Source organism: Galleria mellonella, unplaced genomic scaffold (genome assembly GCF_026898425.1).
Source record: "Galleria mellonella isolate WM207_F2 unplaced genomic scaffold, CSIRO_AGI_GalMel_v1 utg3070, whole genome shotgun sequence".
Classification (NCBI taxonomy): Eukaryota; Metazoa; Arthropoda; class Insecta; order Lepidoptera; family Pyralidae; genus Galleria; species Galleria mellonella.
In genome coordinates this window covers 782,498-854,586 of record NW_026442069.1, presented here as the reverse complement: position 1 = coordinate 854,586, position 72,089 = coordinate 782,498, and the positions used below count along the sequence as shown (strand labels likewise).

Here is a 72,089-nt window from a genome sequence, read left to right as displayed (position 1 = left end):
CCACCCCAGATCTAGTACGTCGAACCTCTCCGACTCGCACTTGGTCCACCTGACAGCCGCCCTCCCGGGCAACCGCAGCGACCACTTCCTCCGACGTAACACTGTCGTCCAGGCCCGATATCCGCATCTCCGCGGACTTTACGGGCCTGGAGATTTTGGCCATATTCTCCGGGATGAACTCCCGGAGCTTCGACGCCAGAACGTCGGCCTTCTCCGCGCCATCAGCACCTGGAACCTCTAGAACCTTACCGCCGGTGATCGCGGTGCGAAACCGCATATCTTCGATCCCCAATGCGCGGAGATCGATCCTTCTCTTGGCCTCCGCAAGGACATTCGCATACGCGACACCCTCCCTTTCCGCCTCCGGGTCCAACGTAATAATAACCGCCGCGGAGCGAGGCGGTTTCAGTTTAGAAGGCGAGGGTGCGCTCGTCTTCTTTGCCTTCTTCGAGGGGGCCGAACCGGCTTTCGTCACCGGAGGGTTGACAGCCACAGGCTGCCCTTCGGGAACACTGACGGTCTTGCCCCGTTTTCCTTTTACGACCGTCGCCCAGGAGGACGCGGTCGCCTGCACAGACGTTTGAGCGGATGTTGTTGCTACCGACTCGGGCTGTCCAGAGGGCGCCGGTGTGACGGGCGTCTTCTTCGCCTTCTTTTTCTTGGCCCGACCCGTTTCTGACTGGGGAAGAGAACCCCGGTCGCCGACTCTAGGGGGTCGGGCACATCTGACGCCATTGTTCCAGCCTCTGGCAAGGTTTGCGTGGAGACCGCAGACGCAGACGACACCTTCTCAGTGGAGGGGAGAGCAGAGATCATCTCTTTCACCTCCTTCATAAGTGTCCCTACCATTTGGCGGACGATTCCGCCGACGTCCCTCATTATTTGAGCGCGGAACGCGCTCGCCTCACTCCCTACGACAGGGACAACATCCGCCGAGATACCGGCATTGGCCGCTGGCTTGGCAGCTGGCTTGGCAGCACGAGCCTCGGCCAACTGCCGACGCAGGTACTCGACTTCCTGCTCAAGTCTCAGGTTCTTTGAGACCAGTGGAGAGACCGACGTCGGAAATAGATCCCCCTCCAAGGTGTCCACAACCTGTGTGATCCCGGCCAAACCCTCTTTCAGGGTCCTTATGGTGGTCCCTTTGAGGTTCCCTGCCTTCTTCACAACATCGGTGAGAGCATCCGCTTGCCGGTGGACGAGACACTTCGCCCTGCGGATTACCTCCTCGGCCACTTTATTCTTATTCTCGGCGGCGGCAGTGGCAGTGGCGCCAGACGCCGTCGGCCTATCCGACTCCGACTGTATATCCGACGCTTCATCCCCAGAGGAGAAGAAGTCACTCTCATGATAATCCAGGGCCGTCGCTGGAGGCAATCCAGACTTGGTAGCACCCGCCCCAGGGACCGCTCCGGTTATCATCGTCCTCAAAGAATCGGTAGCCGAACTGCCGCCGACATTCCTCCTTCTTCCTTGTGCGAGAACTTGCTCTCGACCCCACTCTAGGGCTGCCGGACCTTTTGCGGGCGGACTGGACATCGCCCTCATCCTCAACTATAGAGTCTGTGTCAGACTCAGCAATGTGTCTTTTACGCCAGGAGCGGAGACCAGACGTGGACGGCAACGGTTCCATTTCCATCTCCTCAGTTGGGGTTGCACACGAGCTCGACCGCGTAGACCCGCAGTCGATCTCGCCCGCAACCGCTCTCAACAGACTATGGCGAGTACGACGACGACCTAAGAGACCAACATCTTCGCCCAGTACTACCGAACACTCTTTCAGGAGTTCTAGCCCCGACTTCTTACTTTCTACGCCCTTCTCAGGCACCAACTTCTCTCCGCCCTTCGCGGGCACCGACTTCTCACCGTCCTTCTCGGACACGACATCAATTTTGGGTTTTGTTTTTGATATATCCATACTTGTTCCCACGAGTATGGGGGAAAGGTTTCACACGCAGGGGAGCCCCCTGCTTCTGCGTGCGGCCTACATACAACGGGCTGCGGCAGATACCCCGAGGTTGGTGCCCTTGCGGCCGATGATAATCCACCGACCCGCCAGCAGCACAGAACACGCTAACCGAACTTTTACTGTCCGGTAGCGTGCACCGCACAACGAACTATGCATCGCCAGGCACCGAAGCTTACACAAGAGGATTTTTATAGAGGTTTACTCCTCGCGGCCCAGGCGGTTAAGCCAAGGCCCCCGTCCCCTCACTCAGGTGCGAAACATGACCACACCTCCGCGAGGGATTACGGTTTTTCGGCGGTGGCACTGAAACCAGCCCGGCTGCGCAACGAAGCACTCACCGGGCCCGCCGACCACTCCCACTACGAGAAGTCGCGGAACAAAACCCGCCCCCAACGAAAACACGACAAACCCCATAACTTGGGCTCGCCGCTCACCACCTCTGTCGGAATATTAGCCGTCGGTAAGTGAGATCTCTAAATAGCGAGAAGTCACTTACCGCCGTTGCCCAGGATGCACCAGGCCCCAGCCATTGTCAGCCACCGTTCCCGCCGGACGTATCCGCACCAGGACAAGTGACCGTACAATGAGCCAGGGCACTCTTGGAGGTTTTCCGACCCAGCACCCCAACCTAACCTAACCTAACCTAACCTAACCTAACCTTTTTTTTTTTTTTTTTTTTTTTTTTTTTTTTTTTTTTTTTTTTTTTTTTTTTTTTTTACATGTGGAAAATGCGTCATGCAGAAACACACCCCCGGGGGAGGGTGTGAATACTGCCGGACTCCTACCGGCTAAAAACCACATGGCATTCCCTCGCCGCGCCTTAGTGTTGGGGACCCGGGTTCCCTTGCGTAGTCCACCGGGATCCCAACGGCGTTGGCCCGCACCGGCTCGCGGGCCCCGACTCAGTTTGGGGCGGGTACGAGATGTTGAATACCCACCCCCATCTAGGGGAAGCGCGCGGGGATGCGCGCGCGACTTCCCAGGGCCATGTTGGTATGGGGTGGGACTGCCCCCGCAGTCGTCACCCCGGCCCTGTGGCGATACAGAAATCGCCGGGGAGGAGCGGGCCTAAGAAGCCCGATTCCACCTCCTCCCGCTGCTCTCTCTCCCCGACCTGCCTAATTGTTGCGTTGGCCGGGCGGAGGAGATGGGACACTATTGGAGTCCCTCCTTCTTCTTCCTCTCAATCTTCTGCGACGAATCAAGGCCGCGGAGGGGTCCAGTTCACGGTCCCTTTCTGCCGCCTCTTTCTTGCTCATCACGGCCTCGCAGAACCGTACAACCGCCGTCCAGCACTCCCGACTGGTGACCATCTGCCTGGCTATCGCCGATAGCGAGAGGTCATTTCCGATATCCGCGACCAGGTCGCGGCGCTCCTCAGCAAAAGCTGGACATTCCTCGATGACGTGCTGCGCCGTGTCCTGGTCGCAGACGTCGCACTCGTGACATTTAGGCGAGACTTCTCTTCCGGCAATTTGGAACAGGTACTTACCGAAACAACCATGTCCGGTAAGCACCTGTGTCAGACGGAATGTCACGGGACCCCTACGCCTTTTGTTCAGCCATTCCGACAGGACGGGCAGAATGGCCTCCACTGTCCACCGACCGGTTCGGGAATCCTCCAACCTTGCCTTCCATTCTCTCCTCAGGGCCCGCTTCAGTTGAGATTTCCTGGCGTTGACATCGCCAGGAAGCGGCTCTTCGCCCCGGCTTCTGAGAGCTGCGCGCCAATTGTACATTGATGCGCGAGCCCTCGCCTCCAGGTCCCAGGGAGGGGATCCCGCCAGCAGACAGGCCGCGTCCCCCGAAACGGAGCGATACCCTCGTATGGCCCGTATCGCCATAGCCCTTTGAGGGCGACGCAAAGCGGCCACGTTCTCCCTATCGAGAGCCCCTACCCAAATGGGGGCACCGTAAAGGGCCATCGACTGAACCACCCCCAGGTATAAACGGCGACAACAGTCGCTCGGCCCTCCCAGGTTGGGCAGGAGCCTGCTGAGCCCGTTCGCAGCCGCCATGAGGCGGGGGGCCAGGTTTTGAAAGTGGGCCCTGAAGTTCCATCGCCCGTCCAGAGTCAACCCCAGGTAACGGAGCTGCGGCTTGACCGGAATACTCGTCCCGCTGACCATGATGGACGACCCCTGTGGCGGGGCACGACGTGGGCCGTGGAAGCAAATGGCCTCCGATTTCTCTAGGGCCACCTGAAGACCCAGCCGACGGATACGGCCGACTACTAGAGCTGTGGTTGCCGTGACCAGCCTTGACGCCTCTCGGTAATCGCGACCTCGAGCCGTGGCCAACGTGTCGTCCGCGTAACACGTGAGGCCCGCACCCGGCAGCAAGGCACCCCGCAGAACAAAGTCGTACCCGACATTCCACAGGACCGGGCCTAGAACCGAGCCCTGCGGAACTCCACGCTCCACCTCTTTCCTTATTAGTCGGCCATTGCGCCCCACACAGATCACCGTCCTGCTTTCCAAGTAGGCGCCGATAACATTGCGCAAGTACCGAGGCACGCCGTGACATTTGAGGGCCTCCTCGATGCAGCAGAAGGGCAGGGTGTTGAACGCGTTGGAAATATCCAACGACACCGCAATAAGCACCCCGCCCCGGGACACCACCTCATCAGACATATCCCTGACCCGCGCAATAGCGTCAATCGTGGACCGACAACGACGGAAGCCAAACTGAAACGGGGACAAGTTAGGGCCCTCCCGTTCCAGGTGCTTCACGAGGCGACCGGCAAGGATGCGCTCGAAAAGTTTACCGACCTCATCGAGCAGAACGATGGGGCGGTAAGCCGACGGCGAGTCCAGAGGGCGTCCATCCTTCAGCAGTAGGACGAGCCTGCCTACCTTCCACCTATTAGGGAACCGTCCCGTTTGCAGACAGACGTCGTAGACTCGCCGAAGATAGTCCCCGAGCTCGTTTAACGCAAGCGCCAGCGCCCGATCGGGAACCCCGTCTGGGCCCGGGGCGGTCGATTTGGCCCGCATTTTGTCCACGGCCAACTCGAATTCAGCCGAGGAGATACACGGCGCTTCTCCCTCACTGTCGTTTCCTCGTGCCGGTCGCCCCATGGGCGGAGGAGCAAATTCGGGCTGCGAAGGGAAGAGTGCGGTCAATATCCGCTCCAGTCGCTCGGGTTCCAGCGTCTCCGTGAGGGGTGGTGCCCAAGGGCGAAGTTTTCCCCTGACACAACGATAAGGCCGGCCCCACGGGTCCCGGTCTAGAGTCCCTAGGAGTTCCTCCTTGGCTTTAGCCTTGGCTTCGCTGATCAGGTGCTGAAGGGCCTTCTTGGCCGTGCGATAAGAGTCGTATAGCTCGGCTTCGACATCTCCGCTGCGATTGAGTCGTCTGCGACGGTACCTGGTGTATCGCCTCCTGGCGGCCGCGCAGTCTCTCCGCTGGATTGCAATTTCTTCCGACCACCAGTGTACCTGCCGCCTGGGAGGTGGCGGTTTAGCTCGTGGCATCGCAGCGTCGCAGATACGCGTCATGGCCGCGCCGAACTTAGCCGCTCCCGCTTCCACCTCGACTTGTTCCTCCGAGTTTAGAAGCCAAGCTTCGACGATGGCAGCCTCCAAGAGAGCATCCTGATCAAGGCGTTTCAAGGCCCACCTAGGGAACCGAGACGCGTTACCCGCCTGCGAGGATGAAGTGCGGACCTCCTGCTGGACATCAAATCTGATGTACGCGTGGTCAGAGAGAGTCTCCACATCGGCCACCACCCGCCAGCCACGGACACGGCTCGCGACGGATGGACTGGCGAAAGCAACGTCCACTATCGACTCTCCCTGCCAGCGCACGCAGGTGGGAGTATGGCCCACATTCAAAACAGATAGGCCCGCGGCCAACGCCCAATCCTCCAGGACGCCGCCTCTCGTGTCAGTTGCTGGGGAACCCCAAGCCGTAGATTTGGCATTAAAGTCCCCCATCACCAGTACTGGCCGAGTGTGGTACCGGCCTAACAGAGCATCCAGCTCGGCAAGAAAACGCTGGAACTGGGCGACAGTCCTGTTGGGGGAGAAATATACTCCGACCACCACTATTCCCTCCCATTCTACCAACACGGTGCCTGCTCCTTTGGACAAGAGGGTAGTGGGAGCTGAGGGAATGTTACGTCCGGCAGCAACCACGGCCACAGTACCATCTAGGTCGCCGAAACAGTTCGCCCCGTCGGGCAAGAAGTACGGTTCCGCGACCACCATCAAATCGATCGACCACTGCGCCGCGCTCTGCATAAGCAGGTCCTGAGCACGGACGCAGTGGTTGATGTTCGCCTGCAGTAGACGATGAGCCATTTAAGCGGCGGTGTCCATTGCCTCCCCCGCACCCCGGCCACTGGGCTGGGCGGCCGCCTTCGCGGCTCCTTTCTTTTGTTTTCGGCCGGTCGGTGCGCAGTTTTTGGCACCCACGAAGTGCTCCGCCGGACGTCCTAGAGAGGCACAAACCACACACTTGGGTTTGGCAGAACATGTCGCCGCCCTGTGCCCCTCTTTACCGCACCTATAGCAAAGGCCGCTGCGGTCCTCTTCCTGCGGACACTGTGCCCTCACATGTCCACCTTGCAGACACTTATAGCACCTCAGCGGTCTTTGCTGCAGCAACTCGCATCGCGCCGAGACCCATCCCACGAGGATTCTACCCGCCGAAGTTATCTTCTTGATGGCCATGACCGGGCCGCGGACCCAACAAGTGCCCAGGCCGGAAGCGTTGCGACGGATTTCGCCGACTTTAATGCCCTCCTCTCGGCATTCACCGGCCCGAGCGACAGCAGCGGTGAGCTCCTCCCGGGTCACCGAGTCGTCCAGGCCCGAAATGCGCATCTCGGCCGTCTTTTCGGGTCGGGACACCTGGACCGCACTCTCGGGGAGCACCTCCCGGAGTTTTGAGGCAAGAGCGTCAGCCTTATCCCCGCTCGTGGCGCCAGAGATTTCGATGACTCTGGCGCCGGTTGCAGCGGTTCTGCATCTAATAGACTCAATGCCCAGGGAGGGAAGACTTATTTGGGACTTTGCTTCCCTCAAAACCTGGGCGTAGTTAACGCCATTTCTCTGCGCCTCTTCGTTTATGGCGACAACCACCGCCGCCGAACGAGGAGGACGCAGTTTGGACGGCGCCGGTTTCTTCACGCTCTGCGTCGCCTTTTTTGGCGCGCCCGCCTGTGTTTGCCGTTTCTTGGCTCCCCGTTTGACGACGGTGGTCCACCCCTCTTCGTTAGTGTTCGCCACCACCGGCTGGGGCTGCGCTCGCGGAGCGGCGTCTGGCGCCTGGGACCCTAAGTCCTCGACCTCACTTGCCCTTCCCTTCCTCGCCTTTTTCTTCTTGTTCTTTGGGGCATCCGCCACGGTTGGAGGCTGAGGGACCGACCCACCAATTGGCTGCGTTGCCGCAGATGCTCCCGCTTGTGCCGCCCTCAGGTCCGCGGCAAGCGGGATACGCCGCTTTTCCGGTAGCAGCCGGTCCCTGATGCCATCGATTTTTTCATCGATGGCATTCCTAATCATCAGCATCAGCTGGTCTAGGACGTCCTGGTTCCCCAGTAATTGAGGGGAGTTGACGGGCAGCGCAGCCGGCCTCTCACTTATAGAACGCACTTCGGCGCGTACTTCTTGGAGCTCCTTGCGGACGTCATTCAGCTCCGCACGCAGCCGCGCATTCTCCTCGATCAGCTTTATGTTGTCCTCAGAAGAGGTACACTTGGCTATGTTCACAGTCGCCGACCTGACTGTTGCGACCACGTTCTTCAGGTCGCGAACATAGCCACCCTTCAGGTTTTTAGACCTGGCAGCAATTTGGGCGACCACTTCCATGGCGTCATCAATCACTTTGGACAGCTCATGGGTTGTTTTCGCCTCTTCCGCAGCGGGCAACGCTGCCTGCGCGCCTCTGCGCGGAAGAACCCGGCGTGCCAGGTCCGAAACTTCTTCCATAGCCCGCAGCTCAAGCTCTTCCCTCTTGACCTTGTTCAGGTATTCCTGAGCTTTGGCGAGCCCGACATATTGGCCGGTTGTTGGTGGCCGACCACGTCCTCTGCGCGCTCCTTTCGAAATGGAGGAAGGCGATGACCCCTGCATTACTTCCGAGCCAGAGTCGGAATCCGAGCTCGTCCGCAAACATCGTCTTTTTGACCCCGCCCGGAGTCGGCCCCTGAAAAATTTGGAGCTCAACTCCCCCTCAGTGGACTTGGTCTCCTCCATGGGTAGCGACGCAACAGTCATCAAGCTACCCGTATCCGATGAATCCAGAACATCCATCCTTTCCTCGCTTGCGGTTCTGTTGAGTGCAACACTCGGGCTTCGAGTCAACACCACCGCGCACTCCTTCAATCTCACCATCTCTTTCTCTCCGCCCTTCCCGGGCTCCGTCACCACACCGCCCTTCCCGGGCTCCAACATCGCTCCGCCCTTCACGGGCTCCGACATCACGCCGTCCTTCTCGGACTCCAAAACGTCAAAAGAGTTTTTTATATTCAATGATTCCATTTGATTCCCACGAGTATGGGGGATGAAGTCACACATGGGGTCGCCCCCTGCTTCCATGTGCGGCCTAATACACACTGGGTGCGGCAGGTGCCCAGCGGTTGGTGCCCTAACGGCCGATATGACGTTACCGACCACCCATTCCACGAAGCACGACGTCGAACACAGGAATTTGCGCCCCACGGCGCGATCCGCAGAATGAGCTGCCCCTCGCCGGGCACCGGAACTTGGTACAAACGGATTTTTATAGAGGTTTACTCCTCGCGGCCCGGGCGGTTAAGCCAAGGCCCCCGTCCCCTCACTCAGGTGTAAGACATGACCACGCCTTCGTGAGGGATTACGGTTTTTCAGCGGTGGCACAGAAGCCAGCCCGGCTGCGCAGCAAAGCACCCGCCGGGCCCGCCGACCACTCCTACTACGAGGAGCCACGGGACAGAACCCGCCCCCGCAATGAAAACACAACGAACCCAAACTTGGGCTCGCCGCACACCACCTCTGTCGGAATATTAGCCGTCGGTAAGTGAGATCTCTAAATAGCGAGAAGTCACTTACCGCCGTTGCCCAGGATGCACCAGGCCCCAGCCATTGTCAGCCACCGTTCCCGCCGGACGTATCCGCACCAGGACAAGTGACCGTACAATGAGCCAGGGCACTCTTGGAGGTTTTCCGACCCAGCACCCCAACCTAACCTAACCTAACCTAACCTAACCTAACCTAACCTAACCTAACCTAACCTAACCTAACCTAACCTTTTTTTTTTTTTTTTTTTTTTTTTTTTTTTTTTTTTTTTACATGTGGAAAATGCGTCATGCAGAGACACACCCCCGGGGGAGGGTGTGAATACTGCCGGACTCCTACCGGCTAAAAACCACATGGCATTCCCTCGCCGCGCCTTTGTGTTGGGGACCCGGGTTCCCTTGCGTAGTCCACCGGGATCCCAACGGCGTTGGCCCGCACCGGCTCGCGGGCCCCGACTCAGTTTGGGGCGGGTACGAGATGTTGAATACCCACCCCCATCTAGGGGAAGCGCGCGGGGATGCGCGCGCGACTTCCCAGGGCCATGTTGGTATGGGGTGGGACTGCCCCCGCAGGAGGGCGGGACTCGTCACTCACCCGGCCTGCTGGGTTCGGCAATTTCACCGGTTGCTTCTTACGCTTCTTAGGAGGAGTGCAGGCCTTGGACCCCACCCAATGGTCCGACGGCCGGCCCTGCGCTGAACACACAGCGCACTTTGGGTCGGCCGCGCACATCGCCGCCTTGGCCTTCGTTTCCGCAACGGTAACATAGACCGCTGCGGTCCTGCTCATGACTGCAGGATGCCCGCACATGTCCTTCCTCCAAGCAGCGGAAGCACCGAAGCGGCCTCTGCCGCAGGAGCTCTGCTTTCGCCGAAACCCAGCCTATACGAACTCGGCCGGCGACCGTCATCTTCTTAATCCGGGATGAACTCCCGGAGCTTCGACGCCAGAACGTCGGCCTTCTCCGCGCCATCAGCACCTGGAACCTCTAGAACCTTACCGCCGGTGATCGCGGTGCGAAACCGCATATCTTCGATCCCCAATGCGCGGAGATCGATCCTTCTCTTGGCCTCCGCAAGGACATTCGCATACGCGACACCCTCCCTTTCCGCCTCCGGGTCCAACGTAATAATAACCGCCGCGGAGCGAGGCGGTTTCAGTTTAGAAGGCGAGGGTGCGCTCGTCTTCTTTGCCTTCTTCGAGGGGGCCGAACCGGCTTTCGTCACCGGAGGGTTGACAGCCACAGGCTGCCCTTCGGGAACACTGACGGTCTTGCCCCGTTTTCCTTTTACGACCGTCGCCCAGGAGGACACGGTCGCCTGCACAGGTGGCTGAGCGGATGTTGTTGCTACCGACTCGGGCTGTCCAGAAGGCGCCGGTGTGACGGGCGTCTTCTTCGCCTTCTTTTTCTTGGCCCGACCCGTTTCTGACTGGGGAAGAGAACCCCGGTCGCCGACTCTAGGGGCGTCGGGCACATCTGACGCCATTGTTCCAGCCTCTGGCAGGTTTTGCGTGGAGACCGCAGACGCAGACGACACCTTCTCAGTGGAGGAGAGCAGAGATCATCTCTTTCACCTCCTTCATAAGCGTCCCTACCATTTGGCGGACGATTCCGCCGACGTCCCTCATTATTTGAGCGCGGAACGCGCTCACCTCACTCCCTACGACAGGGACAACATCCGCCGAGATACCGGCATTGGCCGCTGGCTTGGCAGCTGGCTTGGCAGCACGAGCCTCGGCCAACTGCCGACGCAGGTACTCGACTTCCTGCTCAAGTCTCAGGTTCTTTGAGACCAGTGGAGAGACCGACGTCGGAAATAGATCCCCCTCCAAGGTGTCCACAACCTGTGTGATCCCGGCCAAACCCTCTTTCAGGGTCCTTATGGTGGTCCGACTTGAGGTTCCCTGCCTTCTTCACAACGCGGTGAGAGCATCCGCTTGCCGGTGGACGAGACACTTCGCCCTGCGGATTACCTCCTCGGCCACTTTATTCTTATTCTCGGCGGCGGCAGTGGCAGTGGCGCCAGACGCCGTCGGCCTATCCGACTCCGACAGTATATCCGACGCTTCATCCCCTGAGGAGAAGAAGTCACTCTCGGATAATCCAGGGCCGTCGCTGGAGGTAATCCAGACTTGGTAGCACCCCCCCGACGGGACCGCTCCGGTTAATCGTCCTCAAAGAATCGGAATGCCGAACTGCCGCCGACATTCCTCCTTCTTCCTTGTGCGAGAACTTGCTCTCGACCCCACTCTAGGGCTGCCGGACCTTTTGCGGGCGGACTGGACATCGCCCTCATCCTCAACCATAGAGTCTGTGTCAGACTCGGCAATGTGTCTTTTACGCCAGGAGCGGAGACCAGACGTGGACGGCAACGGTTCCATTTCCATCTCCTCACAGGGTTGCACACGAGCTCGACCGCGTAGACCCGCAGTCGATCTCGCCCGCAACCGCTCCTCAGCAGACTATGGCGAGTACGACGACGACCTAAGAGACCAACATCTTCGCCCAGTACTACCGAACACTCTTTCAGGAGTCCTAGCCCCGACTTCTTACTTTCTACACACTCAGGCACCAACTTCTCTCCGCCCTTCTCGCGGCACTACTTCTCACCGTCCTTCTCGGACACGACATCAATTTTGGGTTTGTTTTTGTTTTTGATATATCCATACTTGTTCCCACGAGTATGGGGGAAATCTTCACACGCAGGGGAGCCCCTGCTTCTGCGTGCGGCCTACATACAACGGGGTGCGGCAGATACCCCGAGGTTGGTGCCCTTGCGGCCGATGATACTCCACCGACCCGCCCGCGGCACAGAACACGCTAACCGAACTTATGATGTCCGGTAGCGTGCACCGCACAACGAACTATGCATCGCCAGGCACCGAAGCTTACACAAGAGGATTTTTATAGAGGTTTACTCCTCGCGGCCCAGGCGAAAAGCCAAATTGAAAACCCCGTCCCCTCACTCGGGTGCGAAACATGACCACACCTCGCGAGGGATTACGAAGTTTTTCGGCGGTGGCACTGAAACCAGCCCGGCTTGCGCAACGAAGCACTCACCGGGCCCGCCGACAACTCCCACTACGAGAAGTCGCGGAACAAAACCCGCCCCCAACGAAAACACGACAAACCCATAATTGGGCTCGCCGCTCACCACCTCTGTCGGAATATTAGCCGTCGGTAAGTGAGATCTCTAAATAGCGAGAAGTCACTTACCGCCGTTGCCCAGGATGCACCAGGCCCCAGCCATTGTCAGCCACCGTTCCCGCCGGACGTATCCGCACCAGGACAAGTGACCGTACAATGAGCCAGGGCACTCTTGGAGGTTTTCCGACCCAGCACCCCAACCTAACCTAACCTAACCTAACCTAACCTAACCTAACCTAACCTAACCTAACCTAACCTAACCTAACCTAACCTAACCTAACCTAACCTAACCTAACCTAACCTAACCTAACCTAACCTAACCTAACCTAACCTAACCTAACCTAACCTAACCTAACCTAAACCGGAGTTTTAATTACTTTCCAAACGAATATCTCTAGTGAGTGAGAAGAAATTATAGCGACTTGTATACTATCAGTGACGACATCTTGTGTTCGTTGGTGGCACTATTACTTTATATGCGACATCTGGTTGCCAATAGTGGTACTATTACTATTACTGGCGACATCTTTTGTTTAGCGGTTGCACTAATTAAGTCGTAAGACGGTGTCTTGTTTTGAATATTGTTTATATGGGATTATATTATTTTTGAATTATTACGGTACGGTACGGTACGGTACGGTACAGTACGGTACACCTACGGTACGTACAGTACGTACGGTACACCTACCTACCTAACCTACGGTACGGTACGGTACCTAACCAACCTAGTACACCTACGGTACAGTACGGTACAGTACGGTACCTAATACGGTACTAACCTAACCTACCTAACCTACACCTACGGTACCTAAACCGGTACAGTACAGTACGGTACGGTACGTACAAACGACAGTACAGTACAGTGAGAAGAAATTACGGTACTTGTACGGTACAGTACGGTACTTGTGTACGGTACGGTACGGTACGGTACGGTACGGTACGGTACGGTACGGTACGGTACGGTACGGTACATCTTTTGTACGGTACGTACGGTACGGTACGGTACGGTACGGTACGGTACGGTACGGTACGGTACGGTACGGTACGGTACGGTACGGTTACGGTACGGTACGGTACGGTATTATTTTACGGTACGGTACGGTACGGTTACGGTACGGTACGGTACGGTACGGTACGGTACGGTACGGTACGGTACGGTACGGTACGGTACGGTACGGTACGGTACGGTACGATAAAAAAAAAAAAAAAAAAAGAAAAAAAAAAAAACCGTCACCAGAACTTAATCTACAAAGCGGTGACCATATACAGCCTGCAGTGTTGGAATATTAGCCGTCGATAAGTGAGATCCCAACAGCGAGACGTCACCGTCGTTGCCCGGAGTGCACCATCCCCAACCATAGTCAGCCATCATTCCCCTTCTTCTTCATTACCTTACCTAATCAGTATTTAAATTCCTGCCATTCCCGCCTACATAAATAGAGTATCATTTAATTCAAAGTTTATCTGTGGTTGTACATTTAGCGTCCGATTAAATAAAAGTCTTTTAAAAGTTGAAATGTAAAATATGTTTCTAACTTCCTATTTTCCTACAAAATTCTATAGAGGAATAACTAATTTTAAGTCCTTATTTTACAATAGCTTATAAAAGCAACAAAACATACTCTAAATTTATTAAATATTCTAATTTATAAATTTTGTAACACGTATGATTCCGATATGAAAATAGTAGTTTTATTTATTCAGATCGATTGGCGTACAGTCTGAGTATCGATACCATAATGCATCAATACAAAATATCATAAATTAAAACTAATGAACGTCACAATTTTTTAAATTGTTTTCTAGCTATAAAAAAAAAAAAATATCTTTGTAAAATTGTAATGTGTATGTAAATATATTAAAATATTATATTAATAATTCAATTAATTACGTAGTTCAACGCCTCGCCACGAGATGGCATTAAATCTGTTTTCCATATATGACGAACTATCGCAATAGGACCCACCACTAGATGGAGTGACGACGTCGTTATAGGGGCTCAGTTAAGGCAGGTGGCTCAAGACCGTTCCTTATGGCGGTCTATGTGGGAGGCCTATGTTACTGGCCCAGCAGTGGGCCAGTAATAGCTGATATGATGATGATGTTGATGATAATTTACTTTTGCGGAATGTATGGCAGTATCTGCTATTATGAGAACACTGGGCTTACACCATAATATCTGTGGGTATCTATCAGTGAGTAACATTAATATGTCATAACAATTATTGAATGCTCACTTTTCATATTGTAGTTATTGACTCACTAAACTAAAGATTACAGAAGAGAAAGAAAAAAAAAAAAAAAAAAAAAAAATCATATGATGGGCCTATGTGACTTTATATCGCAGTAATCAGTTATGCCAGGCTTCGGTAAGATTTTAATGACGGCTGATTTCCATATTATGGGGAAGTAACTTTACTGTAGGCATCTGTTCATTACATCTAACAGAAATCGAGGAAAGCACTCGGCGAATGCCAGGCTGTGTCTGCCGTGAGGTGGTCTTCGCCGGGCGCTTTCCTGGGGCTCATTTCTTTTATGGCAGCTATTAGTTCGGTTTCGTTAAACGGTGCTTCTGATTCCGTGTTTGGATGAGTATTAGCTATTGAACGGGTAATGGCATGATTGGGTTGAGTATCAACTGTATCATCTAGAAAGAATTGGGAAATTAATGTTTGGACGGTATCTTTAGTGTTCTGCGTATATGTGTTTTCCGATTTTTTAATCGTTATTGGTGTTGAATTGTGCGGTTTGGTTTTAATGATGCAGTTAATCACGGCCCACACGTCCTCTTTTCCTTGCCCCTGGCAAAATTACCGGAAGCTTTTGACCGATGCCTCTTTAATTTCCTGTGTGTACTCTTCTTTAAGTCTCTCTTTTTTTTTCCTCTAATGCTTTGACCAATGGTTTATTTTGTCTTTTCAATTTCCTTAATTCATGGTGATTTTTTTTATTACCTTTTTCTTCATCTCTTCTAGTTGTTCATTCCACCATGGAGCAGTCATTTTCCTCCTTTGAACTCTGGGTAGGATTTTATTACAAGTTTTCTGTATTGCATTGGTCATTGTGTCAACGAGTGATTCTACTCCATCTGTGTTTAATGAATTTATATCTATGTCTACATTTAAGTGCTTTTTATTTTCTCAATGAACTCTTCCTTATTTTTTTTAAAATCATATTTCTGTGTATTATATTTATAAATATCGTTTCAATTTTTTGTTTACAATTTTATTTTTTTTTTTAGAGGTTGATATTTTATATTCTACTGCGTTATGATCAGATGATGGGCAGATTCCTTCTTCAATCCTTTATACAATCTAAGTCTACAGTCGTGTTTAGGGTCAAGTCGATTATGGATTCAACTACTCTTCCGTGTGTAACTTGCGTGAATGTGGGAGTATTTCCAGAATTACAAATGTGAATATTATTCGCTGTGATTAAGTTAGATATTTGATTGCCTCGCTTATTGTTGGTCAGGGATCCCCAATCCCTGTGCCATGCATTGAAGTCTCCTGCAATAAAATGTACCGCTCTGTGATATTTTGTAATAAATAATTCTAATGCACTTAATGTATTATTTAATATATTATCATTGTTATCGTTGTTTTTATATCGTGGTTCTATATATTATATCGATGTAATACGATATATATATATATATATATATATATATATATATATATATATATATATATATATATATATATATATATATTGTTACATTTTAACTTAATAATTGTCATGTTATTATTGGAGTTTTCTGTAATTCCAAGGATTGCGAATCTTTTTTTTTTTTTTTTGTGCTACAATACAGTTCTTAACAGGGGTATTGCTCGTAGGGGATCGATAAATCTCATAGCTGAATATATTGCTAAGAATTGACTTATTGCCAGTGTAGGGTTCGCTAATTATTATACTCTTTTATGTCCATGGTACTGTTCTGGTTTATAGGCGATGGTTCCCACTTCCCATCAAGTGGGTTATTACTTTGTTTGCTATTATAGTGGGAGTCCCATTCGCTATTCACTGAAGTACGTGTTCATTGCAAATGGTTCATAAATATTTTTATATTCCTATTAATTAAGTATGCTGATACTAGCTGCACCTCGCGGTTTTGTCTGCGTGAACCCGAGCCTGTGCCTGTATTTTCTGTCCGAAAGAGTAGCAAACACCTATCTATCCATACATCAACAAATTATACATTTTCTCATGTATAATTTTAATCGGATTATTTTGTGAAGATGGTTTATATGTTTATAACACTATCACTAGGTGGTTTGGTAGGAACTGATTAATTTATGCATCGACAACTATATTAGATATTTATCTATTCTTTTTTGAAAAATTTGTCAACAGAGTAAAAGCTTTTGCTAAGTAACTATTTACGTAATACAGTTTTAAATGTTATTTAATGCAAGTTCCTTTATATCCATAGGTATATTATTAAACATTTTAAAACACATCATATAGGTATTCCTTAATAAACGGATTGCTTTACGAATCGTATTTGTCACTAGTTTTTGAGAGTATCTTGCGCTTCTTTGTATTTGCTCTTTTATGTATTTTCTTTTTCATATGTTATGCTCGCTTAATATGAATTACTCAAGCTGTACACATAATGTAATTAGGTTGCAACCTAACTGTATTACAAATATAACTAGTACTTAAGTTTTTTTTTATGGTTATGATTTGTTTTAGGTGTCTAATAAATAAATAAATATGCATGAAAGTAAGGGCTGGCCGTGTAGACGGAGCTATAAAATAAAACTACAAAAATATTTTATATCTATTGATATAGTTTATTATAATGTAAAGGGGCGGGGGCGGAGGGGCGTTTTACTGCTTGCTGGCGGCCTCGTGCAGCTTCTTCTGCACCTCCTGGGCCTGCTTCACGAAGTCGTCGTAGGCGGACTTGATCTGCGGCGCCAGCTTCTTGTTGGTCTCCTCCAGGTTGGCGCCCACGGTCTTAGCCAGCTTCTGGGTCTCCTGCAATGTAATGCGCATATTCAGCATATGGTCCGGACCAGGCTTCATTAGTGATTTCATAATCATGGGCATGTCATCTGACTCATTACAATCATTATAAATCCAACTAAATAAGAATAATATGTTCACGACTGTAATCCCAGGGCGACATTCAGAGACGATTGTTCACCGGTTGCGTGGAGGTGAATATGGTGGAGATTAAATTATTACAATACAAATAAGCTAGCAGGCGAGGCTACTGCCGTCACTCGGACTAATATCATTTGTTGCCGGTGTTTTACATCACCGGAGAGAGTTAGTTGACGTTTTAAAGTGACGTATAATTTTTTTAGGGTCTACCAGAGAAAGTTGACCTTACTGATTCAAAATGCATTTTTTTTTTGTTTTAGCTTAATAGCCAATGAAACATTATAAATTTTTCAAGCTGTAACTGAAAGTTGTCGCGTGCGCGCAGTACCGCAGTCAGTACCTGCACGGTGGTCTGCACGGCGGCCTGCAGGCGGTCGCGCAGCGCGCCGGCCTGCCGCTCGACGTCGGGGTGCGCGCGCCGCAGCTCCTCCGCCGTGCGCTCCAGGTTCGTGCGCGTCTGCTCCAGCGCCTCCTTCGCCTTGCCGTTCGCGTCGTTCAGCTGCACGCACACGTAATACATACTCGTATATAGCATCAGTAGAACAGCGTGTTCACACCGTGGCAGTGTTCATGTATTAAACAATTAAGTCGTAACAACTTTATACCTTATTATAAAGAATATTTGTTTGAAGATAATTTAAAACGCGGTATTCATTGTTAAGTGGCTTCTGTATCCTTCCACTTTGTCCACGTGAATTAGTATATCTTATATGTTAAGATACGACCTATTTGTGTACCGGAATGCATTAAAATCTGTTCAGCCATTAAAAGGTAATCGACTAATAAACATGTCAACATCCAACCATCTTTAAAACCTTTCACATTTGTAACTATTTAATTAGCAGGATATACATATGTTTAAATTTATTTAAGTCAACAATCTTTCCCCCTTCATAAAAGTGTTTTTTAAATATTAAATCACTGTATAATATAATATTAAAACATGTATAATTTTCATAGTTCCGAGAACAGAATGGTAATTGCCAAATATGTTCGAAATAGTACTTAGATAAATAAATGTCTCTATTATTCTTGTTCTGTTACGATTCAATTACTAAAATTAACAAAAAAAAAAACTTGTAAATGCTTTGCATTAGGCACTATATTGAATTATCGGTAATTAAAAAAAATATTTCCAATAAACTATTAGTAAATATTGGAATATTTCAGCAAGTAATTTCTTTTGGTTTTTCGTGGCAAATATTTGTATCAAATACGAGTATGTGTATACTTGAATGAATTGTCCGGCGCACAATTGAAACTAACAGCATTGACATGACATGCAGTATGTCATAAATATCACTATTAGTATGAGAAGTGTGTGTATTATCGTAATCTGCTAGAACGAAAACACCGACTCGGTGTATGTATGTAGGTAGGTACTGACCGCTTTCTGCAAACTGGAGGCCAGAGCGTTCAGTTGCTGCAGCACGGAGTCGGAGCCTTCCTTGAGGGCGGTGTTGAACTCCTTGGTGTCCTTCGAGTTGGTGAACGCGTTCAGCTGCTCACTGAACGTCTTCTGGAACTCGGCGGCGTGCTTCTCCAGGTCCTGCAGCGGCGTGGACGCGTCGCGGCGCACTATGCCCGCTTGCGCCTGCCACACAAACAGTTTCAGATTAAAGATCTGGTCATACGTTACATAACAGAGGCCCACCGGGATAACTAGAAATCCGTTGGCTTGACCATTGAAGAGGTTTCAGAGAGACAGACAATGTAGATAGATAGATGTTATAGTCACGAATAAGGGGCGATGATTTTTTTACATCACAGGGGGCAAACGAGCATGCGCCTCACCTAATGGTAAGTGACTACCGCCGCCCATAAACAGATTAAAAAAAAATGAACTTACCAAAGCGAAGCAAGCGGCGACAACGAAGACGTACTTGGCGGCCATACTGATAGAAGTGGAGATGAGGGAGCTACTTGCGAGACACAGGAGTGGATGCTACGCTTGCAACACGGAATGTATGCGTGTGGGAGAGGCGCGCGCGCGTTATATAGCGTGGGACGGCGGCGGGGCGCGGGCGGCGGCGGCCGCTTGCTGATAACACACCTCCGGGAGACTCGGCTCAAGGTGAAATTTTCCTCTGGCCCGATGCACCTTCCGCCCTGCACCCGGCTCCGTGCACCCTTCGCCCCGGGGCGCGGGCCACGGCCGCGATCCGTCCGCTGTACAAAGTTGCACCATCACGCGATGCGCGCGCGCAGCGACGGCGCGGGTGCGCCGCGTGTGGTGCGTTGGCGCGTCGCTGCATATTCCCGAGCCCAGCACCAGCACCGCCATGCATTCGGCGCAACAAAATTTCTTCACATAATCTTTTTACAATCTTCAAATTTGCATACCATACGAGCAGTTGGCATAAATTGTTATCACCGTTCTTGAACTTGTGACACGAAGTTTGAAGAGAATACATAAAGTTATTAGATAACGCGAGCTCTCTACGTTTTGCTTACGAAGTGATATTGTACGTGACGTTTAACGAACCAATGTCCGTATAATTGAATTATCTAGAATTACATTATCTTATGTAACACGAAAAAAATTGCAAAAAGCTATTATAGATGTGATGCCAAATAAACAAGTAGCTATATATATATAAATAAAGATAGATAAATAGACTAGTTATAGTACAAGTAGGTTTATAATTAACTCTATTATTTAGTTATAGGTTAAACTAACCTTACAGGGCGGGGCAGAAAATACTGAAAAATATATATATTTGTAATTGCATTAGACAGAATTCGTCATGATTTGTACATTTATTGAAATCCTGACTAATTAATAATTTTTTTTAGTACAGTTCATAACTTTTAATATTTTTACATGCCACTTGAATGATAATGTAAATGTGTATTGTACATAAACACGTGTGCTATTATTGACAATGTAAAATAACTAAACAGACACACTTCGGGAGCTGTTCACATAGTAATATCTATACTGATGGTATAAAGAGGGAACACTTGGTTATTTGTTTGTTTGAAATGGACAAATTCAATAACTACTCAATCGATTTTAAAAATTCTTTCACTTATAGAAAGCTACCAAAGGGAGACTTTGTACAAAAGTCGATTGCTTGGGTACCTCTGTCCCATTCGTGTTTTAACCGTGAAGCAGCTGTGTTTGCATGGCTGTGTTTCGGTTTGAAGGATGGGATATGGCGTGAATTTACTGGGTACGGAGGAATAACACCTGAGTCCTCAGGAATGGCAACGCATGGGGGTATCATGAGCGATTTAGTATACTCTGTTATGTCCATGCTACTGCTCAAGTCTATAGGCGACGGTTACCACTTTCCATCAGGTGGGCCGTCAGCTTGTTTGCACATTCTAAGTTGTATAAAAAAAAAAGCTACGTTATCAGCGAGTAGCACAGACTGTAATATTAATTAAAAAAAAATCCTACGAAAATTACGATAACATAACCCAAGGTATATAACATTTCCTTATTAAAGCTGATATAAAATACTTATTTATCTTGCTATCTATATACCTACCTGTGCGAAGCCGGGGCGGACCGCTAGTTTGAAATATTTTTACATGAGTAGCCTTGCATTTGGGAATCCTTAGAATTATATATATCTTAACCGATTCCAAAAAAAGGATTTTCTCTTTGTTTATATTTTTTTTTATATTTGTTAGTTCAGAACTCGTTAAAATAAACCGATTTTGAAAATCTTTTTGTATCTCAAAGGATATATTTTTAAATTTGATCCTCGCAAATTTCAATAAAATCGGTTTTTTAACCCAAATAACTGGTTTTGTCACAATTGAAGTCGGTTTCTTTTTTGTTGCACGAAATTTACTTGTTAAAAAAACTGTATCATTATAATATCTAACGCGGGGAGAAAGGGATTGTTAGTAATGGGGTCTAATTGCCCCATTTTTTTTTATAGGTGAAAATGGTATGGTAACCCCACCTGCGCTAACGGGATACGCTGGCAGAGCACCACTGAAGGGTGATCGATGAGAATGAAAACAGGCCAGTTAGCCCATCATGATGAATTCATCAGGAATTAACCATGATAGTTTCCAGGGGGAACCGCGAGGAGGTCGACCTGGTTGGGTATATTGCTAGCAATGGGATTCTCAGTCTCCTTTACTAACAATCCCATTCCCCCCTAATAACCCTCTTAGGTCGACCTCCACGCGGTTCCTCCTGGAAACCATTATGTTTAATTCTTGTCGAACTCGTCATGGTGGGTCAACTGACCTGCATTCATTCTCATGTATCATCTTCCACTGGTGCCTCGTCGGTGGATTACCGATAGCGCGGGCGGGGTAACCATTCCGTTTTCACTTAAAAAAACTTTCCATTAAAAAAATATATCTAACGCGACGTGGCACTAAGTTTCTATGCTTTATAAACCAATCCTAGTCGTGTAATGGAGCAAAACCAGAAAATAAACAGGAAGGTATCATGTTTGAAACAGTATACTCTGTTATGTCCATGGCACTGCTCATGTCTATAGGCGACGGTTACCACTTTCCATCAGGTGACCATCAGCTTGTTTGCCATTCTAAGTTGCTTAAAAAAAAAGCGTATTGGTAGTTTCCATGAATCTCATCATCCGACCTTGACTTTGGCCTCAACGAGACCAACCTACGAGTTATCAATTGCTCGAAAACAAAGCATTAATGGCCAGTAATAAGAATATTATTACTAATTAACATATCTACCACACATGCAGAAAGATATTACATACATTTTATAAAATTGGAGGCATGTCCAGATTCAAAAGTATTTAAATCACATATAGCTATATATGTACATTAGCACTGGGTGTTGCTGGAAGAGAACTCTATCAGAGTTAAGCTCGCCTTTGTACATTTGATTACCTCTGTCATATTCTTATAACTGGTGTGTACAATAAAGAATTTAATTTTTTGCAATGTTTATTATATTTTGTATTCATTCAAAAATTAAATACAGGACATAAAAACAATACAACAATAAATTAAAGTTAATATAAAATTCCTTAAATACTAATACTAATTAAAAGTAATCCCCCAACGCACCACACCGAGGCAGCGTACCCAAGATACTGGCAGCATCACCTCTTTGGATTGCCAAACTTATCTTTGGGCAAAGTAGCTACCAGCTCTTGGGTCACCAGTAACCTCTATGAGGCGCGCTGCGATCGTCCGATAAAAATTCTTTGCATCTGGGCCCCACGGGCCCATCGTCTCTACAGCAAATGGCAGAAAACAATAAGACCCCTCCAGATATGAGTATTTACGCCTCTTTATTGCTTCCGCTGTCACTACCGCAGCACCCGAACAAGAGGACGATTTAAAGAATTTAATAAATAGCTGTAATTTTTTAATATATATTTTTTCGTACATATATTATGCAAGATGTATGTTGACATTGTATCTATTATGAACACTGTACGACTTTATAAGCGTATGAATTTATATTACTGTAAGAACCATTGTGAACTGGCCTTGGGACAGGTGACACATGTACGTACCTATTTGTTTGTCAATTAATATTTCAGAATTACTCTTATTATTTCTTTCTTTCTTCTATCTCAATATAAGGTTTGTCATAAAACTATCATTTTGAAATATATTTATGTGTAGTTATAATTGTCGTTACAAAGTAAATTGATGTAGGTATGTACAACTATGCCGTGTGCTCTCGGCATAGATTGGGCCACCACGTCCTTCTCCGTGGGTGTCATAAGAGGCGACTAAGGGAACAGAATGGTTGAGGGATGGGCAGCATACCCCTTTATGGGGAGGTGTACGAGTATGTACAGCGCCGGGCAGTTAACGGCTGATATGATTTGGATGATGATTGACTTGTTACCAATTGTACATGTTCATTAGTATAAGGTAAGTAACTATAAAAAGTAGATAAATGTAAAGCCAAAGCCAGATAACCATAATAGATACTCAAGTCACGCAAAAAATAAAGGACTACAGGGTTAGTAGATAAGATTGCAAGATGACTAGCGACGTGTAATGAAAGGGGAATCATAAAATATCCTGACGTGTCGAGTGACTCAGAAAACAAGTTTCGATTGCGGCCTCAGTTTTGGTAAAGTTTGGTAAGTTTCTATCGAAATCGAAACTGAATAAGAAATGTAAAGTTTCGTCGGACTACAGTCATTTCGATGAATATAGTTGATTTTTTTTTTATATATTCCTATAATTTATTTCATGATTCAAGAAAGATTTTCGATGAAGACGACAGTTTGAATGTGTACATGTACATGTACTAATCATGATCAATAATCAATATTTAGGTGTTTCAGCAAACATACGGAATCAAGGACACGTACACGGACGTAGCTATCGATATAGGTGCCTAACAGGAACTAGTTAATATTGACAATGTGTAGTCATTATAAACATAACAGTGTTGTTATTGTTTGTTACAACATGTTTACTGAGTCATGTCGCTGCGAACATTCTCCGATGCATGTCACGCTGCTGGGTAGCCGGGTGTAGGGCCCGGCTGACGGGCCACTCGCGGCACCCGATCTCCCGAGCCCGGCCAGTGGAAACTTGTCGTGTATTGTGAAGCAGCCCAGATAAGCGGAGTGTCGCGGCCCCGCGACCTCGTAATCTTTACATTAGGTATACACACATTCCGCGAATTTGCGAATTGATATACGCTCCACACCTACAGCTTTTTATGATACTTATTGCGACCCGTACCCGATGGTCGGCCAAATTATGTCACAGGCCCAACATCAACAGACAGTTCCTGTCAAGTATTTGTACAAACGATAAATTGAATAAATTTATGTAGATTTAAAAGCATTGGTTAATTTTTTGGTATGAATACAGGTCGTGTTCCAATGTGCCCCATACTCTGTTTCATTGTACCCCAGATCTGGGGCACAGTGGAACACAGGAAGGGGTTCACAAAATGAAAGATAAATAGGTTTAAGTTTGATTATTGATCTCTGTTTTGCTGTGCAATTATTAAGTTAAGGTATATTGTTGATGCTTGTCAGCAAAAATTATATAAAGAATAAATACAGATTTTTCTAAAAATAAAAAAAAAAATTTCGTACCATTGTGCCCCAACTGTCCCTACTTGTAAACGTGCAAAGTACATTAATTAAGTACGATTAGGGACTCCTCCGTAAACTAATATTCTACAAAGATAAATCGCGCAACAAACTGGTTTAATTTTGTTTAGTATTCGCTGTAGCAGTGTTATTTATTATATAAATTAAGATAAAATGAATTACTTCTAAACTACTTTGTACCATATCTACAACCAGGGGGGGTATTATATGTTTTTTTTTAAATCCCTTCCTATAGTCTCCAGGGTTCTCCCTACAAATCTCGAACAATCAAACTGTAAATGACAATAGACTAAACTATGTAAATTTGAAATTGTAAAAAGAGGATGGTTACTGGTGTTTCAGTGCTTTGATAATTAATTGGGCGCGCAGCAGTTGAATTGGTCGCGCGCCGGGTCTTAGGCCGCCGCCACCGCCGTCGCCGCCGTTGATCGGCAGTTATTAGGAAGCGGTTGATTATGTAAATTGATCGAGTGCGCGGTGGTTCACCTGTAATTTTCTTGTCCACCCGTGTTACTAAGCCCTTTTTTAAGTCATATGTATAAAACATAGCGTGGTGTTTTGTTCAGTGACATAATAATAATGGACGAGGTTACGATACAGTTTGTTATGATGTATCGTGATATCAGCCGTTGATTATTCGACGCTGGCCCTCGACCCCTCCGCTCCCTCCATACGATGCAATTATTATCATTACTAATATTATATAGAATATTTGCTACATTGATAGCCCGTGTTTTAGAGCCCACATAAAGCTAGTAATTGTGTAATTTAGAGACTGTATATAAATATATGTATACTGGCGGACGTCCTTGCTTCGCCCGGGTGGATATTTTTACCACATTTAACATTCTTATTTGATCCCGTCTAAATCTACATAAATTGAAACAGTTTTGAAAACAATATGATTTATTTGGATAAGCATTTAAACAGAAGTATGAATAACATGCTGTAATTTTGGTCGGTATTACTATCAACTTTTAAAATGTAAAAAGTGTTTATTGTGACATAACGATAATAGTTGGACATATAGTGTCGCACAGATTTTTGTAATTCAACTTGGTATTTGACATAACGATAATATATTAGTGTGATAGAATATTTTCTTCAATATTGTACTTTTGTTCTATCACCAATAGTTTCCGCAGCGCACGGGACGAAACATATTTTATTGCATTTTTTTTACACCTTGAGTTACGTTACTAAAGTTTTAGTAAGGATCCCTGATCTTTTCTAGCAATAAATATAGACTATGTTACTCAGGGTGAATGTAGCTTTCTAATGGTGAAAGAATTTTTGAAATCAGCAAAGTAGTTTTGATACAAGCTGACCTTTAATAATGAAACTATTATGTGTTATGTCGAGTGCTCTCTATTATCATATATTCCTTTATTATTCTATCGTCCAGAGTCGAGAAACATTAGATACAATAGGTGTTTGTTTGTTTATAGGTAAAGGCAGTAAATTTGTTATTGACAAAGATTCGCTGGCAGGCCGTTATCGGCCGCCAAGTTGTTTATTCGTACAACTAATGTAGCGAGATTGTCAACAATCAACAGTTGGTGACGCGATGTGGCCTAATTAACAGTGCGCGATAGTGACCGCCACCGACAACGAGGGACACGACCACAGCCACAGTGTACAGCCATTGTTGAGGGAAGGGATTGTTACAAACGGGGATTAGCAATCCTTTCCACTCAGTACATCTACTCTCTGGAAACTGTCCTGGTTTAATCTTGATGAATTCGCAGTGATAGGCCAACTGACTTGACCTTATCCTCGCCCATTATTCTTTGTTACTACCTCACGGTCGTAAAACGATAGCGCGCGCTGGGTTATCGTTCCATTTTTATGAAAAACAAAATTCGTTGTTAGGTAAACACAGAGCAGGACAAATGAGTTCCACGTACATTATATTTCAAATACATTTTTATAAGAAAGAATTGATTCATAGAACTATTTATATCATAAAGTAATATTAATAAAGTAATAACAATAACAAATAAATTTATTATTATTATTATTAAAAAAATTAATGACAAAAAAAGGGAAGAAAACATATTAATAGAATATTAGTAGGAAAAAGAATAAAATATAAAAAAAACATGCACTTGTTTGTGCTGCATTTACTACTAGGTATGTATTTGTCTGTTGTCCAGCGCAGTGTAGGGCGACCCCCCCCCCCGCGCTATTGAGTGATGACATACATTATACTATGTTGCAAGAATTCTCTATCGGTTATAACTGTTGTGGGTTTTTTTTTTAATGGAATGGTTACCCCGCCTACACTAAAGATATACACTGGCGGGGTACCAGTGAAGGATGATAGATGACAATGAAGTAGATCAGTTGGCTCGACGTGACGAACTGAAGAATAAATCAATCACGATGGTTTGTCATGGGGAACTGCGTGGAGGTCGACGTGATAGGGTATATTGTGAGCAATGGGGTTGTAAAGTGTTTGTTTGTCATTCTGAGTTGTATAAAAAAAAGAGTGTCTGAAACGATGATGATATTTCTTGGGATAACACTATGAGTCACTTCAGTGTTTTATTTTATATTCGAGTATGTACATATTATGTAGGTGTACGGCAGCTCCCCTAGGGTGGGCCAGTGGGAATTGTTTCCGAGATATTGTTTTATTATAAGCGACTCGATCTATCTTTGCAAAATAATATCAGATGTGAATAATGTAATGGTGTTTATGTTCTAAAACGATGAGTTGTCAGAACAAATATACAACAAGAATGCAGACGCCTCTAAATATTTTGAACGCGCCTGAGTCAAGACTAATGTGTAATAAAAATGTAAAAGGATGTGCCCACTTTGAATCCTTTTTAAAATAATGTTATCTTAATTGTTGAACGACGGCGCCGCTTAACATTCGGCGCACGCCGCCCGCTCTATTGTAATGTTCTGTTTCCGCATGCCTTCCTTTGTGCAGATTTCGAGCATACCACCGGCGTCACCGGCCACGGTGTGTACAGTATCGGCCGGCCCGAGGCAGGCGTCCCGTCCGTCGTCAGTGAGTCACATGTTATCGGCGGTTCCCTGCTCTACGCTTTCCAGAACTGTCTTCTTATCAAATACATGCACTCATCTTGGATGCGTAATGCGCGCTTGTTTAGCATAAAGTACATTGTCTATTTTATATTTGAAACACTGTATTAAAATTGAGTAGGTATGTGTTTTTAAGAAACTTCCAAAAATTGGAGGTCAATTGATCTTGCTCGTCGTATTACTAAGTCGTGTTTTTGTTGCTAGTTATGCGGCCACGTCGCCCATTCTAAACGTATCGAGAATCCTTGTTGTAACCGTTTGGGTTTAAATATCCTTGTATATACTGTATTACACGTTCCATATTTAAATATTTTTCACGAAAATGTATGGAATCACGTATATTATATGTATGTTACAGTTGTATATTTTTATAAACGAGATATTTTCAGTTATTATATTTAATATCTGTATGAGCTCCCGATACGTGCACGCTTTTGTTTACATCCACCGTCGTCACCAGTGGTGACGGAGCCGTGACCGACATCAGGAGATCACAAATAACGGTCAATATATACATATGTTGATCATCAAATGGATTAAATTGAAAACCATGGTGCCCGTGGTGTATGCGGAGCGCACAAGTTTAGAGTAAGGAGGTGGCTGGCAGCAGCGGAAACCGATGCAGTACCACTACCACCTGCTCCTGCTGTGCTGTTGCGCCCAATATGCTTCATGTAACGTCACATGCTACACACAGCGCTGGTTACACTATATAGGAAACTGAATAACAAGGACCTCAATATTTTGCATAATATACTCGTACGCCGTTTCTTTAAATATAAAATATTAAATCACTTTAAAAGCCATCACACAATCTAAATATCTTTGGTTACGCCGCTTCGATTGTACCTGGGTTCATCTATTTTATTATGCTCTGTGGGCAAGTGACGCATTTTAATTATTCTATGGCCAATGCAGTTTGCATTTTTAACTAGTGTGCCTGTACTATTTACTAGTTGTATGTTTGTATTAAGTGCTGTATTCTAACGAATGATCTATAACACTGAGTGCACCAATAAATAAATAAATGATTAATATAGATATTTATTTATTCTTTATTGAACACATAATAAAAAAATAAAATAAAAAATATCCGGTACAAAAGGCGGACTTAATACTTTATAGTATTCTCTCACAGTCAACCTTTGGCGAAACAGAAATGTAATCATGCAGTGAAAAATTTAAATATTGTCTACTCTGTATCTACAGATAAACAAACAATTTTTAAAGTCGGTTTTAATAAAACCGACTTTAATTGTAGCGATACCTATACTAACAAACCAATTTTAATAATATTTCTATGGGACTAATCTATAAGTATAGCCTTTCAAATAAAACAAAAAAAATATTCGAAATCAGAACTGACGGAATAATGAGGTAACAGACACAAAAATAAAATACTACGAAATTGAGAACTTCCTTCTTTTTGAAGTTGGTTGATTATATTTTTTTATGCAGCTTCGAATGGCAATCAAACTGACGGCCCACCTGATGGAAAGTGGTAACCGTTGCCTATAAACATGAACAGTATCATGGACATAACAGAGTATACTGTTTCGCCCATGATACCCCCCGTGCGATGCCATTCCTAAGGATTGGACTCAGGTATTATTCCTCTGTACCCTGGAAATTCACGCCATATCCCACTCTTCAAACCGAAATATAGCCATGCAAACACAACTGATTCACGGTAGAAACATGAATGGTACAGAGATACCCAAGCAAACACCTTTTGTAGTCTCTCTCTGGTAAAATGTGGCTACGTAGCTGCTGGCTAGGCCCCCATATCGATAACAGCACATCACAGCGCGATACAAGTACCTGCACAATGTATGTACGGAGAGCGGAGCACACAGTACAAATACAGTGTAAATATATGTCTATCACTTCCTAGTTCACCAGGGTGGCAGCCTTTGGACTTCACACATTGTAGCGTGCGGCCACATACTACATCCCTCAAGAGTATTTGAATAGTTTGCAACTGAAACTAGCCGGCGCCAAATTATAAAAATCCTCCTAAAATCTTAGAAATAAAAAAAAAAAACCAAAGAAAAATAAAAACATTAATGATATGGTACGTCTTCGTCGCAACCGGCGCATCCTTTCCCTTCTTTGTTCAATTCTTTTTAGTTCAGCTACACCCCATTATTTATAAGAATGTTTCTTATTGCGTGGCGAGAACAATGCTCATTCTTTACATAGTACAGACAGCATCCCACCCTACTAATTTCCTACTCATTTTTCCAAGCAATTTATTTTTGGAACTTTCTACACATTTACTCTCTATCTTATATATATATATATATATATATATATATATATATATATATATATATATATATATATATACCTTTACTATTCTATTTTCATGTTATTTAGAAACCCTGTAGGGCCTGACGTAAATATTGATGCCAACATACATAGACAAAATTTAGGGTAAATGTGTATGTGTATGTGTATATATATAAGCCTTATAAGATTATAAATGTAGAAGTTTTGAATTAAATGGAATTTTGTATGTTTGTCTTGATATTGTTCGAAGTTTAGATCACATCCTAAATTAGCGTATATTCTATGACGTGCATAAAATAGGAATAGTATAATAGTAAACACAATTCGGGAGCAGCTGACGTGGTCATAGATGATTCCAGCTGTAATGTGTAACAGTTTTGCATGGAAGCGAGTGCGCAGTGTGCAGGGGGCAGGGGGCTGGGGTCAGGGGTCAGGGGGCGGGGGAGGGGTGGGCGGCCCACGGCGTGTTGATATCGCTGATAATAGACACGGTATTGACCTCGGAACGACGATCGGTAACAAAGTAATTAATTATTGGTATAATGTAGTTATCAGTGGGCAGGGAGGCTGCCAGTACTTACCTACGCGAAGGAGTACGAGCGGACAGTGTAGGTCGCGGCAGGGAGTCACGTTAGTATGAATACTTAGCGATATCTTAACAGGAGCTGGTTCACGAACAGAATTATTTTTAAACTCATTAAGGTTTTTGTTGCTATTTACATGGACAGTTTGATAGGGAATTAAAACGTTTGCCGTTCCGCAATATATGTACGAGTATGTTGTTGACTCATTGTGAGGGATAAAATAATTATTTTAAAGCAATGATTATAATCATTACGCAATGTATATTAATAAAAATTAAGAAATAACTATCTTGCTACAAGAAAGTTAAACTTGCAATACATACATAATAACATTTAAAAAGTGTTTAGACATTTCACTACAAAGGCGTTACTATTGTGCATGTGTTTGTTCCGGCATTACACATAAACTACTACACACAATTGAATGCGGTTTTCATCTTCGTTAGAAGTTCACACGTACGACCGAAGTAGCCGCTACAAAGCTAATAATAAATCAATATTTTCTTGTAGTTAATCCTTGCCATAGTTGACCTAATATTTATTATTTAAGAATTAAACGTCATTATTAAAATCGGTTTCGAATCCGTGCACTCACACTGGACGCTTTTATTCTTTCCATACACGATTTATCGTGAACTTCCACGTTAATATCGTGCAGTTCCACGATATATCGTGCAATTGAACGCTTTTCACATCATTTATATATTCGTTTCGTGTTTAACATTATTTATCAATAAATTACGTTGTTTAATATTTTTTATGCAACTTATGTCTATAGGCGACGGTTACCACTTTCAGGTGGGCCGTCAGCTTATTTACCATTCTAAGTTTTTTTTATGCAACTTATAATGACAAACAAGCTGACGGACGGTCCACCTGATGGAAAATAATTATCGTCGCCTACAGACATGAACCCATGTACATAATAGAGTATACTGTGACGCCCACGATACCACTACTGCGTTGCCAATCCAGTTTAAAATGTTATTTAAAAAATAGAGGTATTACATTGGTACATTTAATACATTGAGTTTTTTTGTATAACTTTTCGTAAATTTTTTAATTGTATATTTTGATACAAAGAATGCTATTTATTGTTAGGTGACACTTTGACAGTAGATCAGTCTATTTAGTAAGCGCCGATGCAGCTAAATAATATAATGATAAAGGCGCCCGTACACATCAGGCGGTTTGGAAAAAATAACAATTTATCCGCTATGACGATAAAATTTTAAAATTTCTATAGCCTATTCTTGGTCACTATATTGAAAAAAAAGTGGGATAACGAGTTAAATGTTTTAACGTAAAATACTAGTATAAGAATTCACTAAAATAAATTCAGGAATATAAAAAAAATATATCATTTCTGTACTGCATGTTGTACAAATGTAGTCGTATGGTAAATGGTTAAAAATATTTCATGCATAAATACAGATAATACAGATTAGAATCATGTTGAAATGTTGGCGAGCTGGGCGTGGAAAAGTGTATCGAACATTCAAGAGAAACCTCGGCAGCGTACACGTGGAAGGTTGGACAAACAGTTGGACTGTTGGACGGTCGTGTAGCGTCGGCTGAACAGGGTCACTGTGACGTGTCTCCAAACAACTACGTAACTTATCTACTCGTTCACTGTTTATATTTGTAATTTAAATTATATAACAATATTTTCTTGGGTTTTACCCAATTCAAGTGAAGTAAGATTACGGAAAGAAACAGCCAATCAATTAAACCCTCTTCTTATCATGTGTATAGAGGCAAACAAGAAATGAGGTGGAAAAGAGTTACCCAAAATGTTATACAAGTCTCAGTTATTTCTATGTACAGAATCTGGCTTGATGGAGCATCGCTGTAAATAACTATTTTGCTTCTAAGATCATTATGGAAGTGGACATTCCGTCAATGACGAGCAGAGTGATGATTGAAAGGGGCGTGTTTAAGCCCATGTGCCTGTTACTATTATTGTTGCATTATTGCACAATGAACATCTGTGATATATCATTTTAGGCAGGCGCTATTATAAATATGTCTTTACTACGTACAATATAGTTTTGTTCCTCTTCTAAAGTATTCGTCATTACGTTACCGTCATTGTTCGTATAACGAAAATTGTAATAAAGAAACGTGATTAAATCATCTTAATTATCTTAAAACTTGGTTTCAATCGAAGCTTCACTGTCATATACTAAACAGGGAAGTAGGCTCCAAGTCAAACAGTTGCTCTGCACTTACTGCTATCTTATAACGTAACGTAAATTTGGCTCACATTTCAGCGCTTAGCCTCTCATCTGGGCCGTTGTGCGTTACTCCTATCTTATTACCTACCATTTTTTTCTTTCTGTCTTATGTACAGCACTGTCCACGGACCACCGGCGTCTTGTACGAGAAAGGGAAGTTTACTCTAACCTCACACAGCGACACATTGACAGGAATCGGGGGTTCTTGGTAATGGGGATCTAACAGTGGCCAGTGACAGTGATCTAACCTCCATGTGGTTCACATTGGAGAATACTTGTTTAACTCTTTATGAATTTTACTATGAGCCAAGTAACCTATCCTTTTCACCTATCACCTCTCACTGGTGCCCCGCCAGCGTATACCGATAGTGCAGGCGGAGTTAATCTATTATTAAAGAAAGGGGGGAAAAGGGATTGAGGTAATGTGAATTAAACACCCTGTTACTAGCAACATACCCTATCAGGTCGATCTTCACGCGGTTCCCCCTGGAAACCATCCTGATTTATTCATTGCTAAATTTGTCATGATGGGCTAACTGACCTGCTTCACCTTCACTTATCACTCCTCACTGGTGCCCCGCCAGTGTATACCGGTAGTGCAGGTGGGGTTGCCATTTCACTATCATTCATTAAAAAAAGACCCATTAAAGAAGTTCCCGGCTGTGACTGACAACGCCTGCTGGAGTGAATATAGCAGCAATCCGTAGAATAACAAAATTAATGACAAATAATTCGACCATCGCCGTGTCGTCACTGCACTGCAGCACACGGGCTGCTCTCTTTTTCAACCGACTTCAAAAAGAAGTAGATTTTCAATTCGATTGTATTTTTTATGTTTCTTACCTCATAGCTCCATTAGTTTGTAACCATTTTTTTATGAAACTTAGAATGGCAAACAAGCTGACGGCCCACCTGATGGAAAGTGGTAACCGTCGCCTATAGACATGAGCAGTACCATGGACATAACAGAGTATACTGTTTCGCTCATGATACTTGACATGAACGCATGCGTTGTCATTCCTGAGGACTCGGGTGTTATTCCTCTGTACCCAGTAAATTCACGCCATATCCCACCCTTCAAACCGAAACACAGCCATGCAAACACAGCTGCTTAATGGCAGAAACACGAATGGGACAGAGGTGCCCAAGCAAATGATTTTTGTACAGTCTCCTTCTGGTAATTTGAAGAATTCTTTTTATCCGAATGGATGTATTTACAGACTGATCCCATAGAAACTTGATCAAAATCTGTTCAATAGTTTAGTTTTGAAATGAAAATAACAAGTTTTGCCATAAGTGGGTTGTTTTTGTAGAACAATCTTTAATTATGTAATCTCATATCACTAAACTCTATTATATTTCAGGTTATGGTGGATAAAATGAGCTATGAGTGATCCGCACAACGCCTACTAATTTTTATACGGTGCTTTCAGATTGTGAAAATGCATGAAACATACATAATATCATTTTTGGATTTTGGAAATAGAAAAACGAATGAAATAGAACAGTTGGCGGTGATTTATGAAGACGATATAAACCAGATATTAAGCTCCATCTTCAGGAACACGACTGTGTACAAACCGCATCCAATTTGATGTAGTAGTTTTTTACGTGGTGGCGGAATAAACATACAGACAGACAGATACGATTGTAAAAAAATATAGTTTTGCCTACTGTTGCTTTTCTATTAATATGAAAGATAAATGAAATTCTATCCTCATGCATGTTATTTATTTAAATTATGGGGACCATCAGCAACTGTTGGAAATAATTCAGCAAATACTCATATAAAACAGTCTGCCGAACTAAAACCGCAAACTAAGCTTACCTAGTTAATTTGGCTATTAATATTATAAATGCGAAAGTTTGTAACGACGGGTGCATGGTCCATCCATCCATCTATCCAGGATGTTAGCTACTTTTTTACATTAAAGCTATTAAACTTTTACTTTTACCAGAGGGAGACTTTGTACAAAAGTCGTTTGCTTAGGCACCCCATTCGCGAAGCAGTTGTGTTTGCATGGCTGTGTTTCAGTTTGAAGAGTGGGATATGGCGTGAATTTACAGGATACAGAGAAATAACACCTGAGTCCTCAGGAATGGTAACGTATGGGGGTATCATGGGCGAGAAAGTATACTCTGTTATGTTCACGATACTGCTCATGTCTATAGGCGAGGATTATGGCTTTCCATCAGGTGAGCCGTCAGCTTGTTTGCCATTCTAAGTTGCATAAAAAAAACTAATTTGAATGATGAAAAGTGGTAATCATCGTCTATAGAAATGAACAGTAGCAAGAAAATTACACAATATACTGTGTCGCTCATGATACCATTTATGCAGTCTAAGGTGTTTTTTTAATGAGTGATAATGGAATGGTAACACCGACTGTGCTTTCGGTATACGCTGGCGGAGCAGTGAGAAATAATAGGTGACGATGAAAGCAGGTCAGGTAGCCCATCGTGACGAATTCCACTAGAATTAACCACGATAGCTTCCAGGGAAAACCGCATGGAAGTAAATCTAATAGAGTGTAACGCTAGCAATAGTTTCATCAGACCCCACTACTAACAATCCCTTTACCCTTTGACTAGGGTGTTATGCTTCTGTACCCTGTAATTTCAATGTCATATTCCATCTTTTAAACCGAATCAAACCTATGCAAATGCAACTACTTCACGGCAGAAACACTCCCTGCTATTATAATTTTTTCCTTTTTCTTCTATGTACATATATTATTTTTTTTTTTTGTCGAAAAACGTTTTTATACTTTTTTCTAAAGTTCCTACGTCTCAACAATTGAATGATTTGCTAGGCGGGTTGGCAACAGCAGTTAGGATTTGGTGACATTTAAAAGGGATGCTTCGATCACAAAGTTCCCTTAATCACCTCTTACGACACTGATGGGAAAGGAAAGCACTGCGATTACCACCTCTATACAGATGATTAAGAAATGTATATACAGACATCTGTCGAAGATCTTAATTCAGGTGTTACTAAATTGAAAGATGAACTATAGAAAATCTATGTTTTTGGTTTTATAAATTCGGCATCCCAATGAAACCAAATAAGTGTCGAGCAATAATCATAGAGAGCTTGAGGCAGTTGGTAAGCATAGATTATTATCAATAATACTATAACTCTTTCTCACCACGATACATACGATAATTCTGTTATTACATATTGTAAGAGCGTTAAAAATCTTGGCCTTAATATTATATAGACACTGAGCTGTGCCAAACGGATAGTTGTTCAGGTATGGCCACACGTCAATATATTACTCATTTTAAACACTTTTTCGTTGGGGGGAAAGGGATTGTTAGTAATGGAGACTGAGAATCCCATTGCTAGCAATATACCCAACCAGGTCGACCTCTTCGGGTTCCCCCTGGAAACTATCATGGTTAATTCCGAATGAATTCATCATGGTGGGCTAACTGGCCTGTTTTCATTCTCATCGATCACCCTTCACTGGTGCTCCGCCAGCGTATCCCGTTAGCGCAGGCGCAGGGTTACCACACCATTTTCACCCATCAAAAAAAGAAAAACACTTTTTCGTTTTCAATTCAGTATCGCTTGTATAGTATGTGCTATAAGGAAAATTTATAAAAATAATGTAACACTCAGTTAGTTGACGTCTCTATGATTATATTATTCTTAAAGATTTTCTAAAAATCTCATATTTAATAGAATTCCGCGATTCTGTAATGCGCTACTTAGTGATCAATAAGAAATACCGATGCCTCTTTACCTCCCGCATCGTAATTTATGCTATTTTTCAATGTACGAGTACCTAGATGTTAAGAGTTCACCTCACAATATTCATGGATTACATAATCCTCCTTTAAGATACTGACAATATCTACTACGCTCATCAGAGAACTGATCTCACAATAGTTATGATTTTATATTTCACCACTGCATCGGTCGGAATCGATTGTCAATGCGATAACTAAACAATGGAACCGAACGGCATGCCTTTTATCCGGTCCGTATATAGTATGTACTCGGTAGGTTGGGGAGAAATAATGGGCGAGATAAACTGTAAAAATATTTTTAATACTAGCAATTAATATAATATTAGGATCGGGCAACAGCAGTCACCGGTGCGGCGGCAGGAAGCCGAGCGCGCGCAGGGCGCGGGCGGCGCGCGCGGCCAGCGGCTGGCGCCAGCGCCACAGCGCCTCGTCGCGCACGGGCTGCGCGCGCAGCTCGGCGCACGACTTGCTCAGCGCCGAGACGCAGTCGGCGCGGTAGTGCTGCAGCCGCGCCTGCGCCGGCTCCAGCGCGTACGACGAGCACGCGCCGCCCAGGCACGCCAGCGGGAAGTGGTTGTGCAGCGCCAGCACGCGCTCCGTCTCGTGGAACGCTTTCACGTACTGGCCGGGCTTGGTGAAGTTGCGCGTGCGGTACACGTGCTGCAGCATGTGCATGTACCGCGGGATGCCTTCCTCCCAGCCGTGCTCGTGCCGCAGCGAGTCCAAGAAGTACAGGTTGGACGCGTGGTACGAGGAGCGCGGCGGCTTGCCCTTCGCCGGCTTCGAGAGGGGCAGCGCGCGCTTCATCAGCGAGCTCCAGTCGGCGTCCTCGAGGGGCACGATCACCTCGTCGATGTCGAGCAGCGCGAGCCACCGGTACTCGTACATGTGCCGGTAGAGGCAGTCGTTGTACGGGACTAGTTCCATTTGACGCTTGTGCGTCGTCTTTTTCTTCAGATACATATGCTGCAGACCGGGCAGATTCGGCTGCCCGCCAGGCAGTGTGACAGGCGTCACTGTCACCGCATTTTGTCCTTTATAGTAATCGAGCACTTTCGTTATGTTCGGGTGAACTTGTAACTCGTAAAAGAACACTTTGTCCGCTCCCATTAGCCTCACAAACTCGATCCACTCGACGAGTCTCACAGATAAATCTTCGTGGAGGAAATCGAGTCCTTTCACGCAGACGGCGAACTCCTTGCGACCGACGGCCGGGTCGGGACGGTCGTAATGAACTCGCAAATTGTTAGTGGCCCGATCGCAGGGATTCTCCACGATAGAAACGGATGCCGGCACGAGGTGCTGCACCTCCTGTGGGAGCACGCACGCGAGCAAGTACGGCTGTAGTACGTGATCCCGGTAGTTGCCCCATTTGCTGTTCCAGACGTACTTGTACTCCAGGTTGCGCACGACCACGGGCGCGGTGCGCTCCTCGAACCATAGCTGGCAGTGAGTCGTGATCGTGGGCTTGATGCGGTCGTGCACCCCGAGCACGCGGACTGCGGGCCCTATACGGGACGCATTTCTGGTGTCCAGGTAAGCTCCGTAAAAATGGAATACACCCTGGCTCGAATGAAAACTCTGCCAGTAAGTGTTGTGAAACTCGAGATCGTATATGGAGGGGAACGGGGCGCAGTCTTTCTTTTTCAGGAACTTATTCTTGTCGTCTTTGTGCTTGTGCCAGTAGGCGAGCGGCAGCGAGGGCAGGCGGCGCTCGGTGTCGGCGCGCAGCTCGTCCTCGCTGAGCACGCGCGTGTCGGTGGCGGGCAGCGGCTGCGCGGCCACGGCCGGCGTGGACGCGGCCGGCTCGGACTGCAGCAGCAGGCGCGCGGGCGGCGCGGGCGGGGCGCGGGGCGCGGCGGCCGGCGGCGGCTGCAGCGGCTGCAGCCGCGGCAGCGCCAGCGCGGCCAGCGCGCCCCAGCACAGCAGCGCCGCCATCCAGCGCAGCCGCGAGCGCGACCCGCCGCCCCACCACCGCGCGCACCACCCTCGCATCGCCTGCAATACAAGCGTTTTGCGACTTTTAGTATTATGAACAAACAAAAAAATATTCCAAGTTTTCTTTACAGAAAACCCAAATTACTTTGGAACTGGGATTAAGAGATAATAATTAAAATCGGTTCACCTTCAACGAATACGATATGACGTAACATATACATTTACTACTATCGAATTGTATTATATTATTTGTGACATTACGCACACAACAATAAAACTTAATTTAGAAGTATTTAATCTATTTGAAGTCGGTTGAAGATAACAGCCTGACAAGACTACAATGTTTTCTAAATAGTGACGTGACGGCTCTTTTAAAATAATGCATAATTAAATTATCATAACAAGTTTACTTTAAAATGATACTGAGCAGATAACAATGAGACAAACAAGATTACTTGATGTAGATAAGTGCGGGACCTTCCTGTAAACAGTTGCATATAATCTGAACCTACCTAGCTATGGGAAATATAGTCAGTAGGAATCAAGTTTTCAAATGGTTCATCACCTCTCGATGAGGAGGGCGGACGAAGTCCCCGCGGTCTACCTCGCGACATCGTCATTTCTTATTGCCTACACGTAGAATTTACAAGTCTGGTACATCACTTGAAAACTTTAATTATTAGAATAACTATTACATTTCACTGTAATCACTATTATAATTAAAAAATATCATCGCCCTATTTTCCTATTAACATCGTACGGATTCGTTTAAACTGGGACAGTACTTCTTTTGACATGATGCAAGTCATCTTGACATTGGCTTCACTTTGTCCAAAAGCATTTACCAAGAAGGTTGTCTAGGCACAAAAACTGATGAGGTATTTAATAAAGGCCTATCTTTTCAAAATTGATTTATGTACATAATCTATTATAACCTTATGTAGACAATGCAATTCGATGAGCAGATAACATTATGATGTATCCGCACCCTTGCCCAATATATCCCTTGACAATAGAACCATCCGCAGCCGACAGCGGCGGTGGGTGTCGCAACCGGGGTGGGGTGCGGGAGGGGGGAAGTGAGGGCCCGCGCCGGCTCCGCTCCGGCACGTCACGAGCCAGCCTCTAATGGAATGGATCGCCTTTCAACACACCTTCACACTCGCCTCTAATTTCTTAGACCATTCTAATCCCGATCACGACGCAGCCGCCGCCGCTACATCGCATACGCCTACGCAACTCGCGTTATTAAATGAAATTCACATTGTGATTTATAACTCATGTAAATAGAGACAAGTCATAATTTTGCGCACACGTAAATATTGTAATTTAGGGCATGCGTCACCTATGTAGTGTGGCCAACAGATCAAAATAATTCAATTAGCGAGTAACGATCAAGGATCGGTAAATGAGGCCTCTACAACTATATTTAGGTATTCTACTCATTGGGTTTTCTTATCACAATACTAATGTCTCGAACCATTGAAAACTAGTTAACTATCATATAGAACTACTAATTAGTTTTAAATCATAGCAATCAATCAATGAATGAATGCAAGTATAAGCAAATATCGGAAACCTGAATCATCCCAGGTGTCTCGTGACGAACTGATGACTTGTGGCTTGATAATATACTCGTATAAGCCTGAGGGTACAAGCATTCAAATACCACGTGCTTGCTATATAACGAGGTACACCGTATGCACTGGGAAGTCGTGAGGGTAACTTTGTCAAATTATCTCTGCTCGAACTATCTCTAACTATGGATTGTAATAATGCCTCTAGCGGCCAAACAATACACTCAAGCGTTGCCAGAAGAAACATAAACGTCATGTTACGTACTATCACTTAATACTTATGGTGTACTAAGTCTGTATACAATAAAAACTAAGATAAGGTTTGGTTTGACTGGTAGAGAACACCGTCCGGTGTTAAGTCCGCCAAATGTAAATAGAATTTTACTGTGCATTAAAGTTTAAATAAATAATAAATAAGTTAATAAAGAAATAAAGCGACATTATAAGAAATTATACATCCACAACCAAGACTCTAGACAATGAATGTATCATATCTTTTAGACTTAGATGCAACAGCGGCAGAGACAATGGTTGAATAGTAGTGGACTTAATTAGGGTTCAAGCTTCAACGGCAGCCCTAGTGATAGAACAGAACTGCTAAGGGGATCCTGTTATAATATGATAAATTTGTAACGACGAATGGATGTTTGTTAGTTTTTCACTCAAAAATTATTAAACGAATTTAAATGGCATTTTGTATTTATTCACGATTTTCTGCGTCGGTAAAAATGTAAAGTTAATTAGTTTTTTACGGGTTTATAGCCAACACCGTGTGCTATAGAGTCAGACGCTATATACGTTGATTTCTTTGAGTCGTATGTGGTGACTTTCAAAATGTTGGACAGAGAGGAGGGGAGGTCACATGTCCCACGCTGCACATACAGCGGTGCCCGAGCGGCGAGCGGCGAGCGGCGAGCGACCACCACCGGAGTCGCTGCTCGCTCTCGCGTGCCTCTCTACTCGTATTTATTGATCAACAGGCCGATATCAAACAACAGCAACAAACACACACACACACACACACACACAACTAGGTGCGTTTATGTACCGTTGGTTAAACTAAAACACTGGTTGTAAATAGGAGGGCAACTCACACGTGACACCTCGTCTGTGATCCACAGACTACGGAAACCGTTTACCCTTAGCGTTTAATATAAAAGAGATGGTTCCAATTCGGTTTGGTGCATCCTTTTTAAAGTCACTTAAAAAACTGCGCATGTAACTTGGAACCATAAAAATACGTATTCCGTATTCTTGTGGTAGAACCATGAATCACATTTTATCTTCGGACGTGTTGTAAATCGATGCAACTAGCATGTCTAGTTTCAGAACAAGTAGTTTACTAATATATTTATATCACCTATGAATAACAATGCTTGGACAAATACTCTCGTATATGGATGTTTGAAATGAGATTTGAATGGGGTACAGAGATTCTGATGACCATATTCTAGATAAATTGTAACTGTAACTCTCGAGGCAAATTTGTAGGCCACAGTTAGAGTATAATTGGATGTAAGGAAATGCAAACACTCATGGTCGCTGCACGGACGGACGCAGTAATGCAGCGCGGCGCGGCGGCGGGCGGCGGCTGGCGGCTGGCGGCCGGCGGCGGCATGTCGGTCAAGGTCACGCCCTCCGCGCGGTCGCCGACCACACACCACACACCATGCAAATCGTACCCAATTGTAATTCACCAGTGACACGCGCGTCACACTCCGCTACACGATTACAGATGCCACTGTAACGCTACCATCACGTCACCGACCGATCTATTTCTTGCTATTTTGTATTTTTTTTCTTCGGATCAAAATGGTACGGTAATTTACAGTAACGGTGCCTGCATAGAGATAACGCCACTTTTTGTCAGAAATAGGTAATTTGGTGGAAACCATGCATACAGCTCATCGTCATCTTATTATCACGTAGTGAAACAAAAATGTTAAAATAGTATTACATTCGTGCAGTGTGGTTCCAGCATAGAATAGGCCACTCCATCATTTTCCATGGATATTTTAAGAGGGTGGGCGAGGGATGGGTAGCAGCGTCTCTCTTAAAACATCTACTAAGACTTACTGCTGTTGCCAATCCGCCTGTCAAGCGTGGCAACTACTGACAAAACCCTCCAAGGTGAAGGCTTATGTTGAGCAGTGGACAGTTATTGGCTGATATGAACGGTGCCTGCACAGCGCTAACGCCACTGACATAAAGTCAGAAATAGGTAATTTGGTGGAAACCATGCATACAGCTCATACAAAACTCTCATCACGTAGTGGAACAAAGCGTAGTACATTCGTGAGTCCCGATGCTAATTAGGCTGATCTAACTAACGGTCAAATAAAAGTTTCTGCTGTGCTTGACTAAATGTGAAAGTTTGCACACTCTGCACTGGGATTACTTGCGACTGTACGGACTAATGTTTAATATATTTCACTTACAGGTGCCATCTCATATCGGATCCATTGCTTAAAATTTTGTAACCCGAAGGTGTGGCATCTGCTTGATTTTCGATAATCCTGGATCATATTTAAAATGAGATATTTTTATACCAGATCCAAAAAGCGTGTTCATATGCATCAATAAAGACCACAAACACGCAGATAAGTCGCTCACGGTTAAAACTTATTATTGCAAAATTATTTCAAAATTTTTAAAACCCTACTATAAAGCCATCGTAAAGTTTACGTGTCGTCACGGATTACTTCTAGTTAGTCAGTTATAAATGGGATAGGAAGTTCTTTCCCAAGTACGCTATATACCTTAAAAGGTTGTTCAAAACCAATTAAAGAGTCGTGAGAAGCACGTCCTGATGGTGGAGCGAGGTGTTGTGGGAAACAAAGCCGATCCGGGGTCGTCGACCGGCACGGAGGGACGCGGGGCGAAGCAACAACAGGAGGGGGAGGGAGGGCTTGCAGAATACGAACCGGTCCCACCGGTCACAAGTCACCCCTCCTGCTTCACCTTCTACCGGTTAGTCGCTCCTCCCTTACCTAATCTAACCATACAGAGACATGCGGCTGCGCAACGCATGCAGCTGCGCGAATGCATTTTAAGACTCTTACTAACCTTCAGAGGCAACACTGCACACATGGTCAATATAATATTTTGCACTTTGTAACCGAACCGAACATGCGAGTATAGATGGAAATGAACTGTATACAGAGTACGAATTCGAAATATACGAACAATATTCATGAAGTCACTTGGAACCTTCTAGAGACGTCGTCCAAATAGTTTTTAACGTGTTCCTATAGGTGAGTTGCAATCTAATTTCATGTGAAATCGTGACAGCGATTGATACTAAAGTAATAATTTTTTATAGTAATGATGATAACTAAAGAGAAAAGAGAAATTAAATTATGGTTCAATTTATATTTCATTTCGATCTCATTTACACAAAATTATTGAATTTCGTAATAGAGTAAGTACAGTAAGCTACATTTCGGAGTTATTGTACCCCAGTATCCTTATCCTTAATTGTTATGACATATAGTAGATATTCTTATGTACTCTTAGCATCATGTACGATACGAGTACCTTCGTAATTTAATACCAAGTATCCCCGCACACTCCCACCTCGCGCGCCTGGAGAGTCACTAACCAAGTGGTATTGGTATATTGCAGCGACGCGACTACGACGCCCACTGTTTTATCTCTAAATAATACGAAACAAAGTCGCTTCCCACCGTCTGTACGCTAGGATCTTTAAATAACGCAACAATTTTTAATGCGATTTTCATCAAAAGATAAGAGTGATTCATGAGGAAGGTTTATACTTATAGTTTAACATTATTTTTTGTTAATTCTTTGAAGAATTGTTCAAGACGTGGGAAGAAATTAAGTCGAGTGAGAGCTTTCATCGAAAACACTGAAATATAACAGAATGTACAGGAGACATTTTTTAAGCTGACCTACTTGGAACATGAAATTTTACACGCAAAAAAATTAAGAAGGGATTTCACGAAATTGATACGTGATATAATGTACGCTTTCGCGCTTGTGGCCCATAAAATGTCTACACTTTACGGTGAGAATAAGTGACGTACTTAAATATCGATTATGCTACCTGGCTAACGTCGGAACAACCATCATCATCATATCAGCCATTATCTGTCCACTGGTGGACATAGGTCTCCCCCATACTCTGTCATAAGGAACGGTCCTGAGACACCTGCATCCACTGACTGCCTGCAATGTATTTAAAGTCATCGCTCCATCTAGTGAGAGGTCGTCCTACATTGCATTTACCCGTATGAGGCCACCACTTAAGAATCGGTACAATTTTTAGAATAGAATAAAAAATATTTATTACCAGAAAAATACAATTATAACAGAAAATACAAAAATATTACATATATAAGAAGTGTGTCGTATTGGGCAAAATGAACTGGCACAGCTGATGCTGTGAATGCCCCCGTGCAATGTGTACAGCTGCACAGCGCTGGTTTTCAGCCAGCTCATCTCCTAACAAAACACTAGATACAATATACAACATATTGAACATATTATTTGAAACAATTCAACCCAACCCAATTATACCTGCAGTCAAATTTAAAAGCGAGTATCTCCTACAAAGAGAAAGAGTAGATGTGCTACAATCTAGGAATCATCAGAAACGAGGTCATGTTAAACATCAGTGCGCTATAGATCGAGAGCCGCTTTTTATAGACGATTTGTTTATTTATTTTCAGCAGTACATTGTTTATACGAGTAGGAACGCAGCGTTCGCAAGGTCGCGGCCCGACTGGCAGCCCCGCCAATCAGCGGTGTTCCGAACTCATCTCACGACTGACTGTGCAGGAACAAATATTGCCACTCGTGGGCTGCGACCGGCCGCCTTTCAGCCGCGGGTTGACATAATGACAATTACATAAAAGTTGTTCTATTTGCATTTATTTCGGTAGGTACGGAGTGCAGCGGCGCCCCGTGCCAAGTGTGTTACTCGGCCGATAGTCTTTGGACGCGTCGTGTTGCAAGCGCCGAATGTTGCGGGCACTCGTCGCTCGGTGTAGTCCTCATTACTATTCAGGCAGACGGCACAATCATTATCTTAAGCGTTTTAGCTTTTACTTTTTGCAATTAGTTACTGTAAGGATCTTGAAGCACGAAAACGTGCGCGAGATATAGTGCGATTGCGCGACAATGAGACCGGCCGTTGCGAGTGGTCGGGGGCTTTCACTGCAGCCCCCCATTGTGGAGCCCGAGATACCGGCGAGCGTCTCCGCCTTGTCGCAACGTGTGACCCGTGCCTGCTCGCTTACATAATTCCGCGGAGAACACAACTATTTATCTGATGCTAATATAATTCAGATCTCACGTTTGTGAAGTGGTGCGCCAGCAAGTCGTTATTTAAAACAGTGCTTGAGGTTTGAGTTTTAATACATACTTTGTGTCGTACACAAATATTTGTAATAGCTACGTATTTAAAGATAAATATGATCATCAGCTTAGTTAGTTAGTCCTAACGTAACTGTGAAGATAATGTCCACGTATTAAGCCAGTGTGTGTGGGTGAAAAAATATAAATATTTGGAAGAAGGCTGACATACTTTAGAAGTTTCGGTTATAACTTCATTGAGACAGAATCTTTTTTCCTGTTTTTATATATAGCAGTAATAAAAACAAGAAGGAAAATTGTTAATTTGAGTTACAAAAACCCGCGAATCGAGAGCCGCTGAGGCCCGTGAACACAATAATGGGCAGCGAAATGACGCAGTAGGAAGCATTTTTTATTCGCATCATCATCAAATGTTATTAGCGGACAGAACAAAAATACAAACGTAATGAGGGCTTTAGGAGATCGTGTGTAGAATTAGTAAACAATATTGTCGGAGTCGATGAAACGCTTCTCGCGTTATATTCAGCCAACATAATGCCGTAAATTCAACATGACATGACACACACGAATTACATGAAAGACAAAAAATCATTTTTGTAAGATAGAAGAATTCTGTTGGTTTAAATCCTTGTTCTTAGGTTTAAATGCAGTTGCCTTTTTGTTCTTTATGGCAGTCTATGGGAGAAGTCTATGTTGAGCAGCGGACGGCTTAACAAATAACGGCTGATATGATGATGAAGGATATATATATATATATATATATATATATATATATATATATATATATATATATATATATATACCAGAAGTGGAAAGGAATGTAAATATTAATAATAATTGTGAGCAGCGGACGGAAGGTTACATAAGCGTTAGCGTGGCGACTTGTTTGTTGGTGTTGGTGCCCTCCACGCCAACAAGAAAATGGTAGTTTTTATTCATAAACAAGGCGCTGGGTGCGAAATATTTCGCGTGGAATGTTAATGATATATGCTAATCGATTCTAATTTTTATCTCGATGTTTAATCAGTCATTTATTTAAATTAAACTTGAAGTTTGCAAAGCAAACAAAAGCTTGCAAGGGTCGCCGTTCAAACTAAAGACTTCAACGAAATCAAGTTTAAGTGATGCATTAAACTTAACTAGTTTTTGTGTGGATACATTTGTATTACGTAACATGTTTATCACTATAATTATAATTAATGTAAATTTAATGTTTACAATAATAGATTATTAAAACGAGACAGCCGTAGTCCTGTCCTCGGTTTTCATGTTTAGATTAATGTCATTTATGTTCAGTTTATTTCTTGTTAATTATCACTCCCATGAATTATGTATTGCCCGATGAATCTAATACATTTTTTATTTTTATTTTATTCATTAGTACAAATATGTGTTCATGGCGGACTTAATACTAAAAGCATTCTCTCTCAGTCAACCAAAAGGAAATGTCAGAATACTCGAATGCGGTACTAGTAATTATTGATATACATACATACTAAAATTACATATATAAACGAATAAATATATATAAATAACAAATATACTTACACATATATGGTATATACTATATTATACACGAAATTGAGAACAATATTAAGTACTTACTGCTCGGGTAAAGCAAAAAAGTGAGCATGAATGTTTTTTTTACATTGTCACGTCTCTGTGAGCACGAGTGTGGCGATGCAATACACACCTTGTCTCTGTGCATCACTGCACGCTTTATAATCCCTTACTAATATTATAAATGTGAATCTTGTTTGTTACCTTATAACGTCTTAACGGTTTAATTAATTACTATGTCATTTGATATCCCTGTACTATATGGGATGGAGAAGATTATAAGCTACTTTATATCCCGTTCGGTAATAATATCCCAGTCCCACGCGGACGGAGTCGCGGGTAAAAGCTAATAAACATACTCGTTCCTTGCCATCTCCAGAAAGCGTAGTAGCTTTCATGAGCTCATTGTGAATATTAGCGTGTGTCCTACATCTCGTTAATTGATTTAAAAAACAATATGATCAATCTATTACAACAACGTGGTATTCATTGTTACATTGAATTTGTTGTTCTGAAGTTGACGCAGTCTTATTAAAAAGAAACTGTTGAATCTTTGTTCGTAAACGTATGAGATTAACTGTACTGTTAATGTGAGCGTTTGCTTACTTGTACTCTAGGTATATTTTACTTCTTATGATTCATACTGTGAACACAATATCTACGTTAAAGCTAAGAAACGAACATACATATAGACAGGAAATATTTGTAAATTTACATTTCTTGGAATACGTAATTATAATTCGTCATGTTATAATTCTAAGCAGTGTTAACAGTCGTATATTATTATTTCAACCCTTAACTGTGCAATTGTTGCAATGCATAAGCATTCCCCATAAGGAGAGTTTTACCAGTTGTTGCTATGCCTGGCAGGCGGGTTGGCAACTGCAGTTAGGCTTTTACAGATGTTTTAAGAGGGACGCTGCTGCCCAACTCTTCACCATAAGCTCCCTTAGTCGCCTCTTACGATACCTACGGGAAAGGAAGGGGTGGCCCATTCTACGTCGGGACCAACACGGCAACAATCGTATATACTAGTTAATAATATTATATACAATAATGTTATAGCACCTGCTATAGTATAGTTGTAATACCTAACTGATAGGCAGTCACTTGTGTGACCTCAGTGTCGTACACTCACTTTCTAGTCCATTCAAGAGCTAAATGGATACTGTACACTTTTGTAACAATATGGGTTAAGACTAGACGTGTACCCCGGTACACGGTGTACCAGGCGCGGGGCGCTGCGCAGGTGTTGCGGCGTCGTGCAGGGGCACTACACGCAACTGGCTGAACTGGATCTGAATAACGATTTCCTTCGCGTATATTTAGTGATTAGTCATGTATTCGCAAATGTTTTCGTGTTTTTTTTTTACCATTCGCTCAAATTACATGTCATCCGAGGCATAACTCATAACTCGTCTGTGCCATAGGTTTCTCAAAAAGAAACTATAGCGAAACGTACACAAAGTTCATTATTCTTTGCACGCAAGCTATGCATGCGACGTAAATTGAATAGTAGAACTAGATCAATCAATTCGACGTCCACGCACTCGGATAGCGCAATACTCGCGATAACATCACGATAAGGAATGGATTCATCTGCTCTCGACGTACCTGCGAGTAACGAAGCGTCCGAGAGGTGTGCAAGCGAGCCAGTCGCCATACAGAGAGATACGTAATTAATACACGCGTTGCATCAAAAGCCGATCGTGTAGCAAATGTAAATGGACACCTACATACATTTTGTTTTTTATTAGATTTGAAACAACAAATAAACTGAAGGCCTCCTACTTAATTAAACTTTCAATTAAATAACATTATTACATATCGAAACGTACCCTGTTTTAGAAGTGTCAACTTTAGATTTTAGAAATAATACGAGACAAATATAGTAGTAAGAGACTATAATTTTGTGCTGTCCATAGCGTCCGTTATAATGCATAGACAACAATTTACTTTCTGTCATGCAGGCGTCAGCTCGTTTTGCTGTTCACACCAAATCTTAGCTTCGCACCAGTATAAAATGTATACTGTCATATTATATTATATTACATACACCACATACGTAATTATCACATGTCTTATACGAGTAGTAACCGAACGCCCTAGGTATATGTGAGCTTTGATACATTTATACAAGAAGTAAGTATAAAATGACAAATTTAGATTAGTAAGTACATTATACCTCTATTGTATAACCTCTTACACCAACGCAGTAATAATGTGAAGGATTATTAATTAATCGTATTAGTGATCCGAATACAGTAGCAAGCGATCCCCCGTTAGCTACTGCGCACATAATGCGCATTGACCTGGCTAACAAGTTGTGCAATAGCAAATTTCGAAATGTGATGATAATGCTGCACGCTCGCGATGCATTATTAAAGCTTCGATGCAAAAACATTGTTGTGAAACGTAAACAATATTTTCAATGAGTACTCTGGCTGGCGTCCTCGTCTCATTATCGTAATATTAGTTAGTGCCGTTTGATGCACTGTAATGAGATCAGTCCATTCGAAACTTTCTTTGCGGACTGCAACAATATAAACAGGTTTGACTTAATGGAGAAAAGTTCCACAGACGCACCGACATCAATTCTACTCGTCGATATATTTTTGTGCCCGTTGTTCAACCTGATCCATTGGTAATCGTGACTGTCCCACACCAACATTGTCCATATTGAGATGGGACCGTTACAAGTCGCTAATTTTATTTAGTTTTTGAGATTATCAACCGACGCCAAACACAAGGAGGTTTTCAATTCGTTTGTATTTTATGTTTGTGACCTCATAACTTCGTCAGTTGTAAACGGATTTAGAAAATTCTTTTTGTTATTTGAAAGAATATACGTACAAATTGGTCGCATAGATATTTTATTAAAATCAACTAAGTAGTTTCGTTTTTTAAATCAAAATAACCGGTTTTGCCTTAACCGAATGCGATTTTATTGTGGAACACAAACTTAATTTGCAATTGACAGGGTTTATTCTTATTTAGAAGCTTGCTAAGCAAACAATGCTTGTTGTGAAACAAATTATTCTTAAGGAGTAGAAATGCGATTTAATGCTTTAAATTAAAAAAATAATATAATGTGTCTGTGAAACATCCCGTCGTGCACCGTTGTGTGCACGTGTGCGTGCGTGTTCATAATTCAAGTCTCTTTTTTGCTAATTGTTTTGCACTTATTTATGCCTAACATGGCCGTATGGAAACGGATAAAGCGGGCGCGGACGCGGCGGTGGGATGCTCAGCGAATGCATCTCGCTTAACGGCATCGCTAATAGCTTCGGTACAGAAATATCCGTCGCCCGTCCTCCCGCCGTCCTCTCGCCGTCCTCACGCTCCAGCACAATTTATCGCCCGCGCGCGCGCGCCATGTTGTATCGAGCTCCAGTCTGTTTGTTTGTACTTTTGGCCGTGTCATCAATGTCGAGTTTTTTTTGCGTTTGTTGTTTTTAGTTTGTTGATGACAAAAATAAATCATATCAAAATTTATTCAGTTCGAAGAGAGAAGATGTAATAGTAATAATTGAGAGACAGGTTTTTGCAGACAGAAACACCTGTGACACTGCGAATTTTCCATGATCTTTTGTGCTCGTCCTTTTTTAAAATTCACTGCTAATTCCTATCAGTGATAGAAATATTAAGATGTTTTTTGTAGCGATGTTTTTTATTTCCTCAGGATATAGTGTTTTCCAAAGGAAATATATCGTTTATGTATGAGTGGTCTACAGCCACAAATTAAGTGTTGCGGTGATTTTGCTCATTGTGACAAAATCTACAAATACTCTTTGGGCATAAGCCTAGTCAGGGCATGTGCTTGTTTAGTTTGCAGTGTCAGTGCCAGTGAGAGCCCCTGTTAATACACACATTATTTTTACTCAAAAGAATTAATTTCCTGAAGTAATTTTCTGAAAACCCGTAGCGAAGATGTAACGTAACATTATAGCAAATCTTCTTTTTGAAGTGACTAAAATGGGTATCGACAAATAAATATCACACAAACATAGGCATTATTAATTTCTTGATCGGGTTCTATTCGATTCGCCAAACAAAAAACTCGTATATTACGTGCACGGCCAGTCCTCACGACGAACGTAAAAACAGTTTGTTTTATATCGTGAAAGTGTATACATGCTACTACCGACACCGACGGCTACATCGACGACAGCGGATTCCGCAGCACGATAACTCTTCAGTTTTACGTTCACTATCAGGAATTCTACACACCTGACATTCTAATAACAAATTTAATACTTGAACAGTCGCTGTGAAACTGTGAGGCTATTCCAAATAGTAGACAATCGAATATGATAATACTAGAGAATGCGGACTGTTCTCTAGAGCCATCTACGGCGACGTGGCGCCTGAAACCAATAGTCTGAAGTCATAGTCATAGTATTCTGTAGCAGAATAAAAAATGGTACTTCTTCTGCAGCGGTATCAATGAGCTGCAGTTATAATAACCATTCTATTTATCGAAATATTCTAATTTTAATAAATAGCCAAATTTAGCGTCCACTGCATTATCTTAATTAACGATATTAATTAATTAACAATTAAAGTTAATTGTAATCTCCTGCAAAATAACTATTCTGGGAATACTACTAAATGAATGTATTTCGTATGAGAGTTGGCATTCATCCCTGGGGCTCCTTGCTGTGCTGTTTAATTAATCGTACCCATGGTGGCGGGTTATTTCCAACTTTTATACAATGACTCATTTAACATTCACCGCCTCTGATGTTGACGTCACGGCACACGAAGGTGGTGTCCTGCTCTACATAATTTGAACCTTGAATCGTCCAACCACCTTTCTGTGTCTCACTCCGTATTTATCTCACTTGATTATCTACCAGCTGTATCGCTGGGCGAGTGGGCCGTATCGATAGACATGAACTCGACGCTGAGGACACGGCCCTCGCGATATGTCAAAGGGTAAAACGGAACGTGAAAGGACGGAGAAAGCCAGTCGACGTTGGAGACACGGCATTCATTAAGTCGCTCTAATCTGCATACATTTCTATGGATTAACACGGCTCGATCATAACACGATTTACCGTAACCAACCGCGATAATAGACAGTCTAATTTAAGCGGATCACAGTACATACAAATCATGAGGTATGTTTTTTAGTCGTTCTGTGACCTACTGGCGCTCGCCAACCGTATTTTCTCTAATACCGAGGCGGCATCTACAGTTATGTGCAGCGTTCAATTAGATCGGGCGAGTGGAGCGCTCACGCGAACACTCCGACCACACGAGGCACGGTGCACAGCGACCGGCGCTAGCAGCTGGAGCCAGCACTGTTTGAATACCCGTGTCACCTATTCCTCGAAGGTAATATCCCGCTGACTTGGAGTTGGACTGATGACATTCGGTTAATGGCGTGTGGCAATGGTAACTGGCGATCGTCGGTCGTCTTTCATTAAGAATATGCTACGTTTTTAATGTAGACTCTCGACTATTCGTTATAGAACTAGTATACGAATATCTCTATTTGTAAAATATAATTCTCATGCAGAGAATAATATATTACAAATAGAAGAGCTTCATAGCACGATGGTTTACTAGTCTCATAACGTACAAGTAGTAAATTCGGCTTGCCTCTGTGATGCCTTTGTGTTCTGCTTCCTCACACACGAGCTCGTCGATTGGTCGGTTTCTAATGCGAGTATGTATCACTTCCCATCACTGACCTTTACATGTGCTTTGTCGAGGTACTTTCATATTTTAAGACTATAAATCGTATATAACTGATACACAAGTAGAAACTTTAAAAAAATATAATAAAACACAGCTTAAGAAATGTGTAGCACACGAAAACAATCAACCTCGCCGTAGTCGATGGCTGTCTCTTTTTAAAAGGTGAAGGTCTACTTCTCGTTTAAACGAGTTCAAAATCAAATTCAGAAAGAAATGTTTAGATTTCTCATTATTTGGCAAATAATAATAATAATAATAGTTACGTGTAGAGTGACGGATGACTCATGTGATCACGTGATCCAGACACCTCGAATACAGACGAGTCGAGATGGTACGTGTGGCCCATTGTAATCAGCACTCGGCACTACCGGAGCCCATGCACGATTCTTATCACTTTATCGATGCGATAAACAAAATTTAGGGGCTATTCCTTTTTATAGGTATATACCATAACATACAAAGGAACGTATCAAATTTTATTTTAATATAAATATTAATATTTTATAGGACATAATGTTATGTCAAGTTTCGATCGCTGTGGATTGATGTCGGTGTTTTTACGATGCAAAATCTCTATTATATTTGCATGCACTCACTGCAGCCGGGAGCGTAAGGCCAGTTAGTAGTTAGTAATTGTTTTGGTGCAATCGTGTCACATTCTGCTCACTGCTCTGGATTTTGCTCACGATTCTGTGGGCGATAGACACGAAGGCCCGCTACTGCGCAATGTGCTGCCGAGAGCACCGCCACCGCACCGCGAGCGAAACAATTTCTATTTATCTAAATATTCAGTCTGCTAGGTGGTGGTAGTATACACGAACTAGAGCACCTTGTTACGCTGCTGTCAATCAAAGCTCCATATTATATTGTAATATATATATATATATATATATATATATATATATATATATATAACTCAACAGGTCGAAAGCTTCTTTGACAGCAAGAGATGCATCTGATATGTTTGCTGTCTGTACGTAGATGCGTGTCGATGTCAGCACCGATGTCCGTCACACAACACAGTGCCTAATCTACTCGTACCTTCACTGTCCATACACAAACGTTTTAATCTTTTTAATATATTTCAAGTATAAATCGCTGAGAAAACACGACATTTTGCAGTGGTTTTTTATATATAACAATTAGTGAACACTAAGGAATGAAAATCCGGATTCTCACAGGAATGGTGAAGTGGTTTTCGTACGGTCAAAGTCGCGGGGCACGGTTGATCGATGACAACTATATGTTCGGCTTAGTACCCGTAAGTACCTATAGGCAGATGTGCCTACTTAAATTAGAATTACAAATAACAGTTATAGTGAGTGAATTTCTAGTAGTGACGGAGAGTGGGTGGAGCCGGCGGTACCGGTGGACCGGTCCAGCGGGCGGCCTACTTGTACACGGCACCTCGTCACAGTCTACAGAACTCTTGCCTATCAGTCCAGTCGTCCAACGGGCAATGCTTCTCCAATAGTTATGTGGTCGTACGGGATATGCCAAAAGCGTGACCGCTGCTTGTTTCTTATATACCTGTATATATTTTTAGCGTATGATATTGGAATTGTAAACCTCCTTCGCTATTGGTATACAATGGCAGGGCACCAGTGTTAGATGATAGGCGAGGATGAAACAGACCTATCATGATGAATTCAATAATAAATCAATCACGATGGTTTCCAGAGAGAACCTCGGAAGTTTACCTGACAGGATATATTACTAGCAGTGGATTGCTAATCCCCATTACTAACAATCCTTTCTTCCCCCTGTTTTTTATATTGTCGTATCGTGTATGCATTGCAGTGCGTCGCTGAGTGGCCATGTATTAACGGGTAGTGGGCAGGCCACTCCAGGAGGGGACAATATATCAGTTGCACAATGACTGCATCCTGATCCCAGCGACTGCATTATGCAACTTAATTGTGAACATTTCTCGTGGAACAATAGGTTGAAACTGGCAGTTTTGCATTAGTGGTATTTGTATCTGATCAAAAACAAATGTCGAAATAAGACCCAAGTTCAATATTACGAATGTGCGTCGTTTTGACTTTACCGAAAAAAGAAATGAGTTTTATATGGGTCCCAAGTTCTAAAAGAAATGTAGAAAATCTTAAAATTTACAAACAACAAGGTGTTTCGTACACGCTATAAACAAAAAAATATATATTATTATTTAATATATTAAATTGTATGAAAAAAAAAATTTATGACGCAAACTCGTGCTGTGACTTTGTTAACAAGTGGACTTTGTTTCGCAACAAGACAAAACTTTCTTTGGACATTGTTGTATGAATTAGTACAGAATACAGCTACAAAATGACTTTCATTTGTAAACACTGTACAAAAATCATCTCTAATAAACAGTTCTTAGTATGCAATGTATGTGATAATTATTATCACTTGAATTGCACAAAGATTACTTTTAAACGCTTCCGCATAATGACAGAAGACGATAAAAAAGCTTTTAAATGCCTTACTTGTTCATCCAAAACGGAAACCTGCACCTCAATCATAAATATGTCGACACCAAGCAATGGTTCATATCAGGAGCAAAATTATGTTAATCACCGAAATAGACACAAGATCAACATATCGACTGAAAATTCATTTGAAGGATTATCTGATGATGAATATTCCTCGCTGACATCAACTCCAATGGGCAACAAAAATAGAAGTTTCTCAGAATTACGACCTAACTTAGTGAATTTGGAGGAGTTACAAGAAAAAATTATTGAATTAGAAGGAAAACTTGAAATTGCGGAAAATGAGATTGAAAATCTATCATCAGAAAATTTCACCCTAAAGAAAAAAGTTTCTGAATACCAATTAAAAGTTAAACAACTGTCCCTGATATGTAAGTCTACTCCTAAAAAAACGATCAATAAGAAACGTAATAGCATTTTGAGTACCCAGCTTGACTTATCAAAAAATGACTGTAAAATAAAGGAAAGTGAACCCCAATGCAAACCCCATAATAGAGAAGCCATAAGCACATTAACATTACGCGTTATGGAAACTAGTTTAAATAATGAAAATCTACACACTAACCGAAACAAAGATTGTACTCTCAATACAAATATAGATGGCGCTACTAGTCATAGATCGAAGAAAAATATTTACATTCTTGGTGATGAATATGTTCGAGGACTATCGACCGCACTTTTGAAGTCGAGACATGGGAAATGGAACGACGCGTACAAGCCCTGTTCGTTTATAATATCTGGAGCCACTAGTACAGAAATGCTGACCCATTGTGACTATATTTCGAACAGGTTGTCTAGTGAAGATACAGTAATACTAGGAATTGGAAATAATGATAAAGATATATATAAATTACACTCAAACATATGCATAGCTATAAATAAATTAAATAAGGCTTCTATATTGATTATCCCAGTAAATAATAATTCTTACTTAAATAAAAATACATTAAATTATAATTTAAAACTATGGACTAGACATTTTAAAAATTGTACTATTATTGACACGGATGTATATTGCAATGAAAATAGAAATTATATTAATTATATGTGTTGGAAGATTAATTTATGCATCGATTACATTGATTATAAATTACAATTTTTATCACCAAATAGCATTAAAGAGTTTATAAATAGATACGACACTTCTAAAAATACCATTAAAAAACTAAATTCTGTTCAAAAACGAGGAACAATACCATGTTATTTTAAGAAAACATGTCATAAAAATAACATTCAAAAAATAAATTCTGTCCAAAAACGAGGAACAATACCATATTATTTTAAGAAAATATGTGATAAGAATTCTAAGGATATTACAACTCGAAATAATAATAAACCAAATACGTCATTAAATACCTTAGAGACATCACTAAAAGAGAATAATATATCATTTTTTCGATCCCAAAACTGACAGACATTTCACAATTTTACACCAAAACATACATGGACTTCGCACGAAAAAGGAATTAATAGAAATTACTCTTTTAAATATAAACAGAGATGTGAATCCTGATATCCTGTGCTTTACAGAAACATTTATAAAAACTGGTGAGGAAGCCAACATAAACATAAATAATTATGAACTCAGTGCAACTTATACTAGGCCAAATAAAAGGGGTGGTTCTTGTATATTAATTAGGAAAGGATTAGAATATAAAACCATAACTTGTTTTGATGACCTTAAAACAATATATCATTTCGAATGTTGTGCGACAAGCTTAGTTTCAAATAATATGATCATCATTTGCATATACAGAATACCATCTAGGACGCAACGACATATTGACTATTTTTTTGAAAGGATTGACTTATTATTACACATATGCATTAAAAAGTACTCGAAAAAGAAAATTATTATAACTGGTGATTTTAATATCAATATGATTGAAAAAACTAATAAAAATACGATCAAATTATTTGATATTCTTAATAAATATAACATGTCTTTAAATATAAATGATCCTACAAGACAAAACTCTTGCTTAGACTTAATAATAAGTAATATAAACAAGGCATCAGGATATGTACTTCCCCTTTGTCTATCAGACCACAATACAGCACAGATACTCAAATTTAATAGTAACATTAAAAAAGAAATCCCTAAGTTTATTTGTATATACAGGAGATGCTATTCGGATGAAAATATTGAAAGATTTAGACAACATTTAAAGAGTGTATCATTTTCAGAGGCATACCAAAAAACAGATGTAAATGATGCTTTCAATGAATTTCATGATCTATTTTGTCTCCTGTACAACCTATGTTTTCCTAAGATTAGAATAAAAATTAACTCTACAGGTAAACTTCCTTGGGTATCCAAAGGTCTTAGAAAAAGCTATATAACTAAAAGAACACTTCGTTATAAATATTACAAGGACAAAACTGAAATAAATCGTAGAAAATACTTAAACTATGATAGACTTTTAAAAAAATGTACAAATTGTTCTAAGAGAATAACGAATATAAAACATATAGCAAATAGTAAAAATATGTGTAAGGCCACATGGAATATAATTAAAAAAGAAACAAGTAATGCACAGACAAAAAAATATATCAGCAAAATTATAAACAAAGATGAATATAAGACTAATCCCATAGATATCGCTACTACATTCAACAAATACTTTACAAACCTTAGTACCAACAATACCTTAAGAAAATCACTTACAAGCGTCAAGAATAATTTATCAAATACTATCTACTTAAAACCAGTAAACGAATCATATATTAGTAAAAAAATTATGTCCTTAAAAAATACAAAATCGGAAGGATATGACTCTGTTTGCACTAACGTAATAAAAAGATGCAAGGAAGAGCTAGTTAAAATACTAACACATTTAATTAATCTCTCTTTAGAGTGTGGAATATTCCCAGAAAAGCTAAAAATATCAGTTGTCAAACCAATATTCAAGAAAGGAGATAGTACTGATTTGGGAAATTATCGACCTATCACATTAATAACAATATTTGCAAAAATATTTGAAAAGGTGATGCATGATCAATTAAATGAATTTTTTAACAAATTTAATATTATTAAACCTAATCAACATGGCTTTCGGAAAAATGGCTCCACAACTCTTGCAGCTTTCAAACTTGTAAATGAGGCTTTACAAAATGTTAATAAAGGAAATTATACAACTGTGTTATTTATTGATATGTCTAAAGCATTTGACCTTGTGTCCCATGATAAATTATTGTTAAAATTGGAATCTAATGGTATTAGAGGACTTGCAAAAAGTTGGTTACAATCTTACCTGGAAAACAGAAAACAATGTGTGGAAATACAACAACTAGACTCTAAATCAACGGTACAAATGTTTAAATCTGAATATGAACACAATAGTTACGGAGTCCCTCAAGGAAGCGTACTTGGACCGCTATTATTTCTAGTATATATAAATGATCTTGCTGACATAATAAATAATAAAACAATACTTTTCGCAGATGACATTTCAGTTATTGTCTCTACAGATAAAGAATGTTCAATATTGCAACATAAAATGGACATTACAAATACATTGACATTTATTATAAAATGGACACAAGAAAACAATTTTCTAATAAATGTAGGAAAGACAAAAATGATGAATTTTAATAACTTTAAAAATACTTCAATTAATATACATATAAATGAACAAATTATAAATAATGCAAATTGTGTGACATTTCTAGGATTAACAATAAATTCTAAATTGACATGGAAAGAACAAATAGAAAAGGTATGTGCAAAGATTAAAAGATTCCCTTTTGCACTCTACAAATTAACCAAGATAGCCAATAAAAATACTGCTATTACAGCATATTTTTCATATGTTGAATCCATGATTAGATATGGATTGCTACTTTGGGGAAATGGCGTTGATGTTGGGAAAATTCTAGTCGCGCAAAAAAGTTGTATACGTGCTATATGTAATATTGCACCTGATGTTTCTTGTAGGCCTTATTTTAAGTCTCTAAATATATTACCTGTTCCCAGTCTGTATATACTTGAAGCAGGTATATTTGTTAAATTGAATAAGCACATGTTTACAGAAGCAAAAGAGCAAATACAAAGAAGCGCAAGATACCCTAAAAAACTAGTAACCAATACAATTCCTAAAACTAGTCGTTTATTAAGAAATTCCTATATGATGTGTTTGAAAATCTTTAATAATATACCTACGGATATAAAGGAACTTCCATTAAATAAATTTAAAATTGTGTTACGTAAATGGTTACTTAACAAAAGTTTTTACTCTGTTGACGAATTTTTCAAGAAAGAATAGATAAATATCTAATATAGTTGTCGATGCATAAATTAATTAATTCCTGTCAAAATGTGACATTTGCATGCTATTCTGTAATGGCTAAATAGGCACGAAACTTTATGTAATGTAAGACCACCGATACCTACCCTATTTAAAGCAAATAAATTTATTATTATTATTATAAAAACTATATTTTCAATCGTCATAAGATACGTACGAGACAAAAAGAATTGTCTCATGATGATGTACTGGGACTTTACTGTTTGTTTTCTACTGCTATAAAACTTTTTTTTATTTTTTTTTTTATGAACTGTTCCGTTGATCAGTGCTATAGACATATAGAAACACATAATTATCCGCTATCCGTTTTCAATCGAATGAACTTTGTGGTGGGTACGTATTTACTGTCGGGTTACGTACTTTACGCAGGTAGATGGAAGATAACCGACAAAGGAATGCCCCCTCGCATCGCCCGCACACTCACTACATAAAACAATGCAGGCGTCCGTCCAACCGCGTCGCCTATATCTGGTGAAGGAGAAGGGGAATTACAAAAAATTAAAGGAGGAAAGGAACATAACGTACAAATCAAATCAAGGACTAGGACTATTGTATACCGACAGTGGAAACTTAGAAAGAATACTAATACAAGTAGTCGTAGGCAAAACATTTTGCTAGTTATCAATATTGTTCTATTTTTCCTGTAATATTGACATAGCCCATCGTGACGAATTCAACAAGAATTGTTCACGATGGTTTCTAGGGGGAACCACGAGGAGGTCGACCTGATAGTGTGTATTGCTAGCAATGAGGTTGTTAAATCTCATTACTCTCAGTGGAACCGTTATAATAATAAAGTATCACCGCTGCAACTTCTTATAGACGCAATACAATTAACATCATTATACATGTGTCACACATACATATAGCTAGTCGTATGTCCACGACCACTGACAACACACACGCGAGTGGCCGCGCTGTCACTGTCGCCACAATAACACCGTGTTATGATGAAGAGTTATGACTTATGACCATTGAAGTAATATGTACAATGCTTGTGACGTGTCCTCGGGGAGGGGCAGTGCTCCGCCATTGTTGTACAGTTTGCCTCATAATTTATTACTATTCTATACGTATATATTCTTTATTGCATTTGTAAATTACATGCAATATAGCATTTATAAATGTTGTGAACAAGGGTGGACTTATCTCTGACAGAGGTCTCTTCCAGTCAACCTGATATAGTTAGAAAGCATGTTGTTAGCGGGCAGTTGAAGTGCTAAAACTATTAATATTTAGAATACATAAACAAATATACTGTTAAATAAACCAAATCGACTCAATCTTTGACGGCGCACATATGCATGAAAAACAGATTGCAGGCTGTAATAAGGGCTAGAGGAGGCAAGTATTTATTTTTATTTTTACTATTTTTGTTTAATTTCCAAATTACGGAACCTAGGCCCTATTCCTAAATTCCCATTTTTCCTACTCTTACGTTTCAAACATCATTTACTTAAAAAATAATTGATGGATTTCAATGTTAATGATATCAAATTAAAGCTGACATCATAAGCTTTCGAATGCTATATCATTTTTATAATTGACATTTGTCGTTTTAGTAAAATCAATGCATATGTGCGCCGTCAAGGGTTGAGTCGATTTGGTTGCTCGCGAGTGTATATACAATATATACGGAAGGCTGTACACGACTCAGTTTGAGCACATCACTCATATCACACATTCAATACGAAAGTTTGTATGGCTAGATGAACATTTGTTATTACTGATTCACGCAGGCGAAGCCGCGCAGTTTAGCTAGTAATGTACAATTCCCTAATGGGTGGTGAGAGACATGCGAGTATGTCGACTGTTGCCTTAATGCTGAACACGACACTCGACGTGATCACATTAGAATCACATTATTAGGAGGCAACGTGGCGAGGAGCGAGCCCACTGCTACTGCAATACCTAGTTACGTACTAACATCAATGATATCTTTGCAATAATGTATGTTTACGATAATTGTTTCGTAATTAGCAATTAAAATCTGTGTAGGTATTATTTTATTTGTAAATGCATTGCTTGTAATAAAACCGTATTGCAATCAGTACCAATACGCAACGGTACAGACACGCTGTGGTATGAGAGTTACACAAAATCTATTGCAGATGTCACGATCTTTTTTTAGATTAATATTTATTGATATACCATCTATTCTCACCAGTTGTAGCGATCAGTTTTTGAAGTTATCAGAATATATTTTACGATTTTCGGTCATTATCAGAAGAATAAAGTAAATATCTCACAGTTTTAATCAGGTGTTATTTGGCGAAAGGCAATCTCTCTAATGGTGGATCGAATAGATTATTATTTAATAGGTACATTGTAACTAAACAAAGGCCACGACCAAGTAATTGTAATTGTCGAGCTGATACGAATGGACTGATGAATGTGATGGAGGCGAAAGAGGTCAGATTGATTCGGAGTATTTGTCGTTCCATGGCTTCTGTCTACCTCATATCCTAATGACATCTGTCTCACTGTGAGCAGTCACTAAGTATATAAGTACAGTCTTGTTTACGAGCTTTTTAATGGCCATGAAGATTAGGGATAATCGTTTACCTTCTAACATGACTTTGATGACGCCGCCAGGGTCATAAATTGGAGTGATCCCAACATGCATATGTGCTAGTCTAGCCTACCAACCAACTGAGCACTAACTGACATACTGATGACGAACTGTACATCTTAGACAGTATTATGGTGGGGGGGGGGGGATAGATTGTTAGTAATGGAGACTGAAAATCCCATTTCTAGTAATATATGACCAGGTCGACCTCCACGCGGTCACCCCTGGAAAGTATCATGGTTAATGTCTGATGAATTCATCATGATGGGCTAACTAGTCTGTTTTCATTCTCATCCATCAATCTTCACTGGTGCCTCGCCAGCGTATACTGTTAGCGCAGGTGGGGTTGCCAATCCATTTTACCATAAAACAAACAGTAATATAGTGGGCGTTGTTTACATCGTAGGCTAATTGCAAAAGCGCGATATTTTTAGGCAAAAATTGTGTGCTGCGCGGCCGTTGTATTAGACTGGAACTGATTGAAGTTTGTAACCGACGGCACGATTAAAAGGATTTCTGAGGTCGCGCTCGCTGCGTTTGCGCATTCAGTGCTCGGCGGCTCGACGGCTCGGCAGCTTGGTAGCTCGGTGGCTCGGCGGCTCGGGGCTGCGGGCCAATTGTCTCCGAGCTTGTGATCGCTCGCGTTGTGCAAACAGTTTGATTAGCATTACGACAGCGACGCACAGCGCACATCACATGTATGTGCCCACCTCCACCGAAACTGTTTGCACGGCCTCATTCGGCACACCCAACCACGCTAACTGCTTTCTTTTTATTGTGGTATGGAAATAAAGTTAAACATCGTTTACGTAATTGTAATTGCATCAAGTATGGCCGGCGACGTGTGGACATGTTCACTGGTCGTTTCCCTACAACGGTAAGAGTCGACAAGTATTTCTAATCACCCGTCTTATCATCAGCCCTTTTACCCGCGACTTCGTCCGCGTAACCGGAACATATAGGGGGAAAGGGATTGGTAGTAACGGGGTCTAATAGTCCAAATGGTAGCAATATACACCAACAGGTCGACCTCTACGCGTTTCCCCGGGAAACCACCGATCGATAAATTGGTCACGACGGGCCAACTAACCTGCTTCCGTCTTTACCTATCACCCCTCACTGGTGCTCCGCCAGCGTATACTGTTAGCGCAGGCGGCGTTACCATACCATTATTATCCATTAAAAAACCTAAACGTGCTCACTGAGCGGGATAAAGAGAGTCTATAAATAATACGCTTCTCTATCGCTTGCAGCATTAGTTGTAATCAGTATACCACATTACATAATTATTGGTAAACAAAGTCATTTTCATACTACATATAAGGATAAAATAAGGATTTCAGTTGATAGCTGCTACGCATTTGTTGGAAATATAAATAAATATTACGCACAGAGTTATTTTTAGAAATACTTTATACATCATGACCCTAATAACAGGAAATTGGGCACTTAGTGACGCCCTATCGCCGGCCGGAGATCTTATCTGTTGAAAGGGACATGTGAGCGTACAGCAGTACAGCACTGATCAGGCGGCTTGGTATACATGTAGGTAAGCAGGTGTGTAGTTTAATATCGTGTTTCTCTTTATAGATTTAGCGTAATGTATTTTGTTTCCCATTATAACTGATTATACATTATACAAATTAAATTGAAATATCAGTATAAATACAGGACATAATAATCTTAATCTTTTAATTTCTAATGATAACATAGAGAGAGACCAAGGCACAGTTACATCAGGCAGATCAAGGAAGGAGTTGATGTAGTGTCGTATCAAGAGGTGAAGAGGCTCGCTGAAAATCGTAGTGAGTGGCAACAGCTCCACCGACAAGAGCGCAGCTCTTAAATAGGATAGATAGATAGACACCATACATTAAAATCTGTTTAGCCATTTAGAAGTTATGTTAGAATAAACAAACAAACATGAACCTAAAACATTACACTTCCTTTTTTTGGGAAATCATGTAAAAACAGCTGAGATTTTTATGATGAATTAATTATACTATAAAAATAAAAATCGGTAAAAAAACTTTTAAGTTAAACGGTTTTATTTTATGTGCACTGAAAACTACAAAATAAATAAATAGTTACTTACCTATCAACCTACGTAGGTGATCTCGGTCATTAATATCTCTGATGGTAGTGGTTGTCATAACATGAACTATGTCAGCGGCCGAAAGGCAGTTTATGAGAGAACACTAACACCAGGGTTTGCTTGGTAGGTAAACTAAGCAGCCCGCACTATAACAAGTAGGTATTTTGACCTTCTAGTTCAGTAATGTGGCCTATAGCGTCATTAACCAATCCTTTTGTAACGTCAATGTTGGACCGCAACATTACTTTTGCACCTACAAATATTTCAAGTACTGATGGTAAGCCTCCAGTCTTATTTATATTTGTTGGTATTTTTTGTCTGGTGTTTAGTGTCTGAGTGTCGAATGTCGAGTTTCGAGTGTCTAGTGTCTGAGTGTCTAGTGTCTGGTGTTTACTGTCTGAGTGTCGAGTGTCGAGTGTCAGAGTGTCTAGTGTCTGGGTGTCTGAGTGTCTGAGGGTCTAGCATCTGAGTGTCTAGTGTCGAGTGTCGAGTGTCAAGTGTCGAGTGTCGAGTTTCGAGTGTCTAGTGTCTGAGTGTCTAGTGTCGAGTGTCGAGTGTCGAGTGTCGAGTATCGAGTGACGTCGAGTGTCGAGTGTCTGAGTGTCTAGTGTCTGAGTGTCTTATATCCGAGTGTCGGAGTGTCTAGTGTTTAGTATTTGAGTGTCGAGTGTCGAGTGTCTAGTGTCTGAGTGTCGAGTGTCTGAGTGTCTAGTGTCTAGTGTTTAGTGTCTGAGTGTCTGAGTGTCGAGTGTCAAGTGTCGAGTGTCGGGGGTCGAGTGTCGAGTGTCGAGTGTCGAGTGACGTCGAGTGTCTGAGTGTCTAGTGTCTGGATGTCTGAGTGTCTAGTGTCTAGTGTTTAGTATCTGAGTGTCGAGTGTCGAGTGTCGAGTGTCTAGTGTCTGAGTGTCGAGTGTCTGAGTGTCTAGTGTCTAGTGTCTAGTGTTTAGTGTCTGAGTGTCGAGTGTCAAGTGTCGAGTGTCGGGGGTCGAGTGTCGAGTGTCGAGTGTCGAGTGACGTCGAGTGTCGAGTGTCGAGTGTCGAGTGACGTCGAGTGTCGAGTGTCTGAGTGTCTAGTGTCTGAGTGTCTTATATCCGAGTGTCGGAGTGTCTAGTGTTTAGTATTTGAGTGTCGAGTGTCGAGTGTCTAGTGTCTGAGTGTCGAGTGTCTGAGTGTCTAGTGTCTAGTGTTTAGTGTCTGAGTGTCTGAGTGTCGAGTGTCAAGTGTCGAGTGTCGGGGGTCGAGTGTCGAGTGTCGAGTGTCGAGTGACGTCGAGTGTCGAGTGTCTGAGTGTCTAGTGTCTGGATGTCTGAGTGTCTAGTGTCTGGATGTCTGAGTGTCTAGTGTCTAGTGTTTAGTATCTGAGTGTCGAGTGTCGAGTGTCGAGTGTCTAGTGTCTGAGTGTCGAGTGTCTGAGTGTCTAGTGTCTAGTGTCTAGTGTTTAGTGTCTGAGTGTCGAGTGTCAAGTGTCGAGTGTCGGGGGTCGAGTGTCGAGTGTCGAGTGTCGAGTGACGTCGAGTGTCGAGTGTCTGAGTGTCTAGTGTCTGGATGTCTGAGTGTCTAGTGTCTAGTGTTTAGTATCTGAGTGTCGAGTGTCTAGTGTTTGAGTGTCGAGTGTCTGAGTGTCTAGTGTCTAGTGTTTAGTGTCTGAGTGTCGAGTGTCGAGTGTCTAGTGACGAGTGTCTAGTGTCTGAGTGTCGAGTGTCTGAGTGTCTTGTGTCTGGTGTTTAGTGTCTGAGTGTCGAGTGTCGAGTGTCTAGTGTCCGAGTGTCTAGTGTCTGAGTGTCTTGTATCCGAGTGTCTAGTGTCTGTGTGTCTAGGGTCTGAGTGTCTAGTGTCTGAGGGTCTAGCGTCTGAGTGTCTAGTGTCGAGTGTCGAGTGTCAAGTGTCGAGTGTCGAGTTTCGAGTGTCTAGTGTCTGAGTGTCTAGTGTCTGAGTGTCTAGTGTCTGAGTGTCTAGTGTCTGGGTGTCTGAGTGTCAAGTGTCTGAGAGTCTAGTGTCTGAGTGTCTTATATCCGAGTGTCGGAATGTCTAGTGTCTAGTGTTTAGTATTTGAGTGTCGAGTGTCGAGTGTCGAGTGTCTAGTGTCTGAGTGTCGAGTGTCTGAGTGTCTAGTGTCTAGTGTCTAGTGTTTAGTGTCTGAGTGTCGAGTGTCAAGTGTCGAGTGTCGGGGGTCGAGTGTCGAGTGTCGAGTGTCGAGTGTCGAGTGTCGAGTGACGTCGAGTGTCGAGTGTCTGAGTGTCTAGTGTCTGGTGTTTAGTGTCTGAGTGTCGAGTGTCGAGTGTCAGAGTGTCTAGTGTCTGGGTGTCTGAGTGTCAAGTGTCTGAGAGTCTAGTGTCTGAGTGTCTTGTATCCGAGTGTCCAGTAGACACTGGAGTGTCTAGTGTCTGGATGTCTGAGTGTCTAGTGTCTAGTGTTTAGTATCTGAGTGTCGAGTGTCGAGTGTCTAGTGTCTGAGTGTCGAGTGTCTGAGTGTCTAGTGTCTAGTGTCTAGTGTTTAGTGTCTGAGTGTCGAGTGTCGAGTGTCGAGTGTCTAGTGACGAGTGTCTAGTGTCTAGTGTCTGACTGTCGAGTGTCTGAGTGTCTTGTGTCTGGTGTTTAGTGTCTGAGTGTCGAGTGTCGAGTGTCTAGTGTCTGAGTGTCTAGTGTCCGAGTGTCTAGTGTCTGAGTGTCTTGTATCCGAGTGTCTAGTGTCTGTGTGTCTAGGGTCTGAGTGTCTAGTGTCTGAGGGTCTAGCGTCTGAGTGTCTAGTGTCCGAGTGTCTAGTGTCTGGGTGTCTCAGTGTAGTCCTATTATTTGATACCCATATTGTGGTGGTTGTGGAAAAATATGTACCTAGTCCGCCATATTGGAACGGCTTCCATCTTGAATTTTAAATTTTGACATAATCATCGTGTTTTACTAGTGTAGCCCTTTCATTTGATACCCATATTGCGGGGTTTAAGGAAAAATATGTAATCCGCCATTTTGTATCGGCGGCCACCTTAGATTTATAATGTTATTGATTTTATTATATTGTATTGTCATCTAAATTAAATGTGTGTACCAAATTTCAGATCAATCTGACAACGGGAAGGTGCTTAAATTCCAATTTCTAATTTTGACCCAAATAAATAAATACCGTACAGGTCGAGCTAAATAAAACCGTTTAATGAATTGTAGATATCTAGATAACACAGCAAGAAAATATTTATTTTTGATAAGATGAAACAATCTGGCAACGTCGAAACGAACGTATATAGGAAGAGAAATATGAAAGGTACAAGTAGGTATTCGGAGCAGGCCGACTGTTAGTGGTAACAATGTTTCTGAAATACCACTACATAAGTATAATTCTTATGATATTTTTGTCACCTGCCGAGGTTTTCCAAGAAACTACAGCATGTGGTTCTTAAAAAAAAAACAGGTTAAGGGGTTACTTCAACGCGCGCGTAATGCCTCTGGTATTGTAGACGTTCATAGGCTACGGCAACCGCTTATCATCAGGGTCGTATTCTTGTTTGTTACAGCGATAAAAAAATATCCCGTATGTCGAGACAGATATTGTAAAAAAAAATTCAATCTTGTTAAAATTTAATTTCCAATCATTTTATAACAGTCTACCTTTCTTTATAATTAGGAAAAAAATGGTTTCAGCTGAGAATAACGGCAAGAAATTCGGCTTTTGTTGTTTTTAAAAAGTAAAATTAACTATTGTAAATCACACTGCGTGCAGTACACCTATGTAAGATAAAATTCTTATCTTGTCCAGACAAAATTCTTACGTGCCCAGTCAAGATAATGTCGAGCAACACTATGTATGGTATGTGCTGGCGAGGATTTGGCGAGCAAACTGCTATTGATTCCGCTTACTCACTCGTCGTGTTGGTACCAAATATAGTTGCACGATGGTACATGGGTGCCTAATGAATTGTATATATTTACTTATTGTATTACTATAGTACTTAAAATAATGAATAATAATAATTTGCAAGGTGGGTGACGTGAGGCAGGCGACGAGCAAACCAAAAGCCAAATCTTCGTACAATATGAATAAAAACATATTACGCGAGTTCCAAATAAAATTAGGTTATGAACAGTTAAATTAAGATGAATAATCTATGATGAAAACTTAATTAGGTAGACCAGTGAGTTGTGAATTAGTCGCTTCATATTAAGTAATTATATCGAACATTATCATACATTTTCGGGTAACTGTAAAGAACTCTTCATTCATAATTGCATATCAGATAGGTAGATTATAAATGACATAGCTCCGTACTGCCTAATTTTTTTTTTAATGGATGACAATGGAATGGTAACCTAGCCTGCGCTAACGGTATACGCTGGCGGGGCACGCTGGTGGGAGGATCGGAGGAGGAGGAGGAGACTGACTGTTTACAATATAAAACAACATAAGCGTTATCACCTCCGTATGCGGTTCCTTCTCTGGCAGTTGGTAGTTTTTTTATGGGTGATAATGGAATGGTATCCCCGCCCGCGCTAACGGGATACGCTGGCGGAGCACCAGTGAAGTGTGATAGATGAGAATGAAAACAGGCCAGTTAGCTCATCATGATGAATTCATCAGGAACTAACCATTAAAATTAATAATAAATTAATAATAATTAAATAATTATTAAAAATCCCTTTCCCCCAGCAGTTGGTAATAGCTAGGCACCTAATGTTAACCCTTCTTTGTATGATTTTTTTTATTGGTGAAATAAATTAATAAGTAAATCAATTATATCATAATTCATGTTCAAAATTAAAGGAAAAATGTAAAAAAAATAAATTTGACAGCTATGTTTTTTTTCTACAATGGACATTAAAAAGGTATCCGGACACGATCAACTTAAAGTGAACTTGTTCTTTTATATAATTTTTGGGCATTCAATGTTATGATGGAAATTTCCACTAGTATGCAGAGAAGGGTTTAATAGTGATTTATATCGGTATTTAGATCTCGTGTGTGGTTCTAACACTGTATGTTTTGTGGATAACGGTGGAACGGTAACCGTGTTTGAGACATAAATGTACGCTGCCGGGATACCCGGTAAAAATAATAGATATGATTAATATTTTTTTTTATATTACTATGATGGCAAACAAGTATACGGCCCGTCTGATGGTAATCGGGGTCACTGTAGTCTATGGACATCTGTAACACCAGGGATGTCGCGTGAGCTTTGCCGAATGTTAAGAAACTTTAATATACCCATTTTAAAGAGCTCCATGTTGTAGTTGTAATCTCTAAGGAAAGCTCGACAGAAGTCCTAACTCATTCTACAACGTGAGTGTCCGCGGGAGGAAGCTTCTCTGAAGCCGCACTGTGCGTGACCATTTTGGTTCTAGTGTGTGAGGATGGATTTACTGCCGATGGCGAGCGGTGCGATGATGAAAGGTGGCCAGTTGACCTATGGGGACGTGGTTTTTTTTTTTTATATACAACTTAGAATGGCAAACAAGCTGACGGCTCACCTGATGGAAAGTGGTAACCGTTGCCTATAGACATGAGCAGTACCATGGACATAACAGAGTATACTGTTTCGCCTATGATACCCTCCATTGGTTACCATTCCTGAGGACTCAGGTGTTATTTCTCTGTACCCAGTAAATTCACGCCATATCCCACCCTTCAAACAGCCATGCAAACACGAAAGGGACAAAGGTACCCAAGCAATCGACTTTTGTACAAAGTCTCCCTCTGGTGGTGTGATGAATCCACCAGGAAACAACTGGGGTGTTTTCCAAGGTTTCAACCTGACCGTTACTAGTAATCCTTACTCATCCCAACACTGTATGTTGAAACTCATCGTAACACGGTTACAATTGTTTTGATCGATCTGCAGATTGTTAGGGCCAGTGGTTTTCAAAGTGTAGGTCGTGACCCCTTGGGTTCAGAGCTGTTTGACAACAGACGGCAAACAAATCATGGACAATGTATTATTATTACAATGAAATTAAATATTGAAATCAAATTGATAAATAGTACAAAAAGCTTCTTAGCTCAATATTACTACTTGACGTCTTCAGATGTCGTTGGAAGAAAAAAACGTTGCATTCATCCACATTTAAGGTTTGAGGCGGACGTTGATACCTTGATAATTTAAATACATTTCTTTTTACAAACGATATCTATTTCAAATTGATTGACTTAGTGTATTACCTACATATTACATTGACCAGCAGGCCTACTCTTGAATCTAATAGCAATATCAGGGGGGAAAGGGATTGTTAGTAATGGAGACTGAGAATTCCATTGCTAGCAATATACCCAACCAGGTCGACCTCCTCGCGGTTCCCCCTGGAAACTATCATGGTTGAATGAAACTATCATGAATTCATCATGATGGGCTAACTGTTTTCATCTATCATCCTTCACTGGTGCTCCGCCAGCGTATCCCGTTAGCGCAGGCGGGGTTACCATACCATTTTCACTCATCAAAAAAAAAAAATTAATATCAACCTTTCGCCAATGATAATTTTATATTACACTCATGAAACAACAGCTAGAAATTAATTTAGTATAGTTAAAAGTTCTTTACAATAGCTTGCATTGACAAGGAATGACAACGCATGGGGGGTATCATGGGCGAAACAGTACACTCTGTTATGTCCATGGTACTGCTCATGTCTATAGGCGACGGTCACCACTTTCCATCAGGTGGGCCGTCAGCTTGTTTGCCATTCTAAGTTGTATATAAAAATTAAAAAACAAAATTAAAAACAACTAAAGATGGTGCAGATGAAACGGGCGTTCCGTTCTCTAATCAGCGACTTGGTGTGCATTAAGTAACATTCCGTTGACGACCGTCACCCGCCAACTATTTAAGATTATTTATATTCATTTTATACATATAAGAGCGGTCTGCATGTAATCGGTAATCTAAATAAGTATAGCTGCCTATTAGAAAGCTGTCAGCTACGTGACGCGGTATACGCACTGACCAGATCGCTTATTTTGAATTAGATACATTTCCCAGAATATTATAGTCTTAAAAAATATAATTGATAGATTTAGCTAGCGCTGTGGCGATTCACATGACTTGGCTATTACCTACCCTCTCCAAAACGAGATAAAGCGACTGTTAGTAATCAGGCCTAATTTTTCCATTGCTAGCAATATACCCTATCAGGTCGATCCTCACGCGGTTCCTCCTGGAAACCGTCGTGGTTAATTCTTGCATTTATCACGATCGGTTAACTGACCTGTTTCCATGGTCACCTGTCATCCCTCACTGATGCCCCGCCAGTATTACCATTTCATTTGCATCCATTAACACTATACCCTTTATAAGTAAAAAAGTTAACTGATTGATGTAATCACAGATTGGATTACAAGTAGTTTATATAGCTACTAGTAAATATAATAGGTGAAATTAATCAATCTCTATAAAGAATAAACGAAATGGATATCGAGCTATAGACGTTTGGTTTCAACAGTAGCTTTCCCTCTGAGACCGTTAGCTAGCCGTCGCTCGCAGATGAGAAGGGAATGTGTCGCTGTCCGCGCGGTGCAGGGCTCGAGGGTGCACGGTGCAGTGCTCACCTTGTCGGTAGAAGCTACAGGAGAGGTCGGGAGTGCGGCGGCTACCGAGGCGGGCGCGCGCTCATACTCGCGCGGTCGACGACCTGCTACGACGCCGGCTAACTGTACACCACACACTGACACCACTGTAACAGACTACTGACAACCTCTCTACACGAGATCGCGGGACAAACTGGCGGTGGTGCCGGTGGCGGGGCCGCGCCCGCGCCGCCCGCCGCGGCGCCTGCGGCCTTGACCGCTCCCCCCGCCCCGCCCCGCCCCGCCCCGCTCCCCGCTCCGCGCCGCTGCCTCCCGCGGTCTGCGTTGGCGCATCCGCATGCAGAGCCGAGGGTCGCCGTTGCGGCCGTCCGTCCTCTTCATTGTCTCCGGTCTCCGCAGGTAGGTGCGAAGTGATGTGGAGGCGAAAGTCAATACCGTTAGATAATTATTACGTCCACGCTTTTATCTGATAATCACTAACGGAAAGCTAACAAAAGCATTGTTTAAAGTGAATTTGTTATGAATGTACGGCTGCTTAAAAAAAAACAAAAGCGAAAGGTACGAAGGCGAGACACTCAGATTACAGAATTGCTCTGTAATCTGAAAAAGGACATTACCACCGTTAAACTGCCTCCTTGTTTGTTTTTAGTTTTATATTTTTAACAAACGAGGACAGCAGATGCTTCACCTGATGGAGATGTGTAAATTTATCTTTAAATTAATTAACAATATCGAGTAATGCCACCAGAATACGTATGTATACCTACATTGTGGTGTTTATGGCCTTCCTTACTTCTTTAC

The 72,089-nt window shown here is 42.5% G+C and overlaps 2 protein-coding genes across 2 annotated transcripts; both read right to left on the bottom strand.

The window, feature by feature from the left end:
• Positions 1–16,894: 16,894 nt before the first annotated feature.
• Positions 16,895–19,241, bottom strand: LOC113516387 (apolipophorin-3-like). Its single transcript, XM_052895734.1, has 4 exons — positions 19,083–19,241; positions 18,621–18,827; positions 17,574–17,732; positions 16,895–17,104 (listed from the first exon to the last, which is right to left on the bottom strand). Exons 1-4 carry the CDS (start codon positions 19,125–19,127, stop codon positions 16,955–16,957), a joined length of 561 nt encoding a protein of 186 aa, XP_052751694.1. The 5' UTR covers positions 19,128–19,241; the 3' UTR covers positions 16,895–16,954.
• A 17,249-nt stretch (positions 19,242–36,490) lies between these two features.
• On the bottom strand, positions 36,491–71,491 carry LOC113512252 (uncharacterized). The gene is made up of 2 exons (XM_052895725.1): positions 71,310–71,491; positions 36,491–38,206 (listed from the first exon to the last, which is right to left on the bottom strand). Exon 2 carries the CDS (start codon positions 38,201–38,203, stop codon positions 36,551–36,553), a length of 1,653 nt encoding a protein of 550 aa, XP_052751685.1. The 5' UTR covers positions 38,204–38,206; positions 71,310–71,491; the 3' UTR covers positions 36,491–36,550.
• Between the last annotated feature and the right edge of the window lie 598 nt (positions 71,492–72,089).

Excerpts from the sequence above, each read along its gene's own strand:
- LOC113512252 (XM_052895725.1), bottom strand. The coding sequence starts at position 38,203 with ATGCGAGGGTGGTGCGCGCGGTGGTGGGGCGGCGGGTCGCGCTCGCGG.
- LOC113516387 (XM_052895734.1), bottom strand. The coding sequence starts at position 19,127 with ATGGCCGCCAAGTACGTCTTCGTTGTCGCCGCTTGCTTCGCTTTG. Across the intron at positions 17,733-18,620 it reads CCTCCAGTTTGCAGAAAGCG|CTGAACGACGCGAACGGCAA; the intron begins GTCAGTACCTAC and ends GTGTGCGTGCAG. Across the intron at positions 17,105-17,573 it reads CCGTGCAGACCACCGTGCAG|GAGACCCAGAAGCTGGCTAA; the intron begins GTACTGACTGCG and ends ATTACATTGCAG.